Source organism: Rattus norvegicus, chromosome 2 (genome assembly GCF_021556685.1).
Source record: "Rattus norvegicus strain SHRSP/BbbUtx chromosome 2, alternate assembly SHRSP_T2T, whole genome shotgun sequence".
In the NCBI taxonomy this organism is placed as follows: domain Eukaryota; kingdom Metazoa; phylum Chordata; class Mammalia; order Rodentia; family Muridae; genus Rattus; species Rattus norvegicus.
In genome coordinates, this window is record NC_141535.1 from 250,972,297 (window position 1) to 251,034,865 (window position 62,569).

Consider the following 62,569-nt stretch of genomic DNA (forward strand, 5'->3'; position numbering starts at 1 on the left):
ATAATCATCTTTCAGTACCCTTAAAGAAATGGATCTTATATTCTAAGAATCCGTTTAATTAAACAAAATAAAAGTCACTGGCATGACTGAAATTTTTATTGAGTTATAATAGTATTATTATGTGATTGGTTAATAAATTTGTTTCCTTAAACTAAACTACTGATTTCCATTTAATCTGAGTTTGGATATAGGAGGAGGAGGAGGAGGAGGAGGCCAGAATGCCCTCTCAGTACTCTGTTCCTTCATACTCTCATGATCTATTTACTGCATGAACGTCTTTTACCTACTTAATTAGCAACATTCATGGAAATATTTATGCAAAGAAATCTTGCCACTGTTACTTGTAGTCTGTTTCAAAATTTTAGCTTTATTAATTATTTCTAAGGGAGGCCTTTTTGAAAATAGCAGTTAAAATGCAGGACCAGAACAATTGGAAAGCTCCAAGTCAAGTTCTTTGATATAACTCCCTGGGGCCTCAAGTCTCTAGTGGATCAGATGCATCTTCTCTCACTGAGGCTAGATCAGTCAGTCCTCTGCTGTCTGTGTGTCGGGGTGAGGGTGGGGGTGTCAGCTGGTGTATGCTTGCTGCCTGGTTGATGGCTCAGTGTCTGAGAGATCTCAGGGGGTCCAGGTTAGTTGAGACTGCTGGTAGGGTGGATGGGGACATCCTTTTGGAGACAAGGGAGGAGGAATGGGATGAAAAACTGTTAGAGGACAGACTGGGAAGGGGATAATGACTGGACTGTAAGAAGAGATCAAAGATAATTTAAAAAGAATAAAAGAATTTCTATTTAAAATATCTTTAAACAATGAAAACAATAAAGATTCTCAGAAACTTTTTCTCAAAAATAATAAAATGGAAGTTGACTCAACAGGAGATAAGTGAGATGAAAAACAGTTTTTATTTAGAAGTATAAACACATCAGATCAAGGTGATTTTAAGGACAAGATTCTTTGGATAATTGCCCCCACTAAATAATTCCTATGCAGTTATGATTAACTAAGGCAAAGTAAGATTATGTAGGATTTACAAAACAAAGAAATACTAGAATTTTTATTCAATGTGAATTGATCCATACAGGGACAGGTGCCAGAAAAAGACATTACAGCAGTTCCTTGGATTATCTTACAGCTTCAAAGCCACTTTGTGCTATTATCAAGAGTTGGACAGCTAATCAAGTCTTCATGGTAAGCTACTAAAATCTACTAATCTGTTTTTCCACCATCAGTTTCTTTTCCTGTATGCAAGAAATTATGTGATTTTCTTCTCTCTTCCAAGTAGTGTTACACTGCTTTACAGATGGCTAAGAAGGAACTTACTCTTGCAGAGCTTTCCAAATTAACCTCTTTGGAAAACCTGTATTAATCATATATTGAATCATGACTTTGAATAGCTTGTCCTGAGCTAAAGATAGTCCATGAAAATAAATAAATAAATAAATAAATAAGTAAGTAAGTAAATAAATAAATAAATAAATAAGTAAATAAATAAATAAAGTGTTCCAGCTCTCCTATGAAGGCCTGAGTCCAATTAGCTATAAAATACGCACACTAGAAGAGAATAATTACCTTTATCAACCATAATATTACCTTCATATAATATACATATATCATAAAATGGTTTATCTTTTCTTTCTTTGAGTTATATTCTTCTAGTTTTGTGGATTGTGAGTTAGCATGGAGAAGGACACTGTGTGAACTCATCTTCACTCCCAGGCAGTTCCAGATCCTAGAAGAAAAGGCAAGGACCTTGTTGCCATCATTGTCTACAAGAGCAGCTCCTAGGTTTTGCTTTACCATGCCATAACTATGCTGTATGCTGCCCAATTTTCCGTGAAAATTTAGGAAATGCTACCTTTCACTTCTATAAATATAAAATCATAAAGTTTAAAAAGCTTGAAGTCATATTATACACATACTATAGTAAGTATTAAAACTTGAAGAAAAACCAAATTTTCACAGCTGTGACAAAATGATGAGAAAGTCAACCTAAAGGGTGAAAGATGTATTTGGGTTCACTGTTTCTGAGGTGTGAGGTACTGTTAGACCTGTAATAAGGCAGAAGCCTCATGACAGAAGAGGATAGCAAAGAAGAGCAGATCACCTCATGGGAGCCAGGATGCAGAAAGAGGTACAGTTAGTATACAAGGAGTCCAGAGACAAAATACTAGTCAAAAGCAGTCCTTCAATAATGTACTTCCTCCAGCTAAGTTTTATCTCCTTAGCTCATTAGATTTGAACTCATCAATGACATGTTAAGTCACTGATCAGAGCAGTGCCTTCAGGATCCAGTCACCTGTAAACTCTGCTTCAACACATGAGCATTTGGGGGTCATTTTACATTTAAACCACAGCAAAATATATATTAAACGTTGAGCAAATTATCATCACCATCATCATCATCATCATCATCATTATTATCATTATTATTATTTATATCACCTTCTATTAGGTTTGAGAACGTGTTTGACTACTCAATCCAAAATAACTCTCTTGAGCATTATTCTTAGAGTAAAGATACAAATTATGTTTCACTCATTTATTCATCCACTGATCTTTCTATGAGCTTTGTACTGCTCTATATAATGTGGACAAAGGTCAAAGTAACAGCCCCAGCTATTCTTCCAAAGGTTGCATAATGCTTAGAGAAAAAATCATTAACCTAAAATAATGTACCAAGTACTGTAATGGGTAAGCACTACATAATATAACAAGTATCACATGCTATATTTGATTGACTGTTTTGTTGTTGTTTTGTTTGTTTGTTTTGTTTTTTCCTATTCCCCCTGCTAGAACATGTTTAATAAAATTAAAAAAAAACTTTTTATTCTCTCTCTTCTCTCTCTGTCTCTGTCTCTGTCTCTGTCTCTCTCTGTCTCTCTCTCTCTCTCTCGGTGTGTGTGTGTGTGTGTGTGTGTGTGTGTGTGTGTGTGTGTGTCTGTGTCTGTGTCTGTGTCTGTGTCTGTGTATCTGTGTGTCTCTAATGATCATTGCTAATGGATTTTTATTTGGTTTTCTTTTCTCCTCCTATACTACAGAATTTCTGCTACCACTGTATCACACCTAATTATTTCAGTCATAAAACGTCATAATCTCAGTTCCAACTTCCAAAGCTGGGCAAGATACCTCCCCCCTACAACAACAATCAGATGCCTGCCCAGATAGAACAACAGAGGCCATATTGACCCTCTTTTCTGAAACCAGGAAGTTTTTGGCTTTGTTGTTGTTTTGTTTTGTTTCATTTTTCATTTTTTATTGATTTCTTTTTAATTACATTTCAAATGTTATTCCCTTTCCCGCTTCACTGGCCATAGGTCTCTTATCCCATCCACCTCCCCTTCTTCTACAAGGGTGTTCCCCATCCCCAACCACCCAGCATTCATGACTACCCCCCAACACACATTCCCCTGCACTGAGGGGTCCAGTCTTGGCAGGACCAAGGGCTTCTCCTCCCATTGATGCCCAACAAGGTCATCCTTTGCTACATATGCCTGGAGCCACTGGTCTGTCCATGTGTACTATTTGGGTAGTAGTTTAGTCCCTGGGAGCTCTTGTTGGTTGGTATTGTTGTTCTTATGAGGTGGCAAGCCCCTTCAGCTTCTTCAATCCTTTCTCTAATTCCTACAATGGGACCCCATACTCAGTTCAATGATTTGGTGCTAGCATTCGCCTCTGTATTTGTCATGCTCTGGCTGAGTCTCTCAAGAGACAACTATATCAGGCTCCTGTCAGCATGCACTTTTTTTGCTTCATACATATTATTTAGTTTTGGAGACTGTATATATATATATATATATATATATATATATATATATATGGGCTATATCCCCAGGTTGGGGGACTCCGAATGGCCATTCTATCTGTGTTGGCTCCAGAATTTGCCTCAATATCCCCCCTATGAATATTTTTGTTCTCCATTTTAAGAAGGACTAAAGAATTTGCACTTTGATCATCCTTCTTGAACTTCATATGGTCTGTGGATTGTATCTTGGGTAATTTGAGCTTTTGGACTAATATCCACTGATCATACCATGTTTGAGTGCATACCATGTTTGTTTTTCTGTGATTGGGTAACATCAAAGGATAATATTTTCTAGTTCCATCCATTTGCCTATGAATTTCATGAAGTCATTGTTTTTGAGAGCTGAGTAGTAAGTACTCCATTGTGTAAATGTACCACATTTTCTGTATCCATCCCTCTGTTGAAGGGCATCTAGGTCCTTTCCAGCTTCTGGCTGTTATAAATGAAACTGCTATGAACATAGTAGACCATGCGTCATTGTTGTATATTGGAGCATCATTTGAATATATGCCCAGGAGAGGTATAGATGGGTCCTCAGGGAGTGGAATGTTCAATTTTCTGAGGAACCTTCAAATTGATTGACAGAGTGGTTGTACCATTTTGCATTCTCACCAAAAGAGGAGGAATGTTCCTCTTTCTCCATATCCTTGTCAACATCTGTTGTCACCTGAGTTTTTGATCTTAGCCATTCTGATTTGTGTGAGGTGGAATCTCATGGTTATTTTGATTTGCATTTCCCTGATGACTAAGGATGTTGAACATTTCTTTAGATACTTCTCAGCCATTTGATATTTCTCAGTTGAGAATACTTTGTTTAGCTCTGTACACCACTTATTTGATTCTCTGGAGTCTAACTTCTTGAGTTCTTTGTATATGTTGGATATTAGCCTGCTATAGGATATAGGATTGGTAAAGATCTTTTCCTAATCAGTGGCTACCATTTTGTCTTACTGACAGTGTCCTTTGCCTTACAGACACTTTGTAATTTTATGGTCCTACTTGTCGATTCTTGATCTTAGAGCATAAGCCATTGGTGTTTTGTTCAGGAGATTTTCCCCAGTGCCCATGTGTTCATGGCTCTTCCCCACTTTTTCTTCTATTAATTTGAGTGCATCTGGTTTGATGTGGAGGTCCTTGATCCACTTGGACTTAAGCTTTGTACAGGGTGATAAGCATGGATTGATGTGCATTCTTCTACATGTTGAACTCCAGTTGAACCAGCACCATTTGCTGAAAATGCTATCTTTTTTCCATTGGATGGTTTTAGTTCCTTTGTGAAAGATCAAGTGACCATAGGTGTGTGGGTTCATTTCTGGGTCTTCAATTCTATTCCACTGGTCTATCTGTCTGTCTCTGTACCAATACCATGCAGTTTTTATCACTATTGCTCTGTAATACTGCTTGAGTTCAGGGATAGTGATTCCCCCTGAAGTCCTTTTATTGTTGAGGATAGTTTTAGCTATCCTGGGTTTTTTGTTATTCCAGATGAATTTGCAAATTGTTCTGTCTAACTCTTTGAAGAATTGGATTGGTATTTTGATGGGGATTGCATTGAATCTGTAGATTGCTTTTGGTAAAATGGCCATTTTTACTATATTAATCCTGCCAATCCATGAGCATGGGAGATCTTTCCATCTTCTGAGGTCTTCTTCAATTTCTTTCCTCAGTGTCTTGAAGTTCTTATTGTACAGATCTTTTACTTGCTTGGTTAAAGTCACACCGAGGTACTTTATATTATTTGGGTCTATTATGAAGGGTGTCGTTTCCCTAATTTCTTTCTCGGCTTGTTTCTCTTTTGTATAGAGGAAGGCAACTGATTTGTTTGAGTTAATTTTATACCCAGCCACTTTGCTGAGTTGTTTACCAGACTTAGTAGTTCTCTAAGGGAAATTTTGTGGTATTTAAAGTACACAATCACACCATCTGAAAATAGTGATATTTTGACTTCTTCCTTTCCAATTTGTAACTCTTTGAGCTCCTTTTGCTGTCTGATTGCTCTGGCTAGAACTTCAAGAACTATATTGAATAAGTAGGGAAAGAGTGGACAGCCTTGTCTAGTCCCTGATTTTAGTCAGAATGCTTCAAGTTTCTCTCCATTTACTTTGATGTTGGCTACTGGTTTGCTGTATATGGCTTTTACTATGTTTACATGTGGGCCTTGAATTCCTGATCTTTCCAGGACTGTTATCATGAAGGGGTGTTGAATTTTGTCAAATGCTTTCTCAGCATCTAACGAGATGATCATGTGGATTTTTTCTTTGAGTTTGCTTATGTAGTAGATTATATTGATGGATTTCCATATATTGAGCCATCCCTGCATACCTGGGATGAAGCCTATTTGATCATGATGGATGATTGTTTTGATGTGTTCTTGGATTCAGTTTGCAAGAATTTTATTGAGTATTTTTGTGTCAATATTCATAAGGGAAATTTGTCTGAAGTTCTCTTTCTTTGTTGGATCTTTTTGTGGTTTAGATATAAGCATAATTGTGGCTTCAGAGAAGGAATTTAGTAGTGTTCCTTCTGTTTCTATTTTTTAGAATAGTTTGAACAGTATTGGTATGAGGTCTTCTGCACTAAACCCATCTGGTCCTGGGCTTTTTTTGGTTGGGAGACTTTTCATAACTCCTTCTATTTCTTTAGGACTTATGGGACAGTTTAGATGGTTTATCTGATCCTGATTTAATTTTGTACTTGATATCTGTCTAGAAAATTGTCCATTTCCTCCAGATTTTCCAGTTTTGTTCAATATAGGCTTTTTGTTGTAGAATCTGATGATTTTTTTTAATTTCCTCAGATTCTGTTTTTATGTCTCCCTTTTCTTTTCTGATTTTGTTAATTTGGTTACTCTCTCTGTTTCCTCTGGTTACTCTAAGGGTTTATCTATCTGGTTCATTTTCTCAAAGAACCAGCTTTTATTTCTGCTGATTCTTTCAATAGTCTTTTTTGTTTCTACTTGTTTGATTTCAGTCCTGAGTTTGATTACTTCCTGCTGTTTACTCCTCTGGGATGTATTTGATTCTTTTTGTTCTAGGGCTTTTTGGTGTGCTGTCAAGCTCCTAATGTATGCTCTCTCCAGTTTCTTTTGTTAGGCACTCAGAGCTATGAGGTTTCCTCTTAGCACTGCTTTCATTGTGTCCCATAATGTTGTGCCTTTATTTTCATTAAATTCTTAAAAGTCTTTAATTTCTTTATTTCTTCTTTGACCAAGTTATCATTGGTAGAATATTGTTCAATTTCCATGTATATGTGTGCTTTCTGTCATTATTGTTGTTATTGAAGACCAGCCTTAGTTCGTTATGATCTGATAGGATGCATGGAATTATTTGACCCTTCTTGTGCCTGTTGAGGCCTTTTTTGTGACTGATTAAATGGTCAGTTTTGGAGAAGGTACCATGAAGTGCCGAGAAGGTATATTCTTTTGTTTCAAGATGAAATGTTCTATAAATATATGTTAAATCCATCTGGTTCATAACTTCTGTTTGTTCCTCTATGGCTCTTTTTAGTTTTAGTTTCTATGATCTGTCCATTGATGAGAGTGGGGTGCTGAAGTCTTCCACTATTGTTGTGTGAGGTGCAATATTTGTTTTGAGCTTTAGTAAGCTTTCTGTTATGAATGTAGGTGCCCTTGCAATTGGAGCACAGATATTAAGGATTATGAGTTCATCTTGGTGCCTTTTCCTTTGATGAATATAAAATGTCCTTCCTTATCTTTTTGATAACTTTTGGCTGGAAGTCGATTTTATTTGATATTAGAATGGCTGCTCCATCTTGTTTCTTGGGACCATTTGCTTGGAAAATTGTTTTCCAGCCTTTTACTCTGAGATAGTGTCTATCTTTTTCATTAAGGTGTGTTTCCTATATGCAGCAAAATGCTGGGTCCTCTCTATGTATCCAGTTTGTTAGTCTATGCCTCTTTATTGGGGAATTGAGTCCATCGATATTTAAAGATATTAAGGAATAGTGATCGTTTCTTCTTATTTTTGTTGTTAGAGGTGAAATTATGTTTGTGTGTCTCTCTTCTTTTGGTTGCATTGCAAGGAGATTACTTTCTAGTTTTTTCTATGGTGTAGTTTCCCTCCTTGTGTTGGAGTTTTCTGTGCATTATCCTTTATAGGACTGGATTTGTAGAAAGATATTGTATAAATTTGGTTTTGTCATGGAATATCTTGGGTTTCTCCATCTATGTTAATTGAGAGTTTTGCTGGATATAGTACCCTGGGCTGGCACTTCTGTTCTCTTAGGGTCTGTATGACATCTGTCCAGGATCTTCTGGCTTTCATAGTCTCTGGTAAGAAGTCTGGCATATTTCTGATAGTTCTGCCTTTATATGTTACTTGACCTTTTTCCCTTACTGCTTGTAATATTCTTTCTTTGTTTTGAGCTCTTGGCAGTTTCACTATTATATGACAGAAGGAATTTCTTTTCTGGTCTAATCTATGTGGAGTTCTTAAGGCTTCTTGTAAGTTTATAAACATCTCTTTCTTTTGTTAGGGAAGTTTTCTTCTATAATTTTGTTGAAGATATTTACTGGCCTTTTGATTTGGGAATCTTCACTCTATTCTCTATTTATCCTTAGGTTTGATCTTCTTATTGTGTCCTGAATTTTCTGGATGAAAAAGTATTAGGAGCTTTTTCAGCTTTACATTATCTTTGATGGTGCATCAATGTTTTCTATGGTATCTTCCGCCCCTGAGATTCTCTCCTCTTGTATTCTGTTGGTGATGCTTGCATCTATGACTTGTGATCTCTTTTCTAGGTTTTCTATCTCCAGGATTGTCTCCCTTTGTGGTTTCTTTATTGTTCCTATTTCCATTTGTAAATCTTGGATGGTTTTGTTCAATTCCTTCACCTGTTTGGTTGTGTTTTCCCCTAATTCTTTAAGGGATGTTTATGTTTTCTCTTTAAGGGTTTCTACTTGTTTACCTGTGTTGTCCTGAATTTTTTTAAGGGAGTTATTTATGTCCTTCTTAAAGTCCTTCATCATAATCATGAAATGTGATTTTAAATCCAAATCTTGCTTTTCCAGTGTGTTTGGATATCCAGTATTTACTTTGGTGGGAGAACTGGGCTCTGATGATGCCAAGTAGTCTTGGTTTCTGTTGCTTAGGTTCCTGTGCTTGCCTCTCGCCATCAGGTTGTGTCTGGTGTTAGCTTGTCTTGCTGTCTCTGTCAGTGGCTTGACCATCCTATAAGCTTGTGTTTCAGCACTTCTGTAGACCTGTTTTCTTTCAGTCAGAACTGAGAACAGAGAGCTGCTCCTTGATTTGTGTGTCCTAACTTCTCCAGGTGGGTGGCAGAAGAGTTGGTGTTACCTATGTTCTCAGGTGTGTCAGTACTCCTGGCAACTGGCTTTTGGCTCTAGGCACAGGCAGAAACTAGAGGGTGTAGGGAGCGGCTAAAGATGGCGCCTACATCCGGTGGTCGTTTGTGGTAAACACCTACAGCGCATGTGTTGGCAGACCCCCAGCACCTACAAGGCCAGGGTGATATTCATGCTAAATAGGTATTTCATGCTCCACCAATCCCCAGTGGACAAATTTACAGCCACAGCCTGTCTTGTATTTAAGGCGAGTGCCTTTGTTCCCCGGGGTCCCTGTACTATCAATGAGGTGTTCCTGCAATAAAGGCTGATTGAGAAGGATTCAACGGTGTTGCATCTTCCTTGCCGGTCGAGGTGGGCGCGACAAGAGGGTTCCTGCCTCTGACTGCTCCTAGGTTCCTGTGCCCAGAGGGCACACAGAGCACTAGGTGAGTTCCTCTTGGGCCAAGCATGTGAATAGAAGTGGCAGTCTCCCCTGAGCTCTCAATATTATCTGCAAATCCCCCACAGGATTTGGGTACAAAGAGCTTTGGGTACAAAGAGCTCGGTTCAGTTCAGTTCAGTTCTGGGTGCAGGCAGAAACCAGGAGGTTCTTGCCATGACTGCTTCTATATTCCTGTATCCAAAGGGCACTAGGTAGGTTCCTCTTGGGCCAGGAATATTAGCAGAAGTGGTTCCAGAAGGCTTTTGAACATAGTAACAGACTTCCTGAACTGAGGAAACATTAGAAATCTACAGGAGAAAAATTATTGGAATTTATAGAAAAGATTACAATGAATCTTGTACAGTGTACTCCTTAATAGTACCTGTTCCCACTAGCCAGAAAAAAAAAGAACAAAAAAGAAAATGTTTTTAATATTTATTACAACTTGCTGATATTTTTTATCCTATAAGTGAGTGTTTTGCCTGCATGTATGTTTTTGTACCATATGTGTTTCTGGATCCCACAGATTTCAGAAGAGAGAATCAGATCCCCTAGAACTGTAGTTACAGATGGTTGTGAACTACCATATGTATGCTGAGATTGAACCTACATCATCTGGAAGAAGAACAAGTGATCTTAACTGCTGGGCTGTCTCTCCAGTACTGATTTTTTAAATAGAAATATGCTCCATGTTTCCTGAACAAATTGTTTGAAAGGACAAGAGTCTCAAGAGAAATACAGTATTGCAATAGAAAAATATACAAATATTCAAATGCTAAAGAAATATTAAAATGAATACTACTCTAGTTCCTCTTAAATCTTTAAGAAAAAGCCTAAAAGATCAAACTGTTTCAAATATGTGGAGTCCCTGATAGGAACCCAAAACTCTTCAAGGAATACAGATAAACTCAGCAACCATGATGTAAAAAATAAAATGTTTGTTATCCAACCAAAATTATCAGACATGCAAAGAACAAATATAATGTATAATTAAAACAAAAATTGATAAATGGTGAACTAGAATTGATATGTTAATATTAGCATGCAACATGGTGGTACATACCTTTAATCCCAGCACTCAGGAGGCAGAAGCAGGCAGATTTATGTGAATTTGACACCAATCTGATTTACAAAATGAGTCCAGTACAGCCAGGGTTCTGTTACACAGAGAAACCCCTATCTCAAAAAAAAGTTTTATTAGCATTAAAGTATATCCCTATTTAAAAATTCTCAATAGGAAAAAAAATCCCTTAACCTTGTGGAGCATATCTTTAAGAGAAGAAAGCTGACATTAGATTTAGTGATGGAAAACTCAATGCTTTGACCTTAAGGTCAAGAATTCAAAAAGATATCCTTTCTCATCAACATACTAGAGTTTCCAGCCAGTGTAATAAGACAAGAAAATGAAATGAATTAAAGACATCCTAATGGAAAAGAAGAAGTAAAGCTCTCTTTATTTATAGACAACATTATCTGTGTATACTCTCTGATGAAATCTATAAAATTAATAAATAAAAAAATAAAGAGTTTCAAAAGAGTACAGGTAAAAGATGAATTCATAGTCAAATGTCTTTCAATACATTAGTATTTAAAAAGCATAAGTTCAAATTAAAAAGCAAGGTCACTTATGGCATCCCAAGATATTTAATAATTATTGATAAGTAAAAAGATTTTTGTTACAGTGAAATATAACAGAACTGCTGCCTTCAGGAGAATTTCTAAGTAAAGAAACAAACAATAACAAAAACAAATAATAAACGTGTAATATGAACAACTCTATTAACTTCTGTCTTCAATTTGGTCACCCAGTCTTCTATTTGTGAGAAAGACCTAACAAGTAATAAAATAATTCTGTAAATTGTACCAGCATCACCAAGATTCTTAATGATACCAGAATAACTCTTTGTTTGGTGCCTGAGAAGGGGGTTAGGTGGTTTTAATCCATATTTGAGGTTCTTTCATCTAATGAACCAGTTCTGTCACATATTTGACAGGGTCTGGGAACTTACAAAAGAATAAGTTCCCTAAATAAGGCTTTTCATGGCTGAGCCATCACTAATCCAACAAGACAGACTCAGAATCATTTTTTTTTTGTCCTTTTCAAGAGTATGACTCAGGAGCTGATTAATTAAAATCCAAGTATAATCAAGACTTTAAGTAAGATATTTCAAATTCTTTAGTAGAAAGAAGCCAAATTCTTAAGCATTCAGTTATAAACACTTTTTTCCCCGCTTAGTTTATAAAAAGCAGCATTTAGAGTCTACTAGCTACATTCAACAAACAAGTTTTGAATGCTTGCGACAATTCACTGAACATAACACTGCTTACATGACTGGATCTGCTCTGAACCTAGATCTTGTGTTTACTTTCATTTTATCTATACTAGGCAAGAATATTGCCTAGGCTGGCCTCTTACTGGGGAGACATATTTAGCAAAGTGAAATCACACCAGCTATTTCAGCTAAGACCCAGACCAGCCTACCAATTATCACAAATTCTAGTTATGAGGACAAGTCCAGCTATGTCAGCAGATTTATGCAGCCAACTGCTCCTCTTAATTGTTAGTTGGCACTGGCATTTAATATTAATAATTTAATATGCTACAGTATTGACAACAGAGAAATGATATGTCTTTTACTCATTTTTCTAAAGCTCAGATAGGGCAATCTATAGTGAAAGTTCTATAGTTTCCACCAGCTTGTTTCCTATGTAAATTTCTCTATCATAGTCTGACACTTGCATTTCTCTTCAGATATAGATATTTGTGAGTGGCTTGCTTGCAAATCAAAGACTTTCTTAGCCATTCTTCTGCTCTGCACCCTCTAGCATCATCCCTGCTTTCAGAATATAGTCTTCATTCCACACTCTGAGTCACATCTTCCTGTAGCCAAGACAAAACAGCAAGTTCAATTCTACTTGCATGAATGACCTCTTCAAGGAAGCATAGTATCTTTGTTCATGGAAAGCTTTTTCTACTTTAATATTAGTTTGGTTAAATATACCAAAATGTATCAAAATAAAATAGTTTATATAGTTAAACATGAACATCTTGTTTTCCCAATTGATAAAAAGTTAAGAGAGCTAATGAGAGGAGAGGATGGGTAGAAAAACTAGTAATACATTTAGAGAAAGATCAATTCAGGCTTCTAGAGAAATCTAGAGCTGGGTGTTATGGGCAAAAAGGCAAAATGACACTGTGGGAAGAGTGAGTACAGCTGATCTTTAACTTTATACCAATGACAAAATAGGTGTACAGGATTATCTGTAAAACATTAGATATAAACTCAAACCTCCTGAAAGTGGTCATTGTCATGTATTACTTGATATTTATGTTAGCACTTTTGACTAAAATAACTAAATAAAAAGTACCTTTCAGACCTGGGGGTATAGCTCAGTGGTGCTTGTCTAGAATCCACAAGGCCTTACTTAGTTCAATCCCCGGTGTTGGGGGTGGGCTTTGCATATTTCCATGCTTACACCTGATTGACTAAGAATTCAATGTAGAATCCTCAGAAACTCAGCCTTGGATGCATGGCTGAACATTTTTGTTATTGTTCTCCAGGGTTTCATGTGTGTGTGTGTGTGTGTGTGTGTGTGTGTGTGTGTGTGTGCGTGTGTGTGTGTATGTGTGTGTGTGTGTGTCTGTGTGTGTGTGTATGAAGGGAGTTATTTGTTTGAGATACTAAGTATTAAAATTAGGGTTGCACACAAAATCTACCACTAAGCTATATCCCCAGTCCTCAGTCCCCAGTCCCATCTACTTTTTATTTTTATTTTGGGGGTGGTGTCTCAACAGGTTGGCTCACTTGAACTTAGGATCTTCTTGTTTCAGCCTTTCAAGTACCTGAGATTATATGTACTTCTCTTAGTGATCCGTTTTTTTATATAATAAACCCAAATCAAATTCATACCTACCCCATCACCCCTGTGGTTAGAAACTAATTTTCATATTGACTTTATCTAAGCATGCTCACTTAACACACATGAAGTCTGAACTTATAAACCTTTCAGGAATGACTTTAAATTAGTTTTACTTTTGAAAATATATCCCTCAAGGTACTAATTTCTAGAGTCTATACAGATAGAATATAAAGGGTACAGACCACCACCACCACCACCACCACCACCAAACAACAACTAGTTCCTGCTCTTAAATGCCTGGATTCAATCCAAAGATACCAAAACCTGTCCAGAAATACCAAAGAAAGACATTTAAGGCATGAAGCAGCATGGGGAATATTAAGATGTTTGCTTCCTAGGAAGTATACAGTACTATGATATGAACCATAAATCTACCCAAGGAAAGACTCAGGAGAAAATGATATCCAATAAAAGTGAAATAGAAAGTCCTGGAATGACTGCTTACCTTTATACTGCCCTCATCCTAGCAGTGTCCTCTCTATCTTAATATCTCTCTTTCCCATACACAACCAAATCAGTCTGCTTTGATGTAGGACCCTTGAGTCATCTAAGTAGCCTGTTCTTATATAATAAACCCAAATCAAATTCACTCATTCATTCATTCTCTCTCTTTCTTTCTCTCTCTGTTTTCTTCTTTATACTCTGTGGGCTATCCCAATGAATTATACCAGAATCTAGTGGTCATCTCTTTGGCTTTTTATTTTCACAGAACATTTACTGATAACAAATCTTGATCAAGCATCCTCTAAAATAGCTCTTTAATATAACCATGTATACCCATCCCTGATGCATCTTTCTATGAGAGCCATTGTTCTTTATTCTTCCTTTGCTTGACCTGTTCCTCCCTTTGATTTATCTATTACAAATGCTCCTTACAATATATTGACCATACGTAATCTTTAAAAACACAAGGTAGATCATGTAATTCTTCAGCAAAATCCCTTCTCATGAACAACTATTGATTTCTTGCCCTTATCTCTAGACAAGTATCTTAGGTTTCTATTACTGGGGGAAAAACACCATAACCAAAAGCAACTTGGTAAGAAAGTTAAATCTTACAACTTTCAGGTCACACTCTATCACTGAAGTAAATCAGGACAAGAACTCAAGTCAGGAATATGAAGGCAGGAACAAAAGGAGAAGACATGAAGGGGTGCTGTTTAATAGCTTGTTCCCCATGGCTTGTATTGCCTTCTTTCTCATAGAACCCAGGACCATCTATCTATTCATGGGTGACCCACCCACAATGGGCTGTGCCCACCTACATCAATAGCAAATTAATAAACTGCCCTACAGACTCGCCTACAGACCAGTCTATTAGAAGTATTTTATCACAGACCGGATAAACAGTTCTCTGCACCCAAATCCCGTGGGAGGGAGAGCTAAACCTTCAGAGAGGCAGACAAGCCTGGGAAACCAGAAGAGACTGCTCCCTGCACACACATCTCGGACGCCAGAGGAAAAAGCCAAAGACCATCTGGAACCCTGGTGCACTGAAGCTCCCGGAAGGGGCGGCACAGGTCTTCCTGGTTGCTGCCGCTGCAGAGAGCCCCTGGGCAGCACCCCACGAGCGAACCTGAGCCTCGGGACCACAGGTAAGACCAAATTTTCTGCTGCAAGAAAGCTGCCTGGTGAACTCAAGACACAGGCCCACAGGAACAGCTGAAGACCTGTAGAGAGGAAAAACTACACACCCGAAAGCAGAACACACTGTCCCCATAACTGACTGAAAGAGAGGAAAACAGGTCTACAGCACTCCTGACACACAGGCTTATAGGACAGTCTAGCCACTGTCAGAAATAGCAGAACAAAGTAACACTAGAGATAATCTGATGGCGAGAGGCAAGCGCAGGAACCCAAGCAACAGAAACCAAGACTACATGCCATCATCGGAGCCCAATTCTCCCACCAAAACAAACATGGAATATCCAAACACACCAGAAAAGCAAGATCTAGTTTCAAAATCATATTTGATCATGATGCTGGAGGACTTCAAGAAAGACATGAACACACTTAGGGAAACACAGGAAAACATTAATAAACAAGTAGAAGCCTACAGAGAGGAATCGCAAAAATCCCTGAAAGAATTCCAGGAAAACACAATCAAACAGTTGAAGGAATTAAAAATGGAAATAGAAGCAATCAAGAAAGAACACATGGAAACAACCCTGGATATAGAAAACCAAAAGAAGAGACAAGGAGCTGTAGATACAAGCTTCACCAACAGAATACAAGAGATGTAAGAGAGAATCTCAGGAGCAGAAGATTCCATAGAAATCATTGACTCAACTGTCAAAGATAATGTAAAGCAGAAAAAGCTACTGGTCCAAAACATACGGGAAATCCAGGACTCAATGAGAAGATCAAACCTAAGGATAATAGGTATAGAAGAGAGTGAAGACTCCCAGCTCAAAGGACCAGTAAATATCTTCAACAAAATCATAGAAGAAAACTTCCCTAACCTAAAAAAAGAGATACCCATAGACATACAAGAAGCCTACAGAACTCCAAATAGATTGGACCAGAAAAGAAACACCTCCCGTCACATAATTGTCAAAACACCAAACGCACAAAATAAAGAAAGAATATTAAAAGCAGTAAGGGAAAAAGGTCAAGTAACATATAAAGGCAGACCTATCAGAATCACACCAGACTTCTCGCCAGAAACTATGAAGGCCAGAAGATCCTGGACTGATGTCATACAGACCCTAAGAGAACACAAATGCCAGCCCAGGTTACTGTATCCAGCAAAACTCTCAATTAACATAGATGGAGAAACCAAGATATTCCATGACAAAACCAAATTTACACAATATCTTTCTACAAATCCAGCACTACAAAGGATAATAAATGGTAAAGCCCAACATAAGGAGGCAAGCTATACCCTAGAAGAAGCAGGAAACTAATCGTCTTGGCAACAAAACAAAGAGAATGAAAGCACACAAACATAACCTCACATCCAAATATGAATATAAAGGGAAACAATAATCACTATTCCTTAATATCTCTCAATATCAATGGCCTCAACTCCCCAATAAAAAGACATAGATTAACAAACTGGATACGCAACGAGGACCCTGCATTCTGCTGCCTACAGGAAACACACCTCAGAGACAAAGACAGACACTACCTCAGAGTGAAAGGCTGGAAAACAACTTTCCAAGCAAATGGTCAGAAGAAGCAAGCTGGAGTAGCCATTCTAATATCAAATAAAATCAATTTCCAACTAAAAGTCATCAAAAAAGATAAGGAAGGACACTTCATATTCATCAAAGGAAAAATCCACCAAGATGAACTCTCAATCCTAAATATCTATGCCCCAAATACAAGGGCACCTACATACGTAAAAGAAACCTTACTAAAGCTCAAAACACACATTGCACCTCACACAATAATAGTGGGAGATTTCAACACCCCACTCTCATCAATGGACAGATCATGGAAACAGAAATTAAACAGTGATGTCGACAGACTAAGAGAAGTCATGAGCCAAATGGACTTAACGGATATTTATAGAACATTCTATCCTAAAGCAAAAGGATATGCCTTCTTCTCAGCTCCTCATGGTACTTTCTCCAAAATTGACCATATAATTGGTCAAAAAACGGGCCTCAACAGGTACAGAAAGATAGAAATAATCCCATGCGTGCTATCGGACCACCACGGCCTAAAACTGGTCTTCAGCAACAATAAGGGAAGAATGCCCACATATACGTGGAAATTGAACAATGCTCTACTCAATGATAACATGGTCAAGGAAGAAATAAATAAAGAAATTAAAAACTTTTTAGAATTTAATGAAAATGAAGATACAACATACTCAAACTTATGGGACACAATAAAAGCTGTGCTAAGAGGAAAACTCATAGCGCTGAGTGCCTGCAGAAAGAAACAGGAAAGAGCATATGTCAGCAGCTTGACAGCACACCTAAAAGCTCTAGAACAAAAAGAAGCAAATACACCCAGGAGGAGTAGAAGGCAGGAAATAATCAAACTCAGAGCTGAAATCAACCAAGTAGAAACAAAAAGGACCATAGAAAGAATCAACAGAACCAAAAGTTGGTTCTTTGAGAAAATCAACAAGATAGATAAACCCTTAGCCAGACTAACGAGAGGACACAGAGAGTGCGTCCAAATTAACAAAATCAGAAATGAAAAGGGAGACATAACTACAGATTCAGAGGAAATTCAAAAAATCATCAGATCTTACTATAAAAACATATATTCAACAAAATTTGAAAATCTTCAGGAAATGGACAATTTCCTAGACAGATACCAGGTATCGAAGTTAAATCAGGAACAGATAAACCAGTTAAACAACCCCATAACTCCTAAGGAAATAGAAGCAGTCATTAAAGGTCTCCCAACCAAAAAGAGCCCAGGTCCAGACGGGTTTAGTGCAGAATTCTATCAAACCTTCATAGAAGACCTCATACCAATATTATCCAAACTATTCCACAAAATTGAAACAGATGGAGCCCTACCGAATTCCTTCTACGAAGCCACAATTACTCTTATACCTAAACCACACAAAGACACAACAAAGAAAGAGAACTTCAGACCAATTTCCCTTATGAATATCGACGCAAAAATACTCAATAAAATTCTGGCAAACCGAATTCAAGAGCACATCAAAACAATCATCCACCATGATCAAGTAGGCTTCATCCCAGGCATGCAGGGATGGTTTAATATACGGAAAACCATCAACGTGATCCATTATATAAACAAACTGAAAGAACAGACCCACATGATCATTTCATTAGATGCTGAGAAAGCATTTGACAAAATTCAACACCCCTTCATGATAAAAGTCCTGGAAAGAATAGGAATTCAAGGCCCATACCTAAACATAGTAAAAGCCATATACAGTAAACCAGTTGCTAACATTAAACTAAATGGAGAGAAACTTGAAGCAATCCCACTAAAATCAGGGACTAGACAAGGCTGCCCACTCTCTCCCTACTTATTCAATATAGTTCTTGAAGTTCTAGCCAGAGCAATCAGACAACAAAAGGAGATCAAAGGGATACAGATCGGAAAAGAAGAGTTCAAAATATTACTATTTGCAGATGACATGATAGTATATTTAAGTGATCCCAAAAGTTCCACCAGAGAACTACTAAAGCTGATAAACAACTTCAGCAAAGTGGCTGGGTATAAAATTAACTCAAATAAATCAGTTGCCTTCCTCTATACAAAAGAGAAACAAGCCGAGAAAGAAATTAGGGAAACGGCACCCTTCATAATAGACCCAAATAATATAAAGTTACCTCGGTGTGACTTTAACCAAGCAAGTAAAAGATCTGTACAATAAGAACTTCAAGACACTGAGGAAAGAAATTGAAGAAGACCTCAGAAGATGGAAAGATCTCCCATGCTCATGGATTGGCAGGATTAATATAGTAAAAATGGCCATTTTACCAAAAGCAATCTACAGATTCAATGCAATCCCCATCTAAATACCAATCCAATTCTTCAAAGAGTTAGACAGAACAATTTGCAAATTCATCTGGAATAACAAAAAACCCAGGATAGCTAGAGCTATCCTCAACAATAAAAGGACTTCAGGGGGAATCACTATCCCTGAACTCAAGCAGTATTACAGAGCAATAGTGATAAAAACTGCATGGTATTGGTACAGAGACAGACAGATAGACCAATGGAATAGAATTGAAGACCCAGAAATGAACCCACACACCTATGGGCACTTGATTTTTGACAAAGGAGCCAAAACCATCCAATGGAAAAAAGATAGCATTTTCAGCAAATGGTGCTGGTTCAACTGGAGGGCAACATGTAGAAGAATGCAGATCGATCCATGCTTATCACCCTGTACAAAGCTTAAGTCCAAGTGGATCAAGGACCTCCACATCAAACCAGACACACTCAAACTAATAGAAGAAAAACTAGGGAAACATCTGGAACACATGGGCACTGGAAAAAATTTCCTGAACAAAACACCAATGGCTTATGCTCTAAGATCAAGAATCGACAAATGGGATCTCATAAAACTGCAAAGCTTCTGTAAGGCAAAGGACACTGTGGTTAGGACAAAACGGCAACCAACAGATTGGGAAAAGATCTTTACCAATCCTACAACAGATAGAGGCCTTATATCCAAAATATACAAAGAACTCAAGAAGTTAGACCGCAGGGAAACAAATAACCCTATTAAAAATGGGGTTCAGAGCTAAACAAAGAATTCACAGCTGAGGAATGCCGAATGGCTGAGAAACACCTAAAGAAATGTTCAACATCTTTAGTCATAAGGGGAATGCAAATCAAAACAACCCTGAGATTTCACCTCACACCAGTGCGATTGGCTAAGATCAAAAACTCAGGTGACAGCAGATGCTGGAGAGGATGTGGAGAAAGAGGAACACTCCTCCATTGTTGGTGGGATTGCAGACTGGTAAAACCATTCTGGAAATCAGTCTGGAGGTTCCTCAGAAAATTGGACATTGAACTGCCTGAGGATCCAGCTATACCTCTCTTGGGCATATACCCAAAAGATGCCTCAACATATAAAAGAGACACGTGCTCCACTATGTTCATCGCAGCCTTATTTATAATAGCCAGAAGCTGGAAAGAACCCAGATGCCCTTCAACAGAGGAATGGATACAGAAAATGTGGTACATCTACACAATGGAATATTACTCAGCTATCAAAAACAACGAGTTTATGAAATTCGTAGGCAAATGGTTGGAACTGGAAAATATCATCCTGAGTGAGCTAACCCAATCACAGAAAGACATACATGGTATGCACTCATTGATAAGTGGCTATTAGCCCAAATGCTTGAATTACCCTAGATCCCTAGAACAAACGAAACTCAAGACGGATGATCAAAATGTGAATGCTTCACTCCTTCTCTAAAAGGGGAACAAGAATACCCTTGGCAGGGAAGAGAGAGGCAAAGATTAAAACAGAGACTTAAGGAACATCCATTCAGAGCCTGCCCCACATGTGGCCCATGCATATACAGCCACCCCATTAGACAAGATGGATGAAGCAAAGAAGTGCAGACCGACAGGAGCCGGATGTAGATCGCTCCTGAGAGACACAGCCAGAATACAGCAAATACAGAGGCGAATGCCAGCAGCAAACCACTGAACTGAGAATAGGTCCCCTGTTGAAGGAATCAGAGAAAGAACTGGAAGAGCTTGAAGGGGCTCGAGACCCCAAAAGTACAACAATGCCAAGCAACCAGAGCTTCCAGGGACTAAGCCACTACCTAAAGACTATACATGGACTGACCCTGGACTCTGACCCCATAGGTAGCAATGAATATCCTAGTAAGAGCACCAGTGGAAGGGGAAGCCCTGGGTCCTGCTAAGACTGAACCCCCAGTGAACTAGTCTATAGGGGGAGGGTGGCAATGGGGGGAGGGTTGGGAGGGGAACACCCATAAGGAAGGGGAGGTGGGAGGGGGATGTTTGCCCGGAAACCGGGAAAGGGAATAACACTCGAAATGTATATAAGAAATACTCAAGTTAATAAAAAAGAAAAAAAAGAAAAAAATGAATAAATTTTTTAAAAAATAAAAAAAAATGGGGTTCAGATCTAAACAAAGAATTCACAGCTGAGGAATGCCGAATGGCTGAGAAACACCTAAAGAAATGTTTAACATCTTTAGTCATAAGGGAAATGCAAATCAAAACAACCCTGAGATTTCACCTCACACCAGTGAGAATGGCTAAGATCAAAAACTCAGGTGACACCAGATGCTGGGGACGATGCGGAGAAAGAGGAACACTCCTCCATTGTTGGTGGGATTGCAGACTGGTACAACCATTCTGGAAATCAGTCTGGAGGTTCCTCAGAAAATTGGACATTGAACTGCCTGAGGATCCAGCTATACCTCTCTTGGGCATATACCCAAAAGATGCCCCAACATATAAAAGAGACACGTGCTCCACTATGTTCATCGCAGCCTTATTTATAATAGCCAGAAGCTGGAAAGAACCCAGATGCCCTTCAACAGAGGAATGGATACAGAAAATGTGGTACATCTACACAATGGAATATTACTCAGCTATCAAAAACAACGGCTTTATGAATTTCGTAGGCAAATGGTTGGAACTGGAAAATATCATCCTGAATGAGCTAACCCAATCACAGAACGACATACATGGTATGCACTCATTGATAAGTGGCTATTAGCCCAAATGCTTGAATTACCCTAGATCCCTAGAACAAATGAAACTCAAGACGGATGATCAAAATGTGAATGCTTCACTCCTTCTCTAAAAGGGGAACAAGAATACCCTTGGCAGGGAAGAGAGAGGCAAAGATTAAAACAGAGACTGAAGGAACATCCATTCAGAGCCTGCCCCACATGTGGCCCATGCATATACAGCCACCCCATTAGACAAGATGGATGAAGCAAAGAAGTGCAGACCGACAGGAGCCAGATGTAGATCGCTCCTGAGAGACACAGCCAGAATACAGCAAATACAGAGGCGAATGCCAGCAGCAAACCACTGAACTGAGAATAGGACCCCCGTTGAAGGAATCAGAGAAAGAACTGGAAGAGCTTGAAGGGGCTCGAGACCCCATATGTACAACAACGCCAAGCAACCAGAGCTTCCAGGGACTAAGCCACTACCTAAAGACTATACATGGACTGACCCTGGACTCTGACCCCATAGGTAGCAATGAATATCCTAGTAAGAGCACCAGTGGAAGGGGAAGCCCTGGGTCCTGCTAAGACTGAACCCCCAGTGAACCTGACTGGGGGGGGGAGGGCAGCAATGGGGGGAGGGTTGGGAGGGGAACACCCATAAGGAAGGGGAGGGGGGAGGGTGATGTTTGCCCGGAAACCAAAGAATTATTATTAATTATTAAATAAATTTAAAAAATATATATATTTTTAAAAAAAGAAGTATTTTATCTATTGTGATTCCCTCTTGTAATATAACTGTTGCTTATATCAAGTTGAAAAAAAAGCCTGTACAATTTTGACCTTTTTTAGTTCACGGTATCACATTTGCATCTAAACTTTATAAACTCTCAAGCTTAGCCTGCACTCTATATTTCTTGTTCTTTGACCGGATTTTATATAGTCTTTCTAGTTCAGATTGTTCTATTTTTTTCTAGGACTTCCTAAGCCAATAGAGACATTCCTCCTGAATACTGTTATCATTTTATAGAAATTAAACCCTTAGTTGCAAATGGTGAAACCAACTTTAACTAAGTAAAGAAGTACATAGATAGTTTAAATATTAGGTAGCTTACATAATCTGTGGAACAATTTAAAAATGGAGCTTTAGGAATTAACTATACAATTATTACCTAAGTTCCTCTACACACTATCTTAAGTGATCTCAGGACTATCATGAATGAACAGAACCTCCAATGAGTCAGTCACGAGTGCTACCACCACCCTCTTCTTCTGCCTATACTTGAGCATGTTCCCCTGCTGCAAGCAAGCTGGGAAAGTTCATAGTATTTTCTGAGTACTTGGATTGATTGCTCTACACAGCTTTGCTGTATAAGAAAAATTGGTTAAATTAAAAAATAATACAAAATTGGACCTGCCCTTTTTTTATTTAAATTTATTACATTTAAATTTATCCCTCAGTTTTCCTGAAAATGCTATCACTGCTGTCTCTTTCTTGTCTATTTTCCTAGGACTTCTGTGTGCACTATATGTCTGTCCTTAATAATAACAGTAGCTTAATATAAGTGTGGACATGTGAATAAAATGACATTATTTAGTCTCTGAGTGCAGAACAAAAGCAATGGTCAGGACAGTGATGGACAATAGGCAAACAGTGGTGATAAGCAGGAACATGTAGTGTTTCCTCTTTAAGAAAAACTAGCAGCCAAAGTTCTCAGCCTTGTATCAGGACCTGGATATTGAACTGTACCAAAGAAGGATAGTAGAGTTAAAACTTGCAATGACAATACCCCACACACCTTTAATGTTAACAATAGCTAAATTTCATCAAGCAATGCCCTGTCATCATGACAGTTACAACACAATGATAATGGCTGTGCTTTCTCTAACCAGTTCTAGATCATGTATAATAAATATAATTTTTAATAATTGAGTAAATGAATCACAGTGGGGATGATAACAAAGAAATGGTGAACAGAGGTTTACACAAGAAAATGTGATGACTGAGGTCATCTCAGGACTCCCATGCCAGGCCCACAGGGCTCCTTTTTATCCAACTCACTTCTCCCTCCCCTTGGGAAGGATCCAAGTCTGTGGAAAACAGCCAAAGTACTGTTATGGAAACACCAAGTCCAAATAATGTACAAACATCTAAAGTACTGAAAGCCACTTCTGTTATCCTCCGTCAGCTGAGGGGTGGAGAGGGTTCCCAGAGACACCGGCTTCTCCAAGAAGGATTAGATTGCATACAAAAAAGCCCTGGCTAAGAACTTGCTTCCTTGTCCTACAGCTGGTACCAGAATTCTCTCTAGTCTTCACTGGAAGAAAATGTCTATCCAGTAAGTATCTCTGAGAGAGCTTTTATCATGACTTTGTGGTGGTAAATAGAGCATTTCAGGATATTCTAGAAAGATAGTACTGGGTTATGGCTTGCTTAAGACAGCACTTGGGCCTAACGTCTTCCTGGAGTGAACAGAACATACAAAGTTCACATTTAGATGATGGTGAGATCTGTATGACTCGCAATGGGCCTGGAAGGCAGTTATGAACACAGATATGAATTTAATGTCTTGCCTCGTCATTTGCTACCTGTGTGGCTTTGGCAAATTACATATGCTTTTAAGTCTAAATTACTTAACTTTTAAAGGTTTTTCAAATCCAGAAGTGATATCAAAATATGACTTACTCTACTGCATTGCTGAGAGATTTAAATGTTATAGTACAATATGAAATTCTTTTTATAAAGTGTCTAATAATAAGTGCTTGATAAAATGTAGTTAGAATTAGAAGTTCTAGCAGGTTAGGACTGTGCTTTAAGAAGTTATAAAATGGAAGCAAAACCAAGACATCAATAGGCACACACAAGTACAGAACCTGAGTCTCTCGATCTTCCTCTTGAAAGTACTATAGCTCTTGAGGATTGGTTGAGACATGAGATGATGGGGAAAACTAATAGCATAATATAGTGAATAACAAATGGTGGGGCACCTGACTCTGAATGCTGATCTCATTTTATGTGGATGAATGAGCCCATAAGTAGGTCAGCAGTGCCTCAGCTGCGTGTCTCCAGGCAGGTAGTTCTTGTAAAGAATCTTGTGTCACAATTCAGGAGTAGAAGTGAACACAGCCAGGTTAATTGATAAATTTTCAGAAACATGAAAAACTGCATGAAGTAGGATTTGGACAATATGGCCATTTTTATTTAAAGTGGCAACATTTTCTTTGACATGAAAGGAAGGACCTGAGAAGCACCTCATAAAACTCTAAGTGGACTGGGCTACAGGTGAACTGCAAGGAGTCCTTAAAACACCTTTCTCCAAAACAGAGGCACTACCTCTGACCCCTTGAAATACTCTGAGAATCAACCTGTGCTTCTTTCTCATAACCCCCACATTTCAGAATTGAACACCCTGCTGGTGGCTACAAGAAACTATTTGAAACTGTGGAGGAACTGTCCACACCACTAACAGCTCATGTCACAGGTTGGTCTCATTGATCTTAGCTTGCTTGTTGATTATGTATTCTAAACTGGCACCATGTTATATAGCCTAGGTTGATGTAAACCATGACACCTTTTTTGTTTTATCCTCTGAGTACTAGGTTCAAACTATCATAGTTTGACTCTTCTGAAAGCTTTCTTTTCTGTCAAGATCATTTTTCTCAGGCTTCGTATTCATTTAGGTCTCTCAGTACAGGTTCTGCTTCTACAATGCAGGGAAGGGAGTATGGAGCTCATGTGTTGTTTTGTCTTCTACAATTTTTTACAAAGTAAAATAAAATAAACCTGTATATCAGTCTAGTGTAACTAGTGAGTCTAGTGTAACTAGTGAGTTTTGACCAACCCAACTGCACATTGTCTTCTGACTTCCACATGCCTGCTTTGACGCATGGCCATACATATACACAGAGTGAATGATTTTTAAAAAATTGTAAGGATCTGAACCCAGGAGAAAAATGAAGAAAAAGATGGGGAGAAAATCAGATTTAAGACACCAGGGCTTTGAGAAATGCTTCTGATGTTACTTTTGAACTTCAGGTTTTGATATTATAACGTCTCCTGCCAGGAGATAGTAGCACAAACTTTTTTTTACAGTTTCCTGGTTTTATCCTTATATTTATTATGCTTATAACATAAAATTTGATTAATACATTCATATATAGTTGTTTGCAGTGCAAGTGGAAAGTGCCACTAGAAAGGCATAAGAACTGGTAAGGTTGAGGAAGCCCAGACCCCAGGGTCTCAGGGACTTTAGTGTGGCAGAAGTGAACCCACTCCCTACCTGTCTCTGTTCTTGCTCTGGAACACAAGACCACACATCCACCAAGAGAACCGTGGGATGTCAGTCACATAATGCAGCACCTACATCTTTCATCATGCAGGTAAAGCATCACTAATATTTCAAATTCAGCCAAGAGAAAACATTTACTCCCACATCCCATCCCACTCCCCAAGGTTCATATAGTCTCTGTCCACAAGGAATAAAGCACACAAGTTATTTCTCCAAGGATCATCTAAGAGTGGCTGTCTTTACAGAGCTGTAACACTTGGGGAAGTGTTCTCTCTCCTGAAATATTCCACTGGATCTCAGGCTCTCACTGCCTGCAGAGCCTCAAACCAGAGCAGTAGCAGCTCACACCACTGGGATTGCCCCATCACTGTGGCTGACCTGGGACCTGGGCTATGGTCCTCCCAAACCTCTTTACTTCTCTTCTAAGGCCTGTAACACTCCTGGCATTCGTAGGCTGGGCAGGAGCCCGCTGGAATCTATTTGTCCCCCAGCTCCATTATAACTCCTCAGTTTGTTGTAAATAGATGTCTGATGCACCAGAGGGAAGCGGGAAGACAGCACACCACAGTTGTTCTATAATTGAAAAGCAAGTATTTTTGACATCTATGACAGCTATTGAGGCAGAATATAGTTCAGGATAATTAATAAGAAACTATCAGACCTTTCTTTCTTCTAAGAAACAGCCTACCCAACAACTAAATAATTGTAATTTGAGCTGCTAACTAGAGAACAACAAGATTCACAACATCAAGATAGGGAACCTTGTAATATTTAGAAAGAAATATTTAGATGGCTTTCTACATAGAAGGAAAAAGCTCCTGATTCCCTTAGCTGACACAGGCAATCCTCGTTTCAGAAAAGGTTTGCAGTTATAACAGAGTAAAACAGACAATATACAAAGGCATACATAAATAATATATTATTACCACTGTTATACTGATAAAGTATTTGTCAATTCTACTGTTAATTGAAAACAGTTTGATTCTTTATTCAAAAGATATGTAGAAAAACACTAAGATATGCAAAGATCACATCAACAGGAGTGACTCACATAGAGTAAAAGTGAACCTAAAGAGAGGGAAGGAGGATCCACAGAAACCAAAACTAAGCATCTGTGGATAGATAGAATAGATTTAAACCTTTTTAACCTAATCAAAAAAAGAAACCTAGTCATAGTTGTACATGCCTCTGACACCAGCACTTTGGAAACTAGGATCCTGAAAATTGCAGGCAACCACACCTACCCAGAAGGTAGCACAAACTTTTAACCCCAGCATTCAGGAGACATAGGCAGACAAGTTTCCATGAGTTTGAGCCCATTTTTGTCTATAAAATGAGTGCCAGAACAGCCCAGGCCTCACAGAGAAATCCTGTTTTGAGAGACAAACACAAAACGAAACCATAAAAAGAAATCATCTCCCCTCATTTACCTCTACTTTTACTTCCTCGGTGTAAATACATGATACTTAACTGAATTCCTTGAGAATAAAGATGGCACTTTTGTTATCTTCAATATGACACTGACTTGTTCAATGCCTACCATACAGGAAATGCCTTTTAAGTGTCTGTTCCATAAAAACCTTAAGAGAGCCTACTGACAAGTGTCTGAGAGTTTTGCTTTGAGGTGGTGGTGTTATGCCTGTTATATCAGAAGCACTTGCAGATGACAGTGTTGTTACTTTCCTATTATCTCACCATCTGTGAATCCTATGAGTGTAATTTCTTCACTCTCTAAAGACCAACATTTATTTTGTGGGGATATTGCAAAGACTAAGGTAATTTAGAATGATTCATTCTGTACCAGACACCAAGTAAGCAATAGGTAGGAGCTACCGTTAATATCAACTCTGTCCAAAGACCCCATGTGACCCATTTCTTGTTGAGTATAACAAGATGCTATGTGAAATGTCAGTGATTGGGCAAACCTTTCCTCTGCTTCTTGCTCTATAAAAGAGGAGAGAAGTGAACACCCCTCAACTAGATGGTGGCGTTACAATCTAGGTTTAGCATCAAACATTAGCTTTCAATCAAAGCAAATACTGTTTTCTAGTTTTTATTTAATGTCTGCTTGATGGTTGAACTTAACATGTAGACAACAATCTATTTGTTTTAAAATAAAGACCTGGTAAGGATTGAGCAAGCATGTACTTTTCTAGGGATAAGAGGACTGACCAAGACTCACTGTGAAATATGGAAGGCCCCAGTGACAATCTTGGTGTCCTTCTAATTTTTGATAAGGATACAAAAGCTCTTAGAGAAAGCAGGAGCATATTCTGCATCTGAATCCAGGTCCTGACATTCATCCCTGTACCTTATCTGCCACAAAGATTGAATTTCATAAAGGGTGTCCATTCACATCCCAAGATAAGTGGGAATTTTAGATTTTAAAAACTCAGCCAACATTCTTGCTGCTTCATTTAAAAGGTTCCTTGTAGATAGGTACAGTAGTGCACATCTTTAATTTCAGCATTCAAAGCACAGATGTGGGAATGCGAGGCCAGCTTGGTCTGTTTAACTGAGTATAGACCATCAAAAACCCCTGTCTCAAAAAAAGGTTTGTTTTTTTTTTTTAAATCAACGCACCTAGTTTTAGTATTTTGACCCATGTTCCTAATGTCTATTCCTATACTTTTTAAACCCCAAATTGCATAAGAAAAACTGATGCTCTAGCTAGAGGTAAGCTGACAAATGACAAATAGACTGACACCTAGAGAATCTAGTAAGTAGTACCACCTGATATCTCACTTTGCTGCAGGCAGGATTCCCCTCTGGCTCACTGGCAGTCTCCTTCGATGTGGGCCAGGGCTCTTTGAAGTTGGATCTGAGCCTTTTTATCACCTGTTTGATGGACAAGCCCTTTTGCACAAGTTTGACTTTAAGGAGGGCCATGTCACATACTACAGGAGGTAAGTCCTGTGTTCCATGACTGACCTCACCAGAGTAGAGCCTGCCTCAGTTCTCCTCCTGTTTGAACTTTCACCTTCATGAACCCAGAGAAGACCTCTAAATTCATTTCTTTCTTATTTCTTCATGGTCTAGCCAGGTTTGTATGTTTTCACAGTCACCTGAGAATGCTAAAATGAGATAATGGCGGTCAAGAGCTCAGAGCAAAACATGGCTGTCTTCAAATCCTGAATCCACCAGGCACCATTTTGTCTTAACTGTTCACATCTGGCAGGAAATTATTGGCCTCTAATTATTTTATCATCTGTAAAATGAAAGAAATGGTAGAATCTACTCTATAGAATCTACCCATGGCTAAATGAGAATAAAATATATAACTGGTAGTAATAATTCAGTAAACACAAAAGCTGCTATTACTGTTGTGATTATTAGACTACTGGGTTATCTAGGTTCCTTTCATTTTTTAAGTGTCAGAAAGTTCTGAGAAACAAGCTGGTAACATGACTCAAAAGGTGAAGGTACATGCCATTAAGAGTTACATTAATTCAGTCCCCATATAATAGGAGAAAACTGCCTCCAGCAAGTTTTCCTCTCACCTCTGCATGCATTCCGTAGCTCCTGCATGAGCGTGTGTGTGTGCACGCACTCACACATACACTCACACACACACAAACACACAAACACACACACAAATACACAAACACACACACAAACACACACACACAAACACACACACACAAACACTCACACACACATGTTTAAAAATTATAAGGACTGGGAAAGGGAAAGGGTTTCACAAAGGAGGGCGGGACAAAGTATGTCACAGAAACACTAGATTAAGGGGTGAGAAGTAAGAGGAGAGACACAGGGAGAAAAAGAAAATTTTTAGTGAGTTGTTTGTGGAAAAAGTTGGAGCAATGACTCAGCAGCCAGAGGACCCAGGATTCAATTCTGAGCACCACTGTAGCTGCTGCTCACAATTGTCTGCAACTCTAAATCAAGGGGATCCGATGCTCTTACTTGCCTCTGTGGGCAACAGGAACACATGTAGTACACAGACATATGTGCAAGCAGAACACACACATATATAATATTAGTAGTAATAACTTTATGAATAGCAACAATAAATAGTTATTGCTGAAGTCATTATTCCAAGAAGCCCCCATAACAACACAGTAAATACCCTGATTCCTACTTAAATACTCAGGCCTGTTAGTGGTATGATGATCAAGAATTTCAAGCATTTTGAAAGGACTTTAAAGCAGGAGTAAGAGAAAACAGGGAATAGGATTTGAAGTGTGACAAAAGAGAGGCAGAGACTGCCAAGCATAAGTTTTTCTAAGAAAGCAATTTCAGATTTCAGACAAAGCTTTTGTTAACTTCTAATGTATACTTTAATATACATTCCTCTTTATAAAAGTACAAAAATCAAAGTTTACTTCTCCCTCCATATGGCAAGCAAGTAGCATTTTCCATATTGTCTAAGAAGTAGCTCACAGATCAACCTATGAAAGAGATAAAATTCAATAAAAACTAAATTTTAAAATATGCAATATATTTTAAAATTTAAGAGAAACACAGTTCAAAGAGATGAAAGAAACATAATCCATCACACTGTGTCCTATAATGTGATGAGCTATATGTGTGAAATAGACACGTTTTACTTTTTTTTCTATTTCTGTGATAAACATCATGACCAAGGGCAACTTGGATAGGAAAGGTGTTTATTTAACCTTTACAGTTCATCACCAGGGGAAGACAAGTCAGGAAGGAATCAGGACATGGAGCACAGACCATGAAGAAATATTGAATACTGCCTAATCATTTATGTCGTCGTCTTCTTCTTCTTCTTCTTCTTCTTCTTCTTCTTCTTCTTCTTCTTCTTCTTCTTCTTCTTCTTCTTCTTCTTCTTCTCCTTCCTCCTCCTCCTCTTCCTCTTCTTCTTCCTCCTCCTCCTCTTCTTCCTCTTCTTCCTCCTCCTCCTCCCTCTACTCCTCCTCCTACTACTTCCCCTCCTTCTCTTCCTCCTCTCCCTCCTCCTTCCCCTCCTTCTTTCTTTATTACCTTTCTTTAAAAAACGTTTTGGGAATATTATTTTATCTTTATGTTTGACTGCATGTATATCAGTGCACCACATTCATACAGTACCTGCAGAAACCAGAAGATGGTGATAAATCTCCTGGGAGTGGAGTTATAGATAGATGGTTGTAAGCCAAAAACATGGGTGCTGGGAATTGAATCCAAGTCCTCTGGAAGAGCAGCTAGTGATCTCAATGGCTGAGCCATCACCCCAGGCTTCAGCATGTTTTCTTATATCACCTGCCCAGTGGTGGTACCATCCACAGTGGGCTGCTCTCTCCTGCATCAATCATTAATTTGTTAAACTGCTCCATGGACTTGCCTATAAGATATCTGATAGAGGCATCTTTTCAATGAAAGTTTTCTTTTCCCCAAAGAATTCTAGTTCATGTCAGGCTGACAAAAACTACACACCATGATATGGGACACTTACTTTTTCTAACTCTGGCCACTGTCACAATCACACATATCAACTAATTAACTTTCAGTGCCTCAGTTTCCCCATCAATCACTGTTATGTTTAGAAGACTCAGTTTAAGCTCTTTCCTTTTGGGGTCATTCCCAATAAAGGAAGTTGATGGTTCTCTCTATTTGGGGGGAGGGGTTTATGATTCCAAGTTGATGAAAACACACTGACTCCCAGCTTCATGTGTCTTGAATGGATAGCCTACTTGCATCCTTTTCCCATTTCTCAATGTTCTCCAGATTCATCCGCACTGATGCTTATGTTCGAGCAATGACCGAGAAGAGGATTGTCATAACAGAATTTGGCACCTGTGCTTTTCCAGACCCCTGCAAGAATATATTTTCCAGGTTAATGAAACCAAACTGTGTTTTATATGAATCCCTTTTTGTTCATATAGTTTTGAAGTTACTGAACTGCAAAATTAATTTGCTTCTGCAGGTTTTTTTCTTACTTTCGAGGAGTAGAGGTTACTGACAATGCCCTTGTAAATATTTACCCAGTGGGAGAAGATTACTATGCATGCACAGAGACCAACTTTATCACAAAGATTAACCCAGAGACCTTGGAGACTATTAAGCAGGTATGACACTGTGCTTAGGGGACATCACTCAAGCACATAAAATTGGGAACTTATAATGAAAACATTTGGATAAATTGACAGAAAAAACAGTTGAGGCAGATTAAATTTAACTTCTTACTGGTCCCCAACTATGAGATTTTTTTTTATTAACTTGAGTATTTCTTATATACATTTCGAGTGTTATTCCCTTTCCCGGTTTCCGGGCAAACATCCCCCTCCCCCCTCCCCCCTCCCCCCTCCCCTTCCTTATGGGTGTTCCCCTCCCAACCCTCCCCCCATTGCCGCCCTCCCCCCCACAGTCTAGTTCACTGGGGGTTCAGTCTTAGCAGGACCCAGGGCTTCCCCTTCCACTGGTGCTCTTACTAGGATATTCATTGCTACCTATGAGGTCAGAGTCCAGGGTCAGTCCATGTATAGTCTTTAGGTAGTGGCTTAGTCCCTGGAAGCTCCGGTTGCTTGGCATTGTTGTACATATGGGGTCTCGAGCCCCTTCAAGCTCTTCCAGTTCTTTCTCTGATTCCTTCAACGGGGGTCCTATTCTCAGTTCAGTGGTTTGCTGTTGGCATTCGCCTCTATATTTGCTGTATTCTGGCTGTGTCTCTCAGGAGCGATCTACATCCGGCTCCTGTCGGTCTGCACTTCTTTGCTTCATCCATCTTGTCTAATTGGGTGGCTGTATATGTATGGGCCACATGTGGGGCAGACTCTGAATGGGTGTTCCTTCAGTCTCTGTTTTAATCTTTGCCTTCGCTTCCCTGCCAAGGGTATTCTTTTTCCTCATTTAAAGAAGGAGTGAAGCATTCACATTTTGATCATCCGTCTTGAGTTTCGTTTGTTCTAGGGATCTAGGGTAATTCAAGCATTTGGGCTAATAGCCACTTATCAATGAGTGCATACCATGTATGTCTTTCTGTGATTGGGTTAGCTCACTCAGGATGATATTTTCCAGTTCCAACCATTTGCCTACGAATTTCATAAACTCGTTGTTTTTGATAGCTGAGTAATATTCCATTGTGTAGATGTACCACATTTTCTGTATCCATTCCTCTGTTGAAGGGCATCTGGGTTCTTTCCAGTTTCTGGCTATTATAAATAAGGCTGCAATGAACATAGTGGAGCACGTGTCTCTTTTATATGTTGAAGCATCTTTTGGGTATATGCCCAAGAGAGGTATAGCTGGATCCTCAGGCAGTTCAATGTCCAATTTTCTGAGGAACCTCCAGACTGATTTCCAGAATGGTTTTACCAGTCTGCAATCCCACCAACAATGGAGGAGTGTTCCCCTTTCTCCACATCCTCGCCAGCATCTGCTGTCACCTGAGTTTTTGATCTTAGCCATTCTCACTGGTGTGAGGTGAAATCTCAGGGTTGTTTTGATTTGCATTTCCCTTATGACTAAAGATGTTGAACATTTCTTTAGGTGTTTCTCAGCCATTCGGCATTCCTCAGCTGTGAATTCTTTGTTTAGCTCTGAACCCCATTTTTTAATAGGGTTATTTGTTTCCCTGCAGTCTAACTTCTTGAGTTCTTTGTATATTTTGGATATAAGGCCTCTATCTGTTGTAGGATTGGTAAAGATCTTTTCCCAATCTGTTGGTTGCCGTTTTGTCCTAACCACAGTGTCCTTTGCCTTACAGAAGCTTTGCCAACTATGAGATATTTAACATAGGATGGAATTTATTTTTTAATCTATGGCATTTAAAATACTTACATAGATGGGAGAAACCATTAAAACAACTTATATTTGTTCATTTGTACAACAAATATTTTACGAGACCTTCCCATGTATTAAAACTTTTGTTAGATACAAGGGATATAACAATGAGTAACACAGCATCATCTCTGACACTTAAGGTGTAATAGGCTAGCTTGGATCCAGTACATATCAGTCTTAAAAAAGACAGTAATACTGAAAACCACCCATTGGTGGTTCGACACAACTTTGTTGCACAAATTTGTCCCTTTTTATAGATACTTATTAGAAATAAAACTATATTTTAAATAAAATAATGTTGATCAAAATACTAGACAATGATATACTTCGTAGTATTCATGAATATTACTTAAAATAGACACACAATCTCAACCAGCATGTATTAACATATGTTTGCAAAGTATTGTACTTGTCTTTAGTAAGCTTAACTTCTAGATGGGGAAATCAAAGAGGCAGGATTCAGAAAATGATAAATTTTTTATAATTTTTATTGGATATTTTCTTTGTTTACATTTCAAATTTATCCCCTTTCCTGGTTTCCCCTCCAGAAGCCCATTATTCCATCCCTCTTCCCCCTGCTTCTAGGAGGGTACTCCCCAACCCACGCACCTACTCTCTCCTTCCTCCCAGCCCTGACACTCCCCTACAATGGGGCATCAAGCCTTCACAGGACCAAGGGCCTCTTCTCTCACTGATACCCAACAAAGCTATCCTTGGCTACATATGCATCTGGAGGCACCAGTCACTCCATGTGTACTTTTTTGGTGGTGGTTTAGTCCCTGGGAGTTCTAGGGTATCTGGTTGGTTGATATTGTTGTTCTTCCTATGGAGTTGCAAACCCTTTCATCTCCTTCAGTCCTTTCTCTAACTCCTCCACTGGGGACCCCGTTCTCAGTTCAATGGTTGGCTGCAAGCATTCACATTTGTATTTGTCAGGCTCTGGCAGAGCCTATCAGGTGACAGCTATATCAGACTTCGGTCAGCATGCACTTCTTGGCATCCATGATAGTGACTGTGTTTAGTGACTGTATATGGGATGGATCTTCGGGTACAGCAGTCTCTGGATGGTCTTTTCTTCAGTCTCTGCTCCAAACATTGTCTCCATATTTCCTCCTGAGGGTATTTTTGTTCCCCCTTCTAAAAAGGTCTGAGGTATACACACTTTGGTCTTCCTCCTTCTTCAGCTTCATATGGTTTATGAATTGTGTCTTGGGTATTCCTAGCTTTTGGGCTAATATCTACTTATCAGTGAGTGCATTCCTTGTGTGTTCTTTTGTGATTGGCTTACCTCACTCAGAATGATATTTTCTAGTTCCATCTATTTGCCTATGAATTTCATGAAGCTATTGTTTTTAATAGCTGAGTAGTACTCATTGTGTAGATGTACCACATTTTCTGTATTCATTCCTCTGTTGAAGGACATCTGGGTTCTTTCCAGCTATTATAAATAAGGCTGCCATGAACACAGTGGAGCATGTGTCCTTGTTGTATTTTGGAACATCTTTTGGGTATATGCCCAGGAGAGGTATAGCTGGGCCCTCAGGTAGTACTATGTCCAATTTTCTGAGGAACCTCCAGAATGATTTCCACAGTGGTTGTTCTTGAAATCCCACCAAAAATAAAAGAGTGCTCCTTTTTCTCCATATCCTTGCCAGTATCTGCTGTCACTTGAGTTTTTGATCTTAGCCATTCTAACTGGTATGAGGTGGAATCTCAGGGTTGTTTTGATTTGCATTTCCCTATGACTAAGTATGTTTAACATTTCTTTAGGTGCTATGCAGTCATTCGATATTCCTCAGTTGAGAAATCTTTATTTAGCTCTGTATCCCATTTTTAATATGGTTATTTGACTCTAGAATTTAACTTCTTGAGTTCTTTGTATATATTGGCTATTAGCCCTCTATCAGATGTAGGATTGGTAAAAATCTTTCCCAATCTGTTGGTTGCCATTTTGTCCTACTGACACTGTCCTTTGCTTACAGAAGCTTTGCAATTTTATGAGGTCCCATTTGTCAATTCTTGATCTTAGATCATAAGCCTTTGGCATTCTGTTCAGGAAATTTTTCCCTGTGCCTATGTGTTTGAGACTCTTCCCCATTTTCTCTTCTATTAGTTTGAGTGTATCTGGTTTTATGTGGAGGTCCTTGATCCACTTTGACTTGAGCTCTGTACAAGGCAATAAAAATGGATCAATTTGCATTCTTCTACATGCTTACCACTAGTTGAACCAGCACCATTTCTTGAAAATGCTGTCTTTTTTCCACTGGATGGATAAATCTTTTAAGAAAATGTAAATCTAAGGAAAGTGGATACAAAAGTATGTCTGAAGGCAATTGTTTAGGGTGGAGAAAGATGAAATCAGAGTTTAAACTCTTGCATTTCATCTGAATTCATGTAACTTCGCTGAATTTGGTCAAAGAACATTCTAGATTGGGGAGAGGGTTGCATGGTCGAAGTCACAGAGGTGTGAAAATAAGAGACATTTTGGCAGAAACTGAGAATATTCTTTGTAGGCTAAACCTGCGATTTTTCTGCAGAAGCTTTAGACAGAAGATGGCTACTTTATACAGGCTGTCCCATATACTAAAAAGGCTTGATGATCCTGACTTTGTCCACTAAATAGTAGAAATGTCATTGATCACTATGAAATTCAAAAATGACTCTGATATCTCGGGTATGGAATAATAATGCTTTAAACTGAGAACTCAACATCTAGAAGTGTTGATGGTTTAAAGGGAAGTAGTGGGGCATAGTAGAGTGAAACTGAAAGCTGGAATACTAAGCTATAAATTTGAAATAAACTGCTTTTCTAATTGAAAGCTACTGAAAGTCTTTCCTCAAAGAAATTATTAAGGTGTTTACTTGGGAATGGGAAGCAATAAAGGCTAAATAGGGGACCAGTCATGGAATTCAGGACTATAAAGAACATTAATGTGATGTTTATTTCAAATAGTTAGAATAAAGGAGTTTAGATATTCTGCCATTAGTTTATAGACAACCTCAACATCAACCCACTATACTCAGTGTCCTACTCATAGTGTACAACTGAAACTAAAAGGACCCTCAAAATTCATCTTTCATTCCACAGGTTGATCTTTGCAACTATGTTTCCGTCAATGGTGCCACTGCTCATCCACATATTGAAAGTGATGGAACAGTTTATAACATTGGCAATTGCTTTGGGAAAAATTTTACAGTTGCCTACAACATTATTAAGATCCCTCCACTGAAAGCAGGTGAGGTTGTAATCTTCCCTCCAGTAGGGGAAAGTGGTGTTCCTATCATTGAAAAAAACAGTTGCTAGAAATATCAAATCTAGATCATAGTATCAAGATTACTCTAAACTTCCTTTCGTTCATATCCTACCAGGTGACTAATGTCCAGAAGCAGGACAATAAACAAAGATGGCTTCAAAATCCAGAAAGCAAGAAGCCAAGTTCTTTTCTACAATGTTTCAAGATCTAGTGCATATGTGTATTTAAATATTAATTTAATTATATCAAATATAAATTTGATAAATTTAAGTCTATTGAAGATTTATTGAGCCCTTATTCATATACCAAGCAAAATCTTGAGTTCCTCCTTATATGGAATGACTGAAAAATTTGGGGAGTGAGACCAATGACATTATTTAAGAAGTCATTCACATTATTTTCTCATCTGTGAACTTTAGTATGCCTAGTATTTATTGGACAGAGCTGTTGATATTATTCATCCATACTATAGTTCTAAGGAACTTTGCAATATCAGAGGGTACTTTGCCCACATTAAAGAACTGCTTTACTTTCTTGGACTTAAACCTGACCTCCACTTGCTGTAAAATGTGTCTCCCTGGGCACTTTTTCAAATTTGCTGCTATTTGGATTTTCCTACATTAGTGTAACTTCACAATAAAGAGAAGTCATCAGAATGTGGGCAGATCTGGAAAACAATACTGGCCTCTTATACAAGAACTATTTGGTGCTCCTGGAGTAGAGGACAGCCCTCTTCCTGGAAGAGACTGAAACTGTTTCTAACTGTAAATGACAGGCTAAAGGAGTGGGGGAAGCCTATTGAAGAGAAGATATCCAGGCTTGGACAAATCAGAAAAGAGAGGGAGTACTAAGGGCCCCCGAAAAGCCTATAAAAAGTCCTACCCCAAACTGAAAATTGGATTCCAACCTCTGGAGTCTCTTCTATACCCTCAATAGGAGTATTTTGCCATTTAAAATTAAGTTTTGGGAGTTTGTTCTTTAATTCTATCTATGTCTGGTGCATCTTTTTTCCCATATCAACCCATAACGTCCTTCCATTCCATCAGGTGTCCTCAGATCTGTACCTATTACTTTCTGTCTAAGACTTTCAGCTGCTGCTTTCTTGTCCTCCATCTCAATTCTCTAGCTCCCTGCTCTCCAACTGGCACTACATTTTCCTGACTGAGTCTTCTTTCTAAGACACACAATTGTTTGTTCTTACCCCAGAAGAAACTTGGTGGAACCCTTAGGTAACTACCTGTCACTCAAGACCCCCTTAACAACATGAAACTCTATTAAGGTATCCCAATGACTAAGAAGATGAAAACAAGCTCTGAAAAAAATCCACATCTGAAAATGTATTTTTTCTTATATAAGCTGTTTTGAATGTGTTGCATGAAGAATTAGAATGACGAAGAAGAAGAAGAAGAAGAAGAAGAAGAAGAAGAAGAAGAAGAAGAAGAAGAAGAAGAAGAAGAGGAGGAGGAGGAGGAGGAGGAGGAGGAGGAGGAGGAGGAGGAGGAGGAGGAGGAGGAGGAGGAGGAGGAGGAGGAGGAGGAGGAGGAGTTTTAAAGACTTTAAAACCACTTTATTTCAGACAAGGAAGACCCAATAAACAAGTCAGAAGTTGTTGTGCAGTTCCCATGCAGTGATCGGTTCAAGCCATCTTATGTACACAGGTAATTTGAAAGACATCTTAAATTTAAAGATCTCCCTTTGCCTACCTTTGATACTAATCCTGATCTGAAAACTAAGTTTAAAGTCAATTAATTTCATGTAAGCATTGTAGATCTGAATAGCTAAATATACTTTATGTACTGCCCCCCTCCCTTTCATAACTGAGAACTAGACCTCCCATTCACAAGCTGTTGTGTTTCTGAACAGTTTTGGTCTGACTCCCAACTATATCGTTTTTGTGGAGACTCCAGTCAAAATTAACCTTTTCAAGTTTCTTTCTTCGTGGAGTCTTTGGGGAGCCAACTACATGGACTGTTTCGAGTCCAATGAAAGCATGGGGGTATGTCTGATTTATTTGTTACATTGTGATACTGAAGAAAGTATTTTATAATTTTTTCCTTAAAATTTATCAAAACATTTCCTTACTTCTCCAGGTTTGGCTTCATGTTGCTGACAAAAAAAGAAGAAAATATTTCAATAACAAATACAGGACCTCCCCTTTCAATCTCTTCCATCATATCAATACTTATGAAGACAATGGGTTTCTGATTGTGGATCTCTGTTGCTGGAAAGGGTAAAGAAAGATGTTAAATAAATGTCCCATTTCCAATTTCTTCTGGAAACAAAGTGCCTTAATAAATATGCAATCCCTTGTTATTTAATGTGAATCACATATAAAAAGGGAAGTGGTAGAAATAGCAAAAAGTATAATGTTAATGACCAGAGAGTTTAGAAAATCGAGATAGACTGACCATCAGAACTACAGTTAATACTGAAAACCAACTTAATCTGAGCAGGCCTGAAAATGGAAACTTCTTGAGGTCTGTAAAGGCTGCGAACCCTCCCTCATTCTGAATAATAGAAACAGAAATGCTATTCTCAGGCTAGTCATTAAAAATACATTGACTCCTAAAGACACAGAGCAGAGACAATGGGGCAGAACAAAGAATATGGAAAGCTGCTGTAACTGCAACATATGCATGAGGTAAGTCTCTTTATTTTCCCTCACTGAGTAGGAAGAGGAAATGACTCTGACATTATTTCTGTCAATAGCAGTCTGAGTTGTGGCCTAAGGAATAACCAGACATATGTGCTTTCAAAGTCATGAATCATCTCTAAAATTGGTTAGGTGTAATGGTGCATGCCTTAAATCCCAACATTTAGGAGGAAGAGGCAGGAAGATCTTAAGTGCTAGGTCAGCTTGTTTTACATTAGACCCTTTTTCATTACTTGTAATTGTGTTCATGTTTGACTTCTTGTTTTCACAGGTTTGAATTTGTTTATAATTACTTATATTTAGCTAATTTACGTGAGAATTGGGAAGAAGTAAAACGAAATGCTATGAAAGCTCCTCAGCCTGAAGTCAGGAGATACGTTCTTCCTTTGACAATTGACAAGGTAGCTTTCTTTACATGAGTTTTTCATCTCACTTGGAAACTGTACTGTTTATACATATAATTCTGAAATTTCAGATCTGGAAGGAGTTTTTAAATATCATTATTAAACCTCTTATTTTACTAATGAGGAAACTGAAGCTCAAAAGAATGGTGTGATTTAGAAAAGGCAACTTCCACAAAGCCAAGTTATGTAATTTTCTTGATTTCAAATTCTGTGGCCTTTTTATTCACAAAATCCCTTTGAAAGTATACTTCCTTAAAAACTACAGACCCAGTGATTCTCAGCATCCTTTGACAGTTGTGCAAATATCTTAAATAATTTTAAATTTTGGAGAAACGAAGGATCAGAAAGCAGGTCCTAAATCAATTGACAATGGAAACTTGTTTTTCTATAAATCTGAAAATGACATTAAACACAAAAATAGTTAATAATATTAGACAGTTGGTGGATGTGTTCATAATATTCCTCTGAAAATTTGGTAACTGAAATAAAGACAGTAGGTACACTGGCAAGAGAAATAGCATTCAAAAGTATTAATATATAAATAAGAACCTTAAAAATCATGAACTTCAAAGTTGAGGCTTAAATACTCTTTTGATAAAGTAAACATGAACATTATAGAAGAAGCATGATTGTCAAAGGAAACTAATAACGTGGAAAGTAGACAGGATTTGAAAAAAAGGTCCTCTGGGTCCCAGATGTGTTTTCCTCTTTGATGTAAAGTGTAATATTCCTTTGGAAATTAACTATTTGAAGGTGACTGTGAGACTATCCAACTAGACAATGTGACTTGAACAAGAAGCCACTCTGACCCTACTGTTACCAATCTAGAAAATACAATAGGAATTTACACTGCAGTGAATCTCCACTACCATTAAGAAAGCCTTTTAAAAAGGACTTTGTGGCAGACCCGGTGAGAGAGAGACCCAACCGCCTGGTCAGGTGGGCACTCCTGAGGCTGCAGAGCGGAAGAGACCACCAACACTGCTCACCCCTGCCCACATCCCTGGCCCAAGAGGAAACTGTATAAGGCCTCTGGGCTCCCGTGGGGGAGGGCCCAGGAGCGGCAGGACCCCTGCCACAGACACCGCCGGACCCTGAAGGAAACAGACCGGATAAACAGTTCTCTGCACCCAAATCCCGTGGGAGGGAGAGCTAAACCTTCAGAGAGGCAGACAGGCCTGGGAAACCAGAAGAGACTGCTCCCTGCACACACATCTCGGACGCCAGAGGAAAAAGCCAAAGACCATCTGGAACCCTGGTGCACTGAAGCTCCCGGAAGGGGCGGCACAGGTCTTCCTGGTTGCTGCCGCTGCAGAGAGCCCCTGGGCAGCACCCCACGAGCGAACCTGAGCCTCGGGACCACAGGTAAGACCAAATTTTCTGCTGCAAGAAAGCTGCCTGGTGAGCTTGGGACACACGGAAGCAGAATTTCTCTAGAACCGGGCACGTTCTGTGTTTACCGGAAGTCCCACACCCGCGGATCCCGGCCCGCAGCAGCTCTCTGCTCCCAGACCCGGTGAGAGAGAGACCCAACCGCCTGGTCAGGTGGGCACTCCTGAGGCTGCAGAGCGGAAGAGACCACCAACACTGCTCACCCCTGCCCACATCCCTGGCCCAAGAGGAAACTGTATAAGGCCTCTGGGCTCCCGTGGGGGAGGGCCCAGGAGCGGCAGGACCCCTGCCACAGACACCGCCGGACCCTGAAGGAAACAGACCGGATAAACAGTTCTCTGCACCCAAATCCCGTGGGAGGGAGAGCTAAACCTTCAGAGAGGCAGACAGGCCTGGGAAACCAGAAGAGACTGCTCCCTGCACACACATCTCGGACGCCAGAGGAAAAAGCCAAAGACCATCTGGAACCCTGGTGCACTGAAGCTCCCGGAAGGGGCGGCACAGGTCTTCCTGGTTGCTGCCGCTACAGAGAGCCCCTGGACAGCACCCCACGAGCAAACCTGAGCCTCGGGACCACAGGTAAGACCAAATTTTCTGCTGCAAGAAAGCTGCCTGGTGAACTCAAGACACAGGCCCACAGGAACAGCTGAAGACCTGTAGAGAGGAAAAACTACACGCCCGAAAGCAGAACACTCTGTCCCCATAACTGACTGAAAGAGAGGAAAACAGGTATACAGCACTCCTGACACACAGGCTTATAGGACAGTCTAGCCACTGTCAGAAATAGCAGAACAAAGTAACACTAGAGATAATCTGATGGCGAGAGGCAAGCGCAGGAACCCAAGCAACAGAAACCAAGACTACGTGCCATCATCGGAGCCCAATTCTCCCACCAAAACAAACATGGAATATCCAAACACACCAGAAAAGCAAGATCTAGTTTCAAAATCATATTTGATCATGATGCTGGAGGACTTCAGGAAAGACCTGAACACACTTAGGGAAGCACAGGAAAACATTAATAAACAAGTAAAAGCCTACAGAGAGGAATCGCAAAAATCCCTGAAAGAATTCCAGGAAAACACAATCAAACAGTTGAAGGAATTAAAAATGGAAATAGAAGCAATCAAGAAAGAACACATGGAAACAACCCTGGATATAGAAAACCAAAAGAAGAGACAAGGAGCTGTAGATACAAGCTTCACCAACAGAATACAAGAGATGGAAGAGAGAATCTCAGGAGCAGAAGATTCCATAGAAATCATTGACTCAACTGTCAAAGATAATGTAAAGCGGAAAAAGCTACTGGTCCAAAACATACAGGAAATCCAGGACTCAATGAGAAGATCAAACCTAAGGATAATAGGTATAGAAGAGAGTGAAGACTCCCAGCTCAAAGGACCAGTAAATATCTTCAACAAAATCATAGAAGAAAACTTCCCTAACCTAAAAAAAGAGATACCCATAGACATACAAGAAGCCTACAGAACTCCAAATAGATTGGACCAGAAAAGAAACACCTCCCGTCACATAATTGTCAAAACACCAAACGCACAAAATAAAGAAAGAATATTAAAAGCAGTAAGGGAAAAAGGTCAAGTAACATATAAAGGGAGACCTATCAGAATCACACCAGACTTCTCGCCAGAAACTATGAAGGCCAGAAGATCCTGGACTGATGTTATACAGACCCTAAGAGAACACAAATGCCAGCCCAGATTACTGTATCCAGCAAAACTCTCAATTAACATTGATGGAGAAACCAAGATATTCCATGACAAAACCAAATTTACACAATATCTTTCTACAAATCCAGCACTACAAAGGATAATAAATGGTAAAGCCCAACATAAGGAGGCAAGCTATACCCTAGAAGAAGCAAGAAACTAATCGTCTTGGCAACAAAACAAAGAGAATGAAAGCACACAAACATAACCTCACATCAAATATGAATATAACGGGAAGCAATAATCACTATTCCTTAATATCTCTCAATATCAATGGCCTCAACTCCCCAATAAAAAGACATAGATTAACAAACTGGATACGCAACGAGGACCCTGCATTCTGCTGCCTACAGGAAACACACCTCAGAGACAAAGACAGACACTACCTCAGAGTGAAAGGCTGGAAAACAACTTTCCAAGCAAATGGTCAGAAGAAGCAAGCTGGAGTAGCCATTCTAATATCAAATAAAATCAATTTCCAACTAAAAGTCATCAAAAAAGATAAGGAAGGACACTTCATATTCATCAAAGGAAAAATCAACCAAGATGAACTCTCAATCCTAAATATCTATGCCCCAAATACAAGGGCACCTACATATGTAAAAGAAACCTTACTAAAGCTCAAAACACACATTGCACCTCACACAATAATAGTGGGAGATTTCAACACCCCACTCTCATCAATGGACAGATCATGGAAACAGAAATTAAACAGTGATGTCGACAGACTAAGAGAAGTCATGAGCCAAATGGACTTAACGGATATTTATAGAACATTCTATCCTAAAGCAAAAGGATATACCTTCTTCTCAGCTCCTCATGGTACTTTCTCCAAAATTGACCATATAATTGGTCAAAAAACGGGCCTCAACAGGTACAGAAAGATAGAAATAATCCCATGCGTGCTATCGGACCACCACGGCCTAAAACTGGTCTTCAATAACAATAAGGGAAGAATGCCCACATATACGTGGAAATTGAACAATGCTCTACTCAATGATAACCTGGTCAAGGAAGAAATAAAGAAAGAAATTAAAAACTTTTTAGAATTTAATGAAAATGAAGATACAACATACTCAAACTTATGGGACACAATGAAAGCTGTGCTAAGAGGAAAACTCATAGCGCTGAGTGCCTGCAGAAAGAAACAGGAAAGAGCATATGTCAGCAGCTTGACAGCACACCTAAAAGCTCTAGAACAAAAAGAAGCAAATACACCCAGGAGGAGTAGAAGGCAGGAAATAATCAAACTCAGAGCTGAAATCAACCAAGTAGAAACAAAAAGGACCATAGAAAGAATCAACAGAACCAAAAGTTGGTTCTTTGAGAAAATCAACAAGATAGATAAACCCTTAGCCAGACTAACGAGAGGACACAGAGAGTGTGTCCAAATTAACAAAATCAGAAATGAAAAGGGAGACATAACTACAGATTCGGAGGAAATTCAAAAAATCATCAGATCTTACTATAAAAACCTATATTCAACAAAATTTGAAAATCTTCAGGAAATGGACAATTTCCTAGACAGATACCAGGTATCGAAGTTAAATCAGGAACAGATAAACCAGTTAAACAACCCCATAACTCCTAAGGAAATAGAAGCAGTCATTAAAGGTCTCCCAACCAAAAAGAGCCCAGGTCCAGACGGGTTTAGTGCAGAATTCTATCAAACCTTCATAGAAGACCTCATACCAATATTATCCAAACTATTCCACAAAATTGAAACAGATGGAGCCCTACCGAATTCCTTCTACGAAGCCACAATTACTCTTATACCTAAACCACACAAAGACACAACAAAGAAAGAGAACTTCAGACCAATTTCCCTTATGAATATCGACGCAAAAATACTCAATAAAATTCTGGCAAACCGAATTCAAGAGCACATCAAAACAATCATCCACCATGATCAAGTAGGCTTCATCCCAGGCATGCAGGGATGGTTTAATATACGGAAAACCATCAACGTGATCCATTATATAAACAAACTGAAAGAACAGAACCACATGATCATTTCATTAGATGCTGAGAAAGCATTTGACAAAATTCAACACCCCTTCATGATAAAAGTCCTGGAAAGAATAGGAATTCAAGGCCCATACCTAAACATAGTAAAAGCCATATACAGCAAACCAGTTGCTAACATTAAACTAAATGGAGAGAAACTTGAAGCAATCCCACTAAAATCAGGGACTAGACAAGGCTGCCCACTCTCTCCCTACTTATTCAATATAGTTCTTGAAGTTCTAGCCAGAGCAATCAGACAACAAAAGGAGATCAAAGGGATACAGATCGGAAAAGAAGAGGTCAAAATATCACTATTTGCAGATGACATGATAGTATATTTAAGTGATCCCAAAAGTTCCACCAGAGAACTACTAAAGCTGATAAACAACTTCAGCAAAGTGGCTGGGTATAAAATTAACTCAAATAAATCAGTTGCCTTCCTCTATACAAAAGAGAAACAAGCCGAGAAAGAAATTAGGGAAACGACACCCTTCATAATAGACCCAAATAATATAAAGTACCTCGGTGTGACTTTAACCAAGCAAGTAAAAGATCTGTACAATAAGAACTTCAAGACACTGAGGAAAGAAATTGTAGAAGACCTCAGAAGATGGAAAGATCTCCCATGCTCATGGATTGGCAGGATTAATATGGTAAAAATGGCCATTTTACCAAAAGCAATCTACAGATTCAATGCAATCCCCATCAAAATACCAATCCAATTCTTCAAAGAGTTAGACAGAACAATTTGCAAATTCATCTGGAATAACAAAAAACCCAGGATAGCTAGAGCTATCCTCAACAATAAAAGGACTTCAGGGGGAATCACTATCCCTGAACTCAAGCAGTATTACAGAGCAATAGTGATAAAAACTGCATGGTATTGGTACAGAGACAGACAGATAGACCAATGGAATAGAATTGAAGACCCAGAAATGAACCCACACACCTATGGTCACTTGATTTTTGACAAAGGAGCCAAAACCATCCAATGGAAAAAAGATAGTATTTTCAGCAAATGGTGCTGGTTCAACTGGAGGGCAACATGTAGAAGAATGCAGATCGATCCATCCTTATCACCCTGTACAAAGCTTAAGTCCAAGTGGATCAAGGACCTCCACATCAAACCAGACACACTCAAACTAATAGAAGAAAAACTAGGGAAGCATCTGGAACACATGGGCACTGGAAAAAATTTCCTGAACAAAACACCAATGGCTTATGCTCTAAGATCAAGAATCGACAAATGGGATCTCATAAAACTGCAAAGCTTCTGTAAGGCAAAGGACACTGTGGTTAGGACAAAACGGCAACCAACAGATTGGGAAAAGATCTTTACCAATCCTACAACAGATAGAGGCCTTATATCCAAAATATACAAAGAACTCAAGAAGTTAGACCGCAGGGAAACAAATAACCCTATTAAAAAATGGGGTTCAGAGCTAAACAAAGAATTCACAGCTGAGGAATGCCGAATGGCTGAGAAACACCTAAAGAAATGTTCAACATCTTTAGTCATAAGGGAAATGCAAATCAAAACAACCCTGAGATTTCACCTCACACCAGTGCGATTGGCTAAGATCAAAAACTCAGGTGACAGCAGATGCTGGCGAGGATGTGGAGAAAGAGGAACACTCCTCCATTGTTGGTGGGATTGCAGACTGGTAAAACCATTCTGGAAATCAGTCTGGAGGTTCCTCAGAAAATTGGACATTGAACTGCCTGATGATCCAGCTATACCTCTCTTGGGCATATACCCAAAAGATGCCTCAACATATAAAAGAGACACGTGCTCCACTATGTTCATCGCAGCCTTATTTATAATAGCCAGAAGCTGGAAAGAACCCAGATGCCCTTCAACAGAGGAATGGATACAGAAAATGTGGTACATCTACACAATGGAATATTACTCAGCTATCAAAAACAACGAGTTTATGAAATTCGTAGGCAAATGGTTGGAACTGGAAAATATCATCCTGAGTGAGCTAACCCACTCACAGAAAGACATACATGGTATGCACTCATTGATAAGTGGCTATTAGCCCAAATGCTTGAATTACCCTAGATCCCTAGAACAAACGAAACTCAAGACGGATGATCAAAATGTGAATGCTTCACTCCTTCTTTAAATGAGGAAAAAGAATACCCTTGGCAGGGAAGGGAGAGGCAAAGATTAAAACAGAGACTGAAGGAACACCCATTCAGAGCCTGCCCCACATGTGGCCCATACATATACAGCCACCCAATTAGACAAGATGGATGAAGCAAAGAAGTGCAGACCGACAGGAGCCGGATGTAGATCGCTCCTGAGAGACACAGCCAGAATACAGCAAATACAGAGGCGAATGCCAGCAGCAAACCACTGAACTGAGAATAGGTCCCCTATTGAAGTAATCAGAGAAAGAACTGGAAGAGCTTGAAGGGGCTCGAGACCCCAAAAGTACAACAATGCCAAGCAACCAGAGCTTCCAGGGACTAAGCCACTACCTAAAGACTATACATGGACTGACCCTGGACTCTGACCCCATAGGTAGCAATGAATATCCTAGTAAGAGCACCAGTGGAAGGGGAAGCCCTGGGTCCTGCTAAGACTGAACCCCCAGTGAACTAGTCTATGGGGGGAGGGCGGCAATGGGGGGAGGGTTGGGAGGGGAACACCCATAAGGAAGGGGAGGGGGGAGGGGGATGTTTGCCCGGAAACCGGGAAAGGGAATAACACTCGAAATGTATATAAGAAATACTCAAGTTAATAATAAAAAAAAAAAAAAGAAAAAAAAAAAAAAAAGGACTTTGTGACTGAAAATAACAGATCTAGAATCAGGAAACCTGGTTCTAATGAATATTTGGAGAGCTATCTTTCTGAACCCCACACAACCATCTCTGTCTCTAGATTTTTGTCTCTTCAGTGTTTCAGAATAACATCAGCAGTATCCAGAATTTTTAGTGAAATAGAAATACCAGTCAAAGCCAAGAAAAACATATTTTTCTCATGTAAACACACGAACACACACTTTTTCTGTCTGTATGCTACCGGCTTGGACAAAAGGTATTGAAGCAGATACATTGAACTAAAGGCTTAAATCAGACACAGTTGAAAACAAATATAGCTTAGAACTTGATCCTTTTGCCTTTAAGCATATATACAAGCTGATAAAGAATAATAGTTGAGTTAAATTTGGCTCTACAAATAGAAAAAAAAGAACTTTGCTAAGACAGTTTTATTTAAAAATATAAATAAAAAGCAAATGGGACTTAACATAGAAGTATAACAGAGTCCTTGGGATGCTTCATTGAAAGCAGAGAGGTGGGAGTTTGTAAGAATAGCTGGAAAGATGGATGGAGTGAGAGCGATTATAAAGGGGCGTTCTTTACAAACTCTGGATAACATATAATTGGTAACAGATTACCGAGGGAGCTTGTATATGGTGTGTGTGTATGACATGGGTCCCTCTGGAAATGGCTTGGAGAACAGATGGGGTTATAGAGAATTCTAAAGCTTTTAGAATATAAATGCTCTTCTGAAATTTCAGTGCTCTTCCAATCCCATTCACTCCCTGCTATAGCTGTGCCTTTTATATTACAGTGTGGCCTGTTAGCATGATTTAAAAAGTGATAACTTCTCCTTTATCATGACTAGCTCCCAAATAAATGAGACAGAGACTATAAGATTTATTTAATCTAGCTTTATGGCACAATAGTTGAGCAGGATTAATCTATCTTAATCCTCTAAACTAAACTGGCCACCTCCCAGCCAAAATCCCAAAGGTACTTGCATTTTAGTATTGACATGACTCTCCCTGCTTCAGGTGTGTTCCCATGGTGTCTCCAGATCCTGCTTCTCATGGTGAATCCTCCCTTCCACTCTTCCTTTCCTCTAGCTGGGATTAGAAGTCCAGCCCTATTCTTTCCTTTGCTCAGCCACTGGCTGATTAGCTTTTATTGACAAATCAGAGAATAGATGGGGAGCAATTTATATACAACACTGAGACTGGAGACTGTCAGAATAAGCATTACAAAGCCATGTCTGAATGCAACCAGATATGGGGCAGAAAAATCAGCATTTGAATAACACCGGGATAATATTTACACAGCGTACAATAACATGATGTGTACAGCTGCCTGCCCTGCTATCACTCCTACTATAAATTTTCTTCCATTGAACATGCCACTTAATATCCCTTACAAACTTGAAATACTCACTTTCCTGTCTCACTCAAGTCACCTTGCATGGTCAATAATTATGAACATCCTTGTAGATAATTATTCTTTATAAAACTTGTCAAAATCACACTGTAGTTCAATTAGATTATCTATCTTCTTCATATTTGTATCTCTGTATCTAAATTTAAGTGTTGCAAACACACAGTAATATTTGTTGGTTCAATTTTAAATGGCCACAAATTTTACTGCTTCATTTTCTAACTTCACATATTGTCTTACTTTGCTAGTTAAATATTCCATATCTTCCTCTCCTCACTAAAATGAAATGAAATGAAATGAAAGTAATCAGAAAAGAATCAGATTCCTGCTGTCTTGTCTACCACCCACCAGCATCTGTACCCATACCTTGAATATCAATCTTCCTAAGCAAATCTAATCTTTCTCATCCTTGCACTTGATACATTGGTCCAGCAATCTCCCCCATCCTTCCTCCCTCCCAGATCTTCCTTGCTATTCTTAGGGAACCAAGTCCTCTCAACTCATTTTTCCTTAACAAGCTACTAGTACATATCTTTTTTAGGCTGAAAGGCTCTATGACTCAGTCATTGGCTCCTATAGTATCTTTTTATGCCCTCAGTGCTTTGACAGATTATTTTATAGTAGCCTGAATAATATCTCTTCCTGATTCTGAATCTCAAGGTTCAAGTTATCAACTGCTACCTGCAACTTTCAATGTAATAGTAAGCAACAAAACCTAAAACTGAACCCAATCAAAAACTGTACCACCTGTAATAGTTTCAACAATTGTGAAATAATACCAGTTTTTGATTGTTCAGATCAGACAACATGGTACTGGGCTTGCTGTCTCTCTCTAGGAAACTCTCAATTCCATCTATCCTGTCTCACTGATTGCAGTGTTACCAGCCCAACTAGAATCATATTGTCTGCATTGGACTACTATAAAACAAAGTGGTTTTTCTGAATCCAATCTTGCATTTTTACTCAAAACAAATACCCAGGTGTAGATTCAACAAAGCAGAGGGATTTCTTTAAGAATAAATTACAGTGTCTTGCTTGCCTACTCAAAATCCTTGTATAGTTTCCCCTTGTTTATCCATAGTGAAAGCTCAGGTCCTCACTATAACCCATGTGCCTTACACAGTCTAAGCCCATTAGCTCGCCACAGAGTTCTATAATTACCACTGCACTGGTCCTTGGTGCTCCTGGAACATACTCAGTACCATTCTTCTAGATTAGGACAGTTTTTCCCTCCCTGCTTGAGTGCATTAGAGATTTCTTCATCTAAGACTTTTGTATCAAATCCTACTTTTACAAAGAGATTTACTCTGACCCCATATTAAAATTTCAACCCACAAATTCCTCAGGATTTGAATCCCTCTACTATTCTATTTCTATTTCTACATTCATGGTACACTGTAAACTTTATTAGTGTATCTGTTAATCTCCAAATACTACATAAGCTTCTCTGCCCCTCAATAATAAGAGTATAAAATATGATCCAGAAGTGTTTTCCCATTATTTTCATGCAATCATCTAAGTGTGTGTGTGTGTGTGTGTGTGTGTGTGTGTGTGTGTGTACCATCACATGCATATGAGAGGAGATAAATGTCTTTTTAAAAATAAGGCCTAGTAGGTTTTTGGTTTAAAATATAACTCTATGTTTCTTGTTGGAAAATATAACTATATGTCATTTTTTATATCCTAGGTAGAAAATAATAAGTACTTTTATCCTTAAGCAGATGGCATCTGTTGCTCTTCAGAAACTATAATTTTAAAAAAAAACTACATTTTCATAGGGTCCTTCCTCAAACCCTTAATTTTCGCTGAGAACAGCTTCATCTCACTGATGAAGAAATTGAGTCACTAATATCCTCTGTGACTTCCCTATGGGTATGGAGTCCTAACTCAGCTGCTAACGAAGCAAACATTTTGTTAAGACTAGGATTGAGGCACGCCCTAGCTCTGTAACTTTGACATGGTACTTCATCTGAGGCTAAATTTCCTCATGTGTAAAATGGGAGAAAGACAGGACTTACCTGCTGTGAGAAACAAATCAATATGATCTATACCAAATAGCTTGCACAGTGCCTGGCATCTAAATAAAAACTACTGCTACTGTTCACTAACATTGTCATGGTGTTGTTATATCAGTGTTCTGTATTCAGATGGTCGATAAAGGCAAATATCAGACAAAGACTGACCAGTGGCTGTTTTTCCAGTCCTCTTTGATGATGTGTGTTGGGTGTGATTATGATAGCTCTGTGTGATGTCAACACTTTCTTATTGCCTTTCCTTCATGTTCCCAGTCCTGTTTTCTTTTGCCTGAGTTTCCTTTTAGCATTGCATGTGTAGGGTTGTAGTCAGGTCTGAGCTGACATTTCCTCCATTGCTCTCTTCCCTGCTCATCCCCTACATGGGGCCATGTTGCCTTCTTTAACACTCAGAGCCTTCAGAAACTCTGAATGGATGGAAGCAGGAAACCATCTCCATATTTCCAGGCTGTGGCTTGAGCCCCACGGTTTGGTTATCTCTGGTTTAGGTTCCAGTCTTACCAGGTCTTCAAAATTTCTGCTTTTCACTGTCACAGGGACACTCCCCCAGCTACACCTGCTTTTTCATAAGTCTAAGTATGCTAAGCATGCTAAGTAGTTCTATTATTATTACTTCCTCAACAGTCCTTATTTCTTCCTGAGTTTTAAAGTTCTGTTCTCATTTTTACCTGGAGTTAAATTTCACCTTCAGATTGTTCTCAGGCTTTGTCTTTTTCTGACTCCATAAAACAGGCAGAAACTTTTCTCCACCTACTTGACATTGACATATTCTCTACCTTGTATTATGAGCCCATTGTAATGCCCTGTCCTTCCTACCCACAGGTGTCACCTATGTTCTCATTTATCCCACAATACTACAGAATTTTTTATTACAATGCTTTCGTGTGGTTTCTTAAATTACACACACACACATGCACACACACACACACACACACACACACACACACACACACACACACATGCCACAAGGTCCATTTCAACACTTTTTATAGCTGTCTCCCTAACACCTAATATAACCCATAATCTACAGGAGGTGCTCAGTAAGTGGTTGTGAAGTAACCAAATAACCAAGATTTTTTCAGTCATACCAATTGTATTTGTAATGCTGAATTTGTAGACAATTGGAGAATCCCTAAATATTATTTCCCCTCCTGGTACCTAGCATGGTGCCTAGCACACAAGTGATTAAGAAACTGACTTGCCTGACTGATTGGCTGCATGAAAGAATAGACATTTAGGACAGGGCAATGTCACATTCTGAAGTCTAAGACCATCATCGAGAATTTTAAAGTAATCAATATGGTTGTCACATTAGAGACAGACATTTAACCCTGAACAATATGTTTCCTGCAGGTTACTTATAACCTACCAGTATGTCATCTGAAAGACTTTCAAAACCAATATATTAGCCAGCCTTCTTGTCTGGTCGTCGTTGTTGTTCCTTGTGCAGTGACCTCTGAAAAGAGGAGGCAAAGTTTGGGAAGTCTGCATTTACAGATACTTGAATTTCCTTCTCTTCTCCCTGTGGTCTCTGTTATCTTCTTTCTTAGGCTGACACAGGCAGAAATTTAGTCACACTTCCCCATACAACTGCCACAGCCATTCTGTGCAGTGATGAGACCATATGGCTGGAACCTGAAGTCCTCTTTTCAGGGCCCCGTCAAGGTAAGATATCTAGAGAAAAGCTGAGAAGGGAATCAATGATCTACTTAAAGATATTGAATTTTCCTGTGCCTGTGTTCTGTCTTAAAGCCTTTGAATTTCCTCAAATCAATTACCAGAAATGTGGGGGGAAACCTTACACTTATGCATACGGACTTGGATTGAATCACTTTGTTCCAGACAAGGTAATAAAGCATCTTACTAACATCCAATAAATCTTTGAGTTATGTGCTAGTCAAGTAAAGCAGTTCATTAATTAACTAATTGCTTTTTCTTGGACATAAGCAGTTGTGTAAGCTGAATGTCAAAACTAAAGAAATCTGGATGTGGCAAGAACCGGATTCTTACCCATCTGAACCCATCTTTGTTTCTCAACCGGATGCTCTGGAAGAAGATGATGGTAATGGAAGCAGTGAATGTGTCCGAACTTTCCTTTATGTTGAAATTCAGTGGGTTCACTATTAGGAAGGGGTTTGGGCTGATTATTCACTAACTTTCAAATGGTGGTTCTTAAACCGAATGGTATTGCATTGAAGAATTGAAATTTCTTTCCAAATGACTTTCATCACTGGTCAGGTCTCATAGGTTGCTATTAGAAAAACAAAATGCAACCAACCAAAATGAAAACAAAACACCACAATAAAGCACCTTCTGTGTCATAGTGAAGCTCTGAATGGAAGGGACAAGAAAGGGCATAACAGCAAGAATTCTATTTGCCTTTCTTCGCCAAAATATATTTCTGAATAAGCAGATGGAGTTCTAAGAAAGGAAATAAAATATTGTAGAAGATCAGTGAATTTGCATGTCTGGGACTCTAGTGCTTGTTTGTTTGTTTGTTTGTTTTAGTAAGTTGAGGCTAAGCAAGAACCAGAGCCATAGCATATAATAAAGCAATTGTATTTCATTGCATCGGTCTCAACTAAACATTAATGCTAGGGAGCCTAGAAGGTTAGATCAGTGGTAAAAAGCAGCGCCTTTTCTTGTTGAGGACAAGGTTCAATTCCCAGCACCCGCGTTATAGCTCATAACCAGCTGTAACTTCAGCTTCAGGCGATCCAGAACCTTCTTTTGGCCTCTGTGGACACCAGACATATATATGGTACACAGGCACTTATACAGACAAAATAACTATACACATAAAAATAATAAAGGAATTTTAAACCATTAACACAAGGATAGGAAAATGTATTATATTCTGTAGGATTAAAATTTTAAAATGTGGGAAACCATAGAAGAATGATAAATAATTTTGGTGGCCATTTTCTGATAAGTGGTTTTACATTCACACCATTCATTGAAAAGTATAAAAGCAAGGTTTTCATTTTGTTTGAAAGAAATAAACTTACATATAAGTCTTGAAATGCATAGTTATAACACACTCTTCTGCTTTGAAAGTTTTAAAGTATACATTTTTACTTAATCATAATTTATATTAAAGATAAGAACATAGATCTGCTCCCTTAGCCAATATTGATGAGTTACTACTTTGATCTGGTTGTTGTAGGAAGAAAGTGTGATGTCTTATAGACAAGGTCACTCCCTTCTTCAGGATAGCTCTAGTCCAGGAAGAAAGAGTTTAGAGTATTCCTTCAAGTGGTCACACAGCCAGGTTATTAAAGAACGAGAATCGCGTACATGGTTTTCTATGTGACTTATTTCTATATGATTTCTATTTCTTAATGTAATACTGTCTTATTAACTATATAACTTCAATGTCAGATTAACCTGTATTTAAAATCTCAAAACTGCCTTAATTAACAGGTGTAGTTCTGAGTGTGGTGGTGAGTCCTGGGGCAGGACAAAAGCCTGCATATCTCCTGGTTCTGAATGCCAAAGACTTGAGTGAAATTGCCAGGGCTGAAGTGGAGACTAATATTCCTGTGACCTTCCATGGACTGTTCAAAAAACCATGAACATATTCCAGGTGAGCAAAAATGGCTCTATGAGTAACGTCACTTGTCAGGCCTGAAAACCTGAGTTCAATCTCTGTGATCCACATCATGAAAGAACAGAACTTACTCCTGTCCTTTCACCTCTACACATACATTTTGGGACATATACACCCATATGTAATAAATAAATGTAATTTTTATTTAAAAATACAGAAAATCATCAACGTAGTCTAGAAAGACACGTTTTTAATGGCAAAACCAAGAAGGCCAACTAGCCCCAAATCTATGATCAAATTCTATTTATTTTAGGGACTAGAGAGAAGACTCAGCAGTTAAGAGCACTGACTGCTCTTCGAGAGATCCTGAGTTCAGTTCACAATGACCAAATGGTGGCTCACAACCATCTGTAATGGGATCCAATGTCCTCTTCTGATGTATCTGAAGATAGCTACAGTGTGTGTGTGTGTGTGTGTGTGTGTGTGTGTGTGTGTGTGTGTAAAATAAATCTTAAAAAAAACAGAAAAAATAAAATAATTCTGTTTATTTTAGCTTGCTGTCTATCATGGTTTTAAGTCAAAGATGTACACAATTTTGCACTGTTTTTCAGAAATTTCTGAGTTGGACAAGTAGTTTCTTTAAAAATTAAGTGATTATTTATATGATGATACTTTCTCTGTGAGATAAAAATAAACTGAAAAATTATTTTAAACACTTAGTAATCAAATATGAAAGGAATGTAGACTTTGAAAAGCTGCCTTTTCTATAATAAAAGTTGTTTTTAGAAAGCTGTCTTCTTACTTGCTTCAAATTATTAAAAATAATTTAAACATCTAAAAAAAGTCATCTATACTTGATTTGTATGTAACATTGCTCAAAAAGGAGAAAGTATACATACTGCAAAGCAACCATTTTCTTGTACCTGGGAATGTCATCTAAGACCTCATGGCAATATTTATAATTGCTAAAGAAGCAAGCTCATGAACTTAAACTTTTTCATTCCATACTACACTTTATTCCATTGAATGTAAGCAATGATTATTTCTGATTTCTCAATGAGAAGACCTGTGTGTAGCTGACTAAGGACTCCCATCAAATAATGTCTTAAAGATTAAATTAAATATTAAAGGCTATGTCGTTAATAAAAGTAAATATGATAGTATACTAATCAGGGTTCTCTAAAGGAACAGAATTGGTAAAGTAAGCTAATTTATTTGGTAAAAAAGGAAAATTAACTCATAAATTCAGATTAAATTAATTAAAAAAATGACTTTTTAAGGAAAAGCTACCCACTTGAGAGCTGATAGATCCACAACCCTTCTAGCAACAAATGAGTCTGTTTTAAGGATCAAATTTTTAGTTGAATTAGTATAACTTTCCCTGATAATGAGCAGTTATATTTAAAAAAATCTTCTTGAATTTCCATTTGGGGTGTCTTATGTTAACCTTAGTGAAAAAGGAAAAGACAATAAAACTTCTGATGTTCAAAAGGTTACTCGTTAGGTGAGCATGAACCTGTAATTCTAACACTTGGGAAGCTGAGGCAAGAGAATCAGAAATTCAAGACCAACATGACATGCATAGTGAATTTAAGGGCTGCTGGTCTAGATAATAAGACCCTATATCAGAGAGAGAGAGAGAGAGAGAGAGAGAGAGAGAGAGAGAGAGAGAGAGAGAGGAAGGGAGGAAATAATTATTAACTGATAATTTCCTCTTTGTTGACAATCTTGAGAAAATCTCTGTAGTACATTCTAAAGCAGAAAATGCAAACAAGCATCAGAGAGAATCTATCTAAAAATCATATGGCTGGTGCAGGAGAGATGGCTCAGCAGTTAAGAGCACTGACTGCTCTTCCAGAGGTCTTGAGTTCAATTCCCAGCAACCACATGGTGGCTCACAACCACCTGTAATGGGATCTGATGTCCTCTTCTGATGTGACTGAAGACAGCGACAGTGTATTCATATAAATAAATAAATCTTTTTAAAAAAATCGTATGGCAGTATGATTACAGTACCCCACAATCTAAGGAATAAAACACCATGCTTTATGATATTCACCTGATTGGAAACATGGGGATTTGAATAGAAATGCCCTTATAGGCTCCGATATTTGGATACTTGGTTATTAGGAAGTGGTGCTACTTAAAGAGATTATAAAGGATGGATTTGATGGAGTAGGTATGGCCTTGTTGAAGGAAGTGTGGCTTTGCTGGAAAAAGTGTGTCACTGTGGGTGGACTTTGGGGTTTTAGAAGCACAAGATAGGATCCCTCCCTCCTCCTCCTCCTCCTCCTCCTCCTCCTCCTCCTCCTCCTCCTCCCCCTCCTTCTCCTCCTCCTCTTCCTCCTCTTCCTTCTTCTCTCTCTCTCTCTCTCTCTCTCTCTCTCTCTCTCTCTCTCTCTCTCTCTCTCTCTCTCTCTCTCCCCCCTGCAGCCTGTAGACCTAGATGTAGAATTCAGCTAACTACATCTCCAGCACCACTTCTGTTTTCATATCATGACAATAATGAGCTAAACCTCTGACACTGTAAACCAGCCCCAATTAAATATTTTCCTTTATAAAAGCAGCCATGGTCATGATGTCTCCTCACAGTAACAAAATGTTGACTTAGAACGAATCTAGATACATCTTCTGTAGAACACCAAATTTATTAAAATTTAATGAGGATAATCTCTGAAAGCAGCCACAAATAAATTAACACTTGAGGGTACCCACTATGAACTAAGCTCTTTCATTCCCATACTTATGTATACATATGAGACAGTGATGCCTAGTTACTGTCTTAAAGAATAATAAAGCATTGGCTAAAATCTACATTGAAATAAAATATTTTCTCCTAGAAGCTTTGCTTCTGATGACACCTAAAATATTCCAATTTATTTAAATTTTCATTTCAAATAAAACCACTACCATACTACTTAGCTGCCAAGACTGAGTACATATAAAATTTTTAACTGCTCACTAACTCTTATAGTTGATTTGTAAACCATCCTTGAATAATAGCTTCCCTGGTGGGTGACGGTGGCATATCCCTTTAATCCTAGCACTTGGGAGGCAGAGGCAAGTGGATGTGAGTTTGAGGCCAGCCTGGTCTACAAAGCAAGTTCCAGGATAGCCCAGAATACAAACACTGCATCAAATATAAATAAATAAATAAATAAATAAATAAATAAATAAATAAATAAATAAATAAATACCTCCCTGCTCCAAGTATTTTATCATGGTGGGGTTCTACAAAGCACTCTACAAAGCCCAGACAATCTGTGCTCTTATTTTGCAATAAAAATTGAAGTTCAGCAAAATTAGACAAATTGACTAAGTTTCCATGTAACTGTAGGCTTTTCCACCCATGCACAAGTTCCCCAAAATAATGACTCTTCCTTTTTATATATGAATAAATGCCTAGGCCAATAGCATTGGATCATTTCAGCTAGCTCATTATACGATTTATCCCCCTTTAAACTACTCTATGTCATGCTATATGGTTAGTTATCTTTCCCCGGGTTCAAGTGTCTGTCTCCCACCTAACTCTTTTCCAGAATCTTGTCTCTTTCTGCTGGATGTCCCACCGTCTGATCCTACCTCAGTTCATTGGACACAGGCTTTTTACTGACAGGTGATGCTTCCACACAGTAGATAAAGATTCTCTCTACATTTCACATTGTACAAATGACATTTAAACCTGTGAAACAAAATGAGACACAGAAAAAAAAAGATAGACTGAAATGTTCAAGGGCTGAGTTCAAGCTTGGCCCCATCCTTAACTCTGTAAGACAAGTAAACACAGTATTGGGGCATGTCAGGAAAATATGAAGGAGCTCACAAAGAAGAGAAGACAGAACTATAAGCAGGAAAAAAATCAAAGAGTTATGAAGACAATGCATTTTTAAAGTGTGTTCAACTATGTCAAAAGCTGTGATATACAAAATTAGAGGTGGTCTGGAAAATAAGGGGTGGATGAGAGCCTTAAACATTCTTTTCTATAAAGGACAGATTAGGAATAAGATAATAGTATAGTAACTGAGGCAGATATAATCCAAAATGTTTTTTAACTGAAAACTTACGTTTATTTATACAATAAGGATGATACCATTGACAAAGAAAAATAAGAAAAAAGAAGATTTGGAGGACAATATCAAATGAACAGAAGAGAATGAGACCTGGGTGCTTTCTTAACCACTTTCACATTGGATAAGTTCAGGAAGTTGATGGTTCACATACTAATGGTAAATAATAATATTAGAATAAATAATTGTGGAATTAAGGAAGAGGAAGATAGGAAAGTCAAAGATCACAAGGATGGATTGTTGATTGTGTCTTGTCACATTTGTTATGGATTAAGGGAAAACAAAAATAGTAGTTTCAAGATAGAATATTTGAAATTAAGTAGGGTTTTTAGTAAGAAAAAAAATGATAGTATCAAGGCAAGAACACAGAAATGCATGGCCAAGGAGTGTAGAAAAGACGAAGTCAAGTTATCACAATGAAGCATAAGCAATTATCTAAATGAATGCTGAGTCTCCAAAATTCGTCACTCATATACATGGACTTGGAGATACACAAACATGCACACACATACAAAAACACACAGAGAGACATAGAGAGTATGTGTATGTGTGAAAGAGACATAAAATAAAAGGAAGACACTGAGATCAGAATTGAATGTTTCTACAGAGGAGAAAAGAATGGCAGGAAAAATGGCCAGTGCCCATAATGTAAAATCAGAAAAGAAACTAATTTGAAAAGGCTTTAAAGATACAGTATTATCATGACAGAGCTAAAGAGAAGAAAAACTGAAAATAGAAGGAATTTTTTTCTTGATGATTGCCGAGTGGGGAAAATAAGAGTGAATAGAGAACATCTAGACTTGCAGAATTAGAGACTAACAAATAAGATAGTTAAGGGAGTATGTGCAGCTATAAAGGGCACTATGACAGGATTTCTTGTACATACAAAAGATGAAGTGGTAGTTAAGTTATTAGTGTTTCAAAGAAAAATTAACTATATACTCTGGGTGTCTTTCCAGAGCCAACACTGCTAACTTTCTCACACCTGCTTCCCATTAATGGAGGTGAGAACCCCTGCTGGTGGGGGGAGACCCAGAAACTTTCATCAGCCTTACTGATGGTGGTTGTAGGAAGTACACGACAGTCTGAAGTGAAAGTAATCTTTCTGACTTCAGAGTACCAGAAATTGTTCTACACACTCTGCACTAATTGTACTCAACTAACCCAACAACTCTCTTCACATCTACTGATAAGGAAATAGATCTCGAAAATATAAAAATGAATGGACTGTGCTCTTATAGATCTCAGTGCTGTGGTTGCTTTCCACATACCTAGTATATGTGAGTTCTCCAGGGATAACAGAGTGAAAGAACTTATACATCCCACAGACCGTAAAGTTTAGTGTTTGAAGTTTATAATAAGGAATATGTGTGTGTGTGTGTGTGTGTGTGTGTGTGTGTGTGTGTGGTGTGTGTGTGTAACATCAAATGAAAGAGGTCACACTTGAAAAAGATTTAGTATATTTTTATATTTAATATGGTAATATGGGAGGGTTTGGGGTGAAAGGGGAAATGGAGAAATAATATAATTGTATTCTAATCTCAAAAATTAAATAAGAAGTAATTTAGGAGATAACAAGATTATAAACACACAAAAAGAACAAGGGGGGCAGAGGGGAGGGGAGGACGGAGGAGAGGAAGGGAGAGGAGAGGAGGGGAGGGGAGGGGAGGGGAGAGGAGAAGAGAAGAGAAGAGAAGAGAAGAGAAGAGAAGAGAAGAGAAGAGAAGAGAAGAGAAGAGAAGAGAAGAGAAGAGAAGAGAGAAAAGTACTTCATCAGTGATCAGGGGAGAGCTCTAGAACACAAGAAGGAGATCCACTAAAGTGAAGAGAGTTCTGGTAGACAGCTGTCCAATACAGACTCTAGAAGACTTCATTAGTTCAACTGAATACCCACCCCTGAAAACAGCTAAACAGAAAGAAGTGCTCTAAACTTATCTTTTTATTATTGTCAAGAATATTAATGTACTCACCAGTGCCTCTTCTCACTTCTATCCTTTTTCTCCCTTCTCCCAACTTTCATAACTTTCCAGGTGAATAGCCAACTATTCTGTCTTCTAAGAACACGCCCTTATCAGACATATTCAATTTGTGGCATGCAGATTTCATTTAGCCCAGTATAACTATGAATTCAAGTCCAAGACAAAATTGTAGGCTTACTTAAAACACTATAAGATTATGTTGCCATGTTTTATGCCTGTGTGTGTGTGTGTGTGTGTGTGTGTGTGTTTAAAACGAATGTGTGATTCTTAAGCCTGAACTTTGTAGATAATAATGTTATTTCATACTGTCAAAAGATTGAACATGCTCAAATCTACATAATCCTAAATAGGACCTAGACACTTCTGCAGAAGGCATGCATCAGTCTTCATGGTTTAATCTGCTTGATTGTTAATGTGTTACTGACACTGTCTAGAGAAGTTTATTACATACTTACATACTCACATGGTTGAGATATATAGATATAGATATATATCATATATAATGGATATATATAGGCCATCAAATCATATTTTTCTGAAAAAATGAATTCAAGCATGCAGAGAAAAAGATGTTTACTTCACAAAGAATGGAATCTATGGTAGGGATTTCACAGATTAGTGAAGAAAAAAGAAAGTAATTTCTTGTTTATGTGATAATATTTTTCTAAGGGAACAGATAGAGAGAAAAGCTAATAGCCACAATACATTGGGGCTACTATGTCCCAGACTATATTTTAATCACATTACAGACAGTATATCATTTGATGCAATCTTTGTCATGAAGATGAGGAAGCTGAAGATTCAAAGGGTTTCTGTGACTTACCTAAAATCTCTTGTTGATCAGATCGTGGAACAAGACTGTCTTTGTCTTTCAGCTATCATCAGTTTGGGGCTCCTGAGCATCATCTGCTATCATTGTATCATTCCAGTTCTCCTAACCCCTCACTCCCTCTTCAGCTCTTGATTTTTCCCCCCTTTTTTAATATTTTACTTCTCCTCTACCCCATTTATTGCTACCTCTACTAACCACTACTAACTGGGGAGTGCATCATGCTGGTAAAGAATATTGTTCCAGTAAGAGCACCAGTGGAAGGGGAAGCACTTGGTCCTGCCAAGACTAAACTCCCAGTGGACCGGATTGTTGGGGGGAGGGCCGTAATGGGGGGAGGATGGGGAGGGGAACACCCATAGAGAAGGGGAGGGGGAGGGGTTAGGGGGATGTTGGCCCGGAAACAGGGAAAGGGAATAACAATCAAAATGTAAATAAGAAATATCCAAGTTAATAAAGATGAAAAAAAAGAATATTGTTCCAATGGTTGGCTGCAAGCATCTGTATCTCTATTGATCAGGCACTGGCAGAGCCTCTCAGGGGACAGCTATACTAGGCTCCTGTTAGCAAGTGCTTCTTGGCATCAGGAATACTGTCTGGATTTGGTGTCTGCAAATGGGGTGGATCCCTAGGTGGGGTGGTCTCTGGCTGACTTTTCCTTCAGTCTCTGCTCCACTCTTTGTTCCTGCCATTTCCTTTAGACAGGAACAACCACTGAACTGAGCACTGAGACCCCAATGAAAGAGTTAGAGGAAGGACGAAAGGAGCTGAAAGGGATTGCAACCTCATAGGAAGAACAACAATATCAATTAACCGTATCCTGCAAAGCTAGCAGGGACTAAACAA

At 38.7% G+C, this 62,569-nt stretch overlaps 1 protein-coding gene across 2 annotated transcripts; it reads left to right on the forward strand.

The window, feature by feature from the left end:
• The first annotated feature begins 23,783 nt into the window (after positions 1 to 23,783).
• On the forward strand, positions 23,784 to 55,691 carry Rpe65 (retinoid isomerohydrolase RPE65). Of its 2 annotated transcripts, NM_053562.3 has the most exon segments (15): positions 23,878 to 23,935; positions 24,996 to 25,078; positions 28,641 to 28,791; positions 31,574 to 31,681; positions 31,773 to 31,914; positions 36,717 to 36,864; positions 38,459 to 38,540; positions 38,746 to 38,878; positions 38,973 to 39,112; positions 39,807 to 39,936; positions 52,849 to 52,963; positions 53,051 to 53,145; positions 53,249 to 53,360; positions 54,722 to 54,884; positions 55,162 to 55,638. In NM_053562.3, coding segments are annotated over 14 exon segments (1,602 nt in total). In that variant the 5' UTR covers positions 23,878 to 23,924; the 3' UTR covers positions 54,874 to 54,884; positions 55,162 to 55,638.
• Positions 55,692 to 62,569: the final 6,878 nt, after the last annotated feature.